Source organism: Coloeus monedula (genome assembly GCF_965178545.1).
Source record: "Coloeus monedula genome assembly, chromosome: 1".
NCBI lineage: Eukaryota > Metazoa > Chordata > Aves > Passeriformes > Corvidae > Coloeus > Coloeus monedula.
The window spans coordinates 5,008,092-5,070,233 of record NC_138781.1 but is presented as its reverse complement, the minus strand read 5'-3'; the positions used below and the strand labels follow the sequence as shown (position 1 = coordinate 5,070,233).

General features: G+C 39.2%; 1 protein-coding gene across 1 annotated transcript; it reads right to left on the bottom strand.

Annotated features, from left to right (window-relative positions):
- Window positions 1-9,871: 9,871 nt before the first annotated feature.
- Window positions 9,872-43,283, bottom strand: LOC309579793 (sodium channel protein type 5 subunit alpha-like; the record flags this gene model as incomplete). The annotated part of the gene is made up of 26 exons (XM_082293281.1): window positions 9,872-11,070; window positions 12,450-12,720; window positions 13,109-13,209; window positions 13,749-13,890; window positions 14,852-14,905; window positions 15,499-15,777; window positions 17,689-17,796; window positions 18,042-18,215; window positions 18,873-19,027; window positions 21,668-21,788; window positions 23,907-24,338; window positions 25,986-26,339; window positions 27,104-27,304; window positions 27,647-27,885; window positions 29,698-29,824; window positions 30,570-30,971; window positions 31,516-31,698; window positions 32,749-32,946; window positions 33,411-33,552; window positions 34,203-34,260; window positions 36,219-36,422; window positions 37,143-37,234; window positions 38,008-38,136; window positions 39,701-39,796; window positions 41,832-41,950; window positions 43,029-43,283. The coding sequence occupies 26 exons, from the start codon at window positions 43,281-43,283 to the stop codon at window positions 9,872-9,874; spliced, it is 5,835 nt and encodes a 1,944-aa protein (XP_082149407.1).
- Between the last annotated feature and the right edge of the window lie 18,859 nt (window positions 43,284-62,142).

The following is a 62,142-nucleotide window of genomic DNA, read 5'->3' as shown; positions in this document are numbered from 1 at the left end:
TCCATGGCTGCAGGGAACTGCTCCTCACCATCAAGTTCACCACAGGTTTCAGGGGCATCTCTGCTTTCCCTGCTCCAGTGGGGTGTTCCACCCATAGGAAACCATTCTCCCCAAACTTCTCTGACACAAGCTCTTCCAACAGGCTGCAGTCTTCACAGGCTCACAGCCTCCTTCAGGCATTAACCTGCTCCAGCATGAGGTCCTCTGTAGAGGGATTCCTTGTGGAACAGGGGCATATGATATCCCAGGACAGTCTGAGCAACCCGGGGCTGCTAGGGAAGAACCCCTGAAGGGGCCTCAGGCTGCAGACAGGCTTGAAAGACACCTGGCAGCAGGCAGCCTTGAAAATCCTTGGCAAAGTTACACACTGGTCGGCTCCTCCGCTGCTTAGAGGCTGTCCCGTGGGAATAGGGTGTGAATCTTTGTAAAGCAGATATAAGTGAGTGTAAGTGAACAATAAAGGGGAGCACGATGCTCAAATCGTATCGGTGTTCGTAACATGACTCTGGCCGGCTCCCCTGCACTCAGAACCACCCCCCCCCCCGCAAAAGTCCTCCAGGGAATGTCTGCTCCACCATGGACTCATCCACAGTTCACAGTCCCTCTGACTGGAGTTCACACTGGAGTCAGTTTAGCAGCACAGACACACCAGTGATGCCCTGGTCATCTGCCAGCCCAGGCACATCACCAGGGCTGTTATCAATATGTGCCCAGGCACAGCAGAGTACCGTGATCAGCACTACAGAGAGCAGCAATTGCAAAAAGGAGCCTCTAATGAGGCTCTAAAACACAGCCAGGCAAGTGAGCCCCACGGCAAGCACAGGAGCCTGTCAATTAATAGCTAAATGGCAGTAACAGCTATCAAATCGATCTAGCACATTTCAGTCAAGTCTCTCATTGTCTCTAACCCTTCAAGTTGCACATTGAGCATGAAAAAAGTCTGTTGTGGTTTGACACCGAACCGTGCCATAAATCAAATCCCTCCTGATGGGAGGGAATTTTCTAAAAGTCCTTGCAAGGAGTTTCAAAGATAAACTGAGACTTTTCCTGGAGTTTCACTGCTGCCAGATAGTTGTTTATTAAGTCTTATCAGAGGAACAGAGCCACTAGTGTGACCCAGGTACAGCATAGAGCACAGAAAGCAGGAGAGAAGTCTAATTATCAAGATTTACATGGCCTTTTAAAGATATTTTAACCAATAGTTACTAAAAACATATATTATTTTCACTTTCCTACCAATTATTCAGTAACACGACCAGGAACTGTGGAATTCTCTATCCAATCATTCCAAACTACTTTTACTGCAGAACATGGAGTAGTAGAGGAAGGAGGAGAAGATTTAGAGAACAACAACAGTCCTCCATTTTGATATTTTTTACTCTTATCTATTTACTACAAAGAGAAGCCCAAAACCTCAAAATTTTTCACCCTGTGACAATCTTACATCGTAGTCTATCCCCTAATTCACACCACTGTATTTTCTAGTTCTTGTCTAATCGTAGGCAGTTTTTTCCAAGATTGGAGGTTAAAACAGTGTTGTCCAGGGAGGTAAAAACCCTTAAAAACAGGCAGAGAAATATTCTTGGCACTCTGGGTTCCTACAGTGGTTTAATCCCAGGCAGCCACTCAGTCACTCCCCCACCAGCAGCATCAGGGAGAGAATCAGAAGAGAAAAAATGAGAAAACTCATGGGTAGAGATAAAGACAGTTTAAAAGGTAAAGCAAAAGCCACACATAAGCAAAGCAAAATGATTAATTCATTCAGCACTTTCCACAGGCAGGCAAGCGTTCAGCCATTTTCAGGTGAGCAGGGGCCCATCACACATAGTGCTGACTTGAGAAGACAGATGCCATCACTCCAAACGTCCCCCCTTTTTATTTACTGAGCATATGCCCTTGACTGGAAATGTCCCATTAAAGCACATCAATGCACACATTGAACCACCACATTGTGCTTTTCCAAGCTGACCCCTCTGAGTGCAGGGTCAGACCCTGAATGGATATTGAATATTCTGCTCAGCATCAAGCAAAGTCCAATTTTTTTTTTCTCCCCTGCAATATTTGAGTGCTCTCTCAGAGTTTATTTTATTTACTATTTCATCTATTTTCAAACATTAATTTGGGAGTGACTGTAAATGGGGTAGGACTTGGGCTACTCTCAGATTTTTGGAGGGAATTGCTCTAAACACAAACACAGCCATCCACAGAAAATAACACAAAATCCTAACACTCGAGTCTGGTCTCCAAAAGTTTGAGGACTGCAACAGCCCCCTCTTTTGAGGGCATTGTAGAGTGCAACAGCAAGAATGGAAGCTGGAAAAGCACTTCCCACCACCTGTTGCTTCTCATATATTGCTTTTTCTAACTGATTTTCACTCCTTAGCCCTTTCTGCACTCATGTTCATATAGAAAAAAAAGGGACAAACCAAAAGCCTGTTTCCACAGATTGTTTAAAAGTAAAAGAAAAGTTGAAGAGCAAACAGGTGAGACACAGGCAGGAACTTCAGAATGCAGTGACAATAAGTCCCATTTTCTTTTCCACATAGGGTAACTATTTAACTACTTTTCTAGTAAAAATGGAAACAGATAAATCACTCCTGTCACTCCCATCCCAAAAACATACCACAACTCCAGATGTAGTCTCCTTTCACACCTCAAACAGAATACTAAACACGAAGAAAAGTACAGCAACAAAACACAGACCTTACAACAGACAGGCAAACAAATGCAGTCATTCCTTCAGAAAAAAATAACCAAAAAGGATAAACTCCCCAAGTCCACATACATAGAAAGCCCATCTAGAACACCAATCACAGCAAAAACTTCTCTAAAAAATAAAGCAAATATACCTACAGCTGTACTACTACTTTGTTAGATATGGATGCCACTACTGGTTTAGAGCGCAGGTACCAACAAACCCTAGTCCTTACTCCAACAACAACACCACCACACCCACCCCCCCCCCACTAAAAAAAAAAAACAACAAAAAACCCCCAAGAACAAACCAACCCAACAAAAAAACAACCCCCAAAAAATCTCACCAAACCCCCCAAAACAAAACCCAACACACCACCCCCCAAAAAAACCCCCAAACACCCAAACTAACTCCCCCCCCAAAAAAAAGACGACAACAACAACACAAAAAAAAAAAAAACCAAAAAAAAAAAAAACAAAAAAAAAAAACAAAAAAAAAAAACCCAAAAAAAACCACCACCAAACACCACCCAAACACTCCCAACCTCCCCACCCATCTCCTGCCTTATAAATAGTTTGTTTCCTGATTGTTTATCCCTTTCAGCTGTCTCCTGATGGGTGAATGCATTAACGCTGCTCTTGCCACATCCAATTAAGCTCCTGGCTGTTGGTTCCTGCTCTTCAGCTCCATCCAAGAAGGTGAATATTGGCTGCATACCATGCTGGCTATAATGATCGTGACAAATTCAGCTGTGTCACTGGTTTGTCAGATATAGGAAGGTGTTGACAAGAGCCAAAAGGTTGCCTGATTGTTGAGAAAATGCATGTGTGAGAGGCTTTAAGAGCTCCTTCCACTCACATTACAATAATAAATACAGAAGTGATAGTGAATAATATTTTCATTGAAGGTGCTAAATAAAATTTTAATGTAGCATTAAAGGTGTATCAAAAACCAGTGACTTGGCACTGAAGTCAAGCTAATTTAAATGAAGAGGTAAGCTTGTGATTCTCAGTGTGAGGCTGATGAACTGGGAAACAAATTACCAGGTGGCAAATATTCTCCTTGATGTCCTTAGGTCAAGAGCTGTAACCCTGGCAGAACAAACTGGTTTAGTCAAATAAAGCCAAACCCACCTTTAAGATATTTGTCAGCACTGACCTGCCTTTCCAGTTCCTTTCAGTGAAAACATGGAAAATACATTTCCATTTTCTGGTATTACTTTCCCAAAACATATAAAGTCTCAGGGACCATCTCAATCAACTTGATTAGATAAGCAAACACATATTGGAGTATTGGATCTTGCTGTTATGGGGCAACTTTTGCTTTAAGACCAATAGGGTACAAATGACAAATTTTCTACATGCATCTTCCAGCTTTTCTCTGTGCAAGAAGCCTGGTCCACAGCTATGGGATCATGGCAAGCTTCCACAGGGAAAACTCACCACAGGAAAACTGCAAACTGCACCGTCCTATAGACTTTGGAGGGCGGGTGGTTGATGCAGACTGTTCAAATAAACCTTGCTCAATACTCTGGTTTAACCCTCGCCGACATTTATTCCCTTCTCAAGTACCTCAGCTTTCATTTTGCAGGATTGAGCAAGCCAGGATTCCAGATTTCTTTCTAAAGACTTTCTAATTTCATGTCCATTGTAGAAACCCTTGAAATCTTGTTTGCTTCATATGAATCTTCCTTGGGTGTCTCGCACCGGTGCCTCCCCTCTACCTCAGCACTGCCTGCCCCCCACGGGCTGTGTCTCAGCTGACAGATCTTCACTTCCATTTCTCTGTTTCAGGGTTGCACCACGTTACACATCCCAACCCTTCTGTTTCAGTAATTGATCCAGGTCTCCACAGGGATCTGCTCTTTCCACCCCCTGGAAGTAAATATCCCCATTTGGTCCCCAGTAGAGGATTTCATGCTCTGCCCTATTACATTCTCTCAGGATACCGGGGGATAAGATTTGCCACGTTTTTCTTTCTTAGTAAATAGATTTCAAACATTTTTAATTCAGTTTTCACTGTCCTTCAAATCTTTGATTATTTCCCTCCAAAATGTGTCCCACAGCCCTGCAATATACTTAGTTCAGATCAGCAAGTCTCTGCTTGAGCTGCTTGTTACCTCTTTTTCTAATACAACTATTGCCTTTAGATTGGATTTTGTGGATTTTTTTTCACTCCTGATACCTTTCCTGATTTGACAGGTTCTCACAAAATGCTTAGAGAGAAAGCTTCATGTTCATGTGCCAGTTCTCAACAGAATTTTTGCCAAGGGGTTATTCTGAACCCCAGCATTGTTTTAATTGCCTTCTGTGTCCATCCGTGGATTTACTCACATTTCCATTCAAACACTTCTTCTTTGCCAAGAAAAACAGGAGCCCATATTGACAGTAGTCTTCACTGAAAATTAAGGAGATTATTTACCTGATTCTTATATATAGCTAGATCAACTTTAAGCTATCCAAAACCTCATCCTGCCTGGTTTTAAACCAAACTCACATCTTCTTTACTTTTTCTTCTCATTTCTTTTATAGCCTATGATTTATTTATTACTGTTTCAGCTTCCTATTAATGGTTTAATTCTCTTTTACACTGGAAATTCTCACTGATTTTGTTTTCTGAACTTTAAACTGCAGCTTTCTTTTAGCACAGCCCTTCTCCCTCTAAGATCTCTGCTTGCTGCTAATACTTTTTCAGGTAGTTATTTATCTGTTCAGGTGTCACTCTCTATGCTTGAGACAGAGGCCCCACTTTTTTTTTTTTTTTTTTTTTTTCACATTGAAAATGTCATTTTGATCGAAAACCACTAGGAGGAAGCATTCAACAAGTTTCCCTGTCCAGATGTAGATCCCAGTTTTAACTTTATTAAATTCAAATAGTTTTGAGAGGAAATAAGGAGCCTGTAGAGTCACAGTTGCCCTTGAAAGTGCTGTGGCACAAAACCCCTTGAAAACACGTGTAACTATTTACCTTCCAAACTGGCTTCTCTGCTCCTGCTAAAAACAGTTTGGTGACTCCATCCTCTGAAGAACAGAAGCCACCTCTAATTTACAACTTAATTTTTCCCTGACTATTGTATTTGTCCTTTAAACATCTTCCTCCCTCGCTTTTATTTTCCCACCTGCTTTGTTTACTGAGAGTTACAGTGCATCCTCTCAGCTGTTATTTCTAGGCTGAACGAACTAAACTTGAATCTCTCTTCATATCACAGGTTATTATTCATCCTAGCATTGTTTCCCAGCACATGATCCAGTTTTAATTCACAACTGTTGAATTACAAATGTGTCTGGTGAATGGGAGGAAAAAATGTCACCTTTCTTTCAAGCACAATTGGAGTTTCATGCCGGGCAGCTCCATCAATTTGCCCAAGAGCTGAGAAACACTGAACTAAATTATTCACATGGTTCAATTAATGATAGTCTCAATGGTAAAGTCAGTTTAGCTTGTGCTACAGGTCCTGAAGAAAATATTGCTGAAGAAAACAGCTTTTTATTCATTCTTTTCTTTTTTATTTTTTTTCCCTGCCCCCTTTAACTCTTTTGACTGATTTGCAAATATTCAAGGATTTTCCATTACTTTGATTTCCTATGAAAAATGTGTGTTCTTTAGGTGCTGAAATAAAGCCCAGTACAGAGAGGTACAAATGTTCAGGAATTCTCATGTAATTTCTCCTTATATTTATTGTTCCACATCACTATCAAAGGAACAAACTGATACATCATGTTGTTGAACTTGTGTTTCTCATGGGCTGTCAAAGGGAAAAGCTCTCAGGCCTCAATTTTTTGTTGTCTCTATTAATAATCCCCTTTAAAAATGCAATAATTTGGGGTAAAATTTTAAGTGATACAGAGTTTGAAAGAGGTAAGTGTTGAAGAGACCAGACTGATAGTGCAGCCTGGCTGAAATAATGACTAAAATCACATGAAATATTGCTCTGAATGACCAAAAAGGACAACAATCCATCTGGAAACAAGGCTGTATGTCCCACAGCCACCACAGGAAAGCATGATGTTTGTAAGGGCATCGGTAGGATCCAAAATTAAGAGGCTCAGAGGAGAACCAGAAGGATTTGGAAGATTATTTATTTCTAAGGGCGTATTTTCTAACTGCTGTGCTTATATCCCGAATTTCATCTCCCAAATGTTTGGGACCTTCTTGTGGCTTCGAAGATTTTCTTGTGGTCTTCCATTACATAAAGAGGCTTTGTAAGAAAGGTGGAGCAAGACTTTATTAGGGTTTTAGACTGAAAAAGGATAGGTTGAACTTGAATATAAGGAAGACATTTTTTTGCTATAAGTTGAGGTCCTGGCACAGGTTGCACTGAGAAGCTGTGGCTGCCCCATCCCTGGAAGTGGTCAAGACCAGATTGGACAGGGCTTGGAGCAACCTGGGATAGGGGAAGGTGTCCTTGCCCATGGCAGGGGGTAGAACAAGATGATCTTTTAGGTCCCTCCCAACCCAACCCATCCTATGATTCTGTGGTTAAAGAACAGGGCAAGGGAACTGTCTTCCCTAAGACAATATCACTTTTACTCAGAGTTTCTGCAGAAGGTAAAGTTCACCCTAGAGGGTACTTGTCATTTCTTGCACCAACAAAGGATTCACTTAGGGTACCAAATGAACTTTGGCATCTGATCTCCTCCGGCTCAGTTTCAGGGTGGCCTTTCCAGAGAGGACATCAGTGAGACTTGCATGTATCTGACCAACAGTTAATTGTTCTTACAATGAAAATTAATTCTTCCTGGCACACAACTGGCAAAGATGAGTCACACCACATTGAGTTACAGATATGTTTAATACAATTTCCTGAGAGAATGTGATGTCAGGACTGTTCAGTGCACCCCCAAATCCAGGAGAATGATGCATGTGGCTCATTACTGCTCCTCAATAGATCCTGCACATCTTGGGAAGCTGACATTGAACAGGGTGGAGCTGGGAAACACCATCCCACCAGTGCCATGTAGTCAGCTCCTCAGCTGTGGTTGTTCACATGCTGTGAAAGCAGTTAAAAATAATTCTAGCCATATAAACCCATTTAATTTCATGAATTCTTTTATGGTTTTTAGATTTGTTTTTTATTTGAAGGAATAGAGCCCCTGAGTTCCAAAGGCACAGAGCTGTTGACTTTTCTGGTAAAACACAGATTCACTGTGCACCTACCTTAAAATCTCAGGAAGTATTAGTCAAAAGTAATTAAAGGTACTACAATTTCAGGAATGGCTTGGGAGAAGCTAAGGGAATATCACAGATGAAACTAAAAGGTACTATAAATATTATTTATTTGCATCAGTCATCAGACAATATTAACTGAAAACAGAGTTTCATTATTAGGTGTAATTTACCATTCATAGTAAAAGAGAATTTCTGTCCAAAAAGCTCACAATCTGAAGAGGTGGAAAAGACAGGAGAAGAAAGCAACACAAGACATAAGAATGTAACTGCTACCAGAGAGAAGGGGCATTCAGGAGGGAATAAAACTTGCTGCAGGTTGCAAACGAGTGCACATGAGGTCCCATTCAATCACAGAACTGGGGTTCTTTCCTGGCTGAAATAATTGCGGAGGGAAAAGTTCACCTGAGCATTGCCAGAACCTGCCAAACCCAACACTGATCACATAGCTGCAACCTTGCAACTAAGAAAAATAAAAAGCATCTTAAACTTTAAAGACGTTAGTGTATGTAAGAAATTAAAATGTCAGGGGTAATTTGTGACTACATCTAGTAGGTGATAAAGGAAAACACAACAGTCCTCAGACAGCAAAGTGCATCAGCTGGATGTATCTCCAAAGTACATGTATGAAGGACAAAAGATGAAGAAGTGTTTGGGCATGTGTTTTTCTGAGAAGCCTGAGATGTAAGGGCATGAAGATAAAGGACTTCATAAGGAAAATGTGGCGAGATGAGAAACCATCATAGACCGTCTGCACATGTAGTTCCATGAGAAATGGAATTTATGATTAATCCTTGGTCTTACGTTAACCCCAGACCCAAATACATCAGCCCAGATTTCCTAATTGACAACATTACTGATAATTTGGTTTCTTCTAATTTTCGCAGGAGAGAGAAGGCTGGTTCTCCCATCAGAGAAGCACAGGCAGGAGGGAGAAAGGTTTCTACCTCCACTGGGACACATCTGCTGTAAGCCCAGGCCTCTTTCCATGGCCATGGGTGATGTTCATCACCACGACCAACCAAGCTCTGGTGGGTCCCATGTGGATTTCCCCAGCCTGGGTTTCTGGTGTCTAAGGGAGTGCCTGAAGTGATATTACCAATTTCCAGCCAGTGGAAATGTTGATTTGTGTTTCTCTTCTCTACCACATTGTCAAGAATGAACTTGAACACGAAACTTAACCATTAGGTGAAGTCTGAGGAAAGTATGCAATAAACACAATTTTTTGTGGGATGACTGATGGCACAACTGCCTTCACCTCATTGTCAGAGGAAACCAGGTTAAAAATAAAAATCCTCACAGGCAAAACATAAAGCAAGGTTTTGCTCTGCTCAGTATGACTTCTGTAATACTAAGACTTGTATTTATTATTTCATTAAACTTCAGTAACACAACTATGATAACATACATGCCTTGGTTTATCCTATAAATCGATCATATGGGAAGAAATCCACTACACTGTGGAATATCTGTGGATCATGCAGGGTCTATGTGGGACATCTGTCCCTAAACATAAAAAAAAAAAAAAAAAAAGATTTAAAAAATCAGCAGCCATTTGCTAAACAGGTTTATAATTATAGCATCAATTAGGAATGGAATAAATTTTAGCTCCTTTCTATTCTTCAATTTATGCTCATATTGACATTCATTTTCTGTTCTCCAATAGATCCAATGGTGCTTGGACTTTCCTCTGCTTCCTTTACAGGGGAAATATCGGCTGAGGTTGCCTATCACTGCTATGAACATGTCACAGCACTCAGGTACTGTGGGACCTGCTGTGCAGTGGGATGCCCTTGATCAAACAGATCCAAAACCTTTCTCTGAACTTGTAAATATTGAAGAAAACTGAACACAGCAGAGCCAAAGGCCATGATTCTCCAGTTGCCGTAATTAACTGATCACCATCAACAGCCCTGGTTTCACAGGGAGGCTGCCTCAGCTGACATGTATTTACTATATCATATTCTGTGAAAATTTAAAAATATTCTTAACAACTTTGTCACCGATTAACTACTTAACACCTGGAGATTGTTGATTGCCTGTTATTTCTCCATTCTCAACCATGAGATTGCCACTACTCTCCCTTGTGACGCTGTCATACGACGGAGGAATGGACACTGAGGACGAAGTTTCAGACTTGTTAGCACTCCTACCGTAATTTGCACGCAGCATAGATGCAATAAGTCCTTCGTTTTCTGGAGCAGCATCCCCCAGAGTGTCAGTGCTGCAAGTTCTGTGCTGGTACAGGTAGGAAGCCTGTTTGAGGGAGCGCAGGAGCAGGTGACACCTGTAGGCACGCTGGATCACCGTGGCTGATGCTTCCTCTTGCCTGTGTCTGAGTGTAGTTGATATTGGCTCGTAGGATCGTTTTGATGGGTTGGCAGCCATGAATTTCTCCTCCATTTGTACTTTCAGAGAATCCAGCTCCCCAGAATCTCCCAACACCCTCTTGGTGAAAGCAAACAAGATATCCAAGCAGTGTATCTTGTCCCCACTGACCACAGGCAGGTCCATTGCTGTGAGTTCAACTTTGTTTGGTTTTGGTACACGCAAAGGCTTAGACAGAGCATCTGCAAAGTCTGAAAGTACAGAGACGGTTATAAACTGGGTTGCCTCAGGATCAAACTTCTCCCAGATTTCATAAAAGATGTCAAAGTCATCTTCCCCTAAAGGCTCTGTACTTTCCTCAGTGGCAACATTGAAGTTCTCTAGAATAACAGCTATATACATGTTTACAACAATGAGAAATGATATAATGATGTAACTTACAAAATAAATAATACCTATGGCAGGTTTACCACATTCACCTATGGTACTTTTTACGTTTGGATCACAGTAGGGTGGCCCAGTGTTTAAAATAGGACTGAGAAGACCATCCCAGCCAGCTGATGTGGTGATTTGGAAGAGACAGAGCATGCTGTTAGCAAAGGTTTGGAAGTTGAACATATCGTCAATGCCACCTTCCATCTTCACATAGGCAAAGTTAGCCATGCCAAAAATGGCATAAATGAACATGACCAGAAACAGCAAGAGGCCAATGTTGAACAGAGCAGGCAGGGACATCATTAAGGCAAAAAGCAGAGTTCTAATTCCTTTGGCTCCCCGGATGAGTCTCAGGATTCGCCCAATCCGGACCAAGCGAATGACCCTGAAGAGTGTGGGTGGTAAGAGATGTTCGAAGGCTTTGCCAATGCTGGAAAGCAGTAAGGCTGAAAAGGAAAGGATAACAACTCATTAGAATATCACAATTTTCCTTAACTAGTAAGGAGGCTGGAATGATAATATCTTCACAGCTCAAAAATATCTGATGTGTGCTTGCTAAGCTCTACCAGAATTACTTTCAGGAGAAGCTGACTGAAAAAAATAGTTGTAGAAATCAGCAATTATGAACTATATTCTTCAGCCATCAGAGGACAGTCCCTGTTGCACTAAAGATGACAAGGAACTTTCTGTGCACAACTTCAAATATCTGTATCAGTTGACACTTGGTGACTGATGGTTTTCTTTGGCTCTGGTTGCATGAGTATTTCAGCAGGTTCAGGTTACCTTCTACATTTGTCTTCAAATACTGACACTACAAAGGTAAACTAAGAAAGCAAGATAAAATGCAGTGTCATGGTTACCATTGAGATAATATAGGCAAGATATGTAGAAGCAAACACAGTAATGGATGTAGAGTGGCATGCACAACTTCTGTAATGGCTCTTGGTTCATTTAGGGACATAGCTACACACGAATGCTACTTTTTCTTTGTTTGAATGAAAAAAGTGACATCTAGTAGCACTAGAAGAGGCTTGTCTTTTCTAAATGTAGCTGTTTTGGGTACATTTTTCTGTATTTACAATCCAGAAACTTAATTTTCTCAAGAAAGGGCCATAGTCTTACTGGAATCTTACTTACCCAAGACATGAGTCATACTAAAGAAATGAAGTATCCTTCTTCCCCTAAATGCCTGTTGCTTGTTGGCAGTACTAGCCCTAGGAATAGTTAAATGGGCAGAAAGCTCAAATTTGCAACTGAGCTCTTTACCTCATTCTTCCATTGCAATCCCTTCAAATTAAAACTAATACATTTTTTGTGATCTTTTCTATCCTGGTACACAATGTGTATTTTCAGTCAGCAATGCCCGAGTTTAGAGAAACTGAATTCCATTGTCTATAATCTAATTCCAGTCTTCCTATTCTCCATATATTTCAGTCATCTATCAAAAACACAGATGACAAAACCTAACAATTTGATCTGATTGAAGATTTCTTAGTTGGCACTAAATCTGTGATAATGGAAATTATCATGTAATGTGATAATGCTATGATGGGATATTCATTCTGTATTTCAGATGAGGAAAAAAAAAAACCCCTAAAGAACCATTATGAATATATACACACTTTTACTAAAACAATTGTTTTAAATCTCATTTAATATTATTTAATATCATCATAGGGGGGTACTTATTTTTTCCTTAAGACTTTACAGTATTACGACTTACATTTCAATGCCTATTTGCAGTTAATAAATTTTAACTACCTCTTTTTTCCTAAAAAGAATAATAATTGATATAGTAAAGAATTTTCCAGACAATTTTACTTACCAACAAGTGATATAATAACAACAACTAAATCAAATATGTTCCAGGCATTTGAGAAATAGTACTGCCTCAGAGCCAGCAATTTCAGCACACATTCTGCAGTAAAGATGGTAACAAAGAGTATATTGATTTTGCTGAGCACGTTTGTCTTCGTTTCACTTTGCTCATAGGTTTCCACCATCATCGTGATCATGTTGAGGCAGATGAGACCCATGATGACAACATCAAAGATTTGGGATGTTGCAATGTCGAAAAGGAAGCCTTGATATCTGTTCTAGAGGGGGGGAAAAATACGTCTGACATCAGTTATGAAAATAAGGAGTACTCATCCATACATGTTTCCAACATTTTCAATTTTTATGTTGCAAAGTCACTCAGCTACAGTGAAGTTGGTGAAATTGGAGAGGGGCAGAGTATAAAAATGACACTGAAATCCCTTCCCATCCTGAAGTTTCATCACTTTCAAGGTGAATATAAAACCCAGTAATATTTATGCAGAGAACTTAATGAATATTTAACCCATAAAATAATTCAGTCAATGTGTGAGTATCAATGTAAAGACAGTATGAATCATTTATATGCAATATATAAATATATGCACTTTTCAGTGAATTAAATTGTACTTTTGCAATGCTTTTTCCCTTTGAAGAATTCAGTCTTACCAGTGGTCTTGGAATAGGTTTTTGAGGTTTCTTGGATCCCAACTTTTTCATTGCATTGTAGTATTTTTTCTGTTCTTCTGTCATAAAGATATCTTCCCCACCTAAGTATACAAGGAAATGTCACTGTTATTTGGTGAGAAGAAAACTATTGTACTTAAAATGTCTAAAATTCTCGAAACTGGCATTCCTTCCATTTTTACACCTTGCTGGTACTGGCCCTTTTCATATCATCTAACTGTGTCCGAAAAATCAGTGGCACAAACCAGACATTCACAGAGTAGAAGTCTTGGTGTGAAACTAGGCTCACTCAAAAAGCATGAAAACAAAAAACATGGACAGGAACAAATCTATCCCTGACTTCCCACATGCTGGGCTTGCTGAATATCCAAGATACTCTTCAGAGCACCTGTAGCAGACCACTTACTAAATAACAAGTCTCCTGTCACGCTCAGCTCCCAAAAAGGAGTGAAATTTTAAGAGGCTTTGAAATGTTTCAGGAAGAGCTAGGTGTTCAGGTTACAGGGGAAAAGAAAGGAGAAAGTTATTTCTTGTAACTTAATCATTAATGCTCTGGTAAATGCCGATAGAAATTTTAGATTCCAGGTATAGGACCTTGTTCTCAAAAGCACAGCCAAGGCACTTATCTTTTTCTTTTGTTGGTTGAAGTTGTCAATGATTACACCGACAAAGAGGTTCAGGGTGAAAAAAGATCCAAAGATGATGAAGTTCACAAAGTAGAGATACATATACAGACTGTTCTCCATCTTTGGCTGATCATCTTTCTGCAAGAATGAGAAGCAACTTGAGAAATAACCAACAACAACATGGGCCCAGTTCAGAACAATCTTCATGTTGAAGCTCCTCTCAAAAATTGATTCCAGGAGTAATTATGATTTACAGCCTTACTGCTAATTGTGACAGAAGTGGTATAGTTTAAAACTACCAATAGTGCATAACTCAAAATTTTGTTTGAATATTCTTGACATGATTTTCACAGGCATTGCAGAAGTTCAGTTCCTTCCAATAAGAACAAGAGCTGTAAATTTCTCAGTACATGAAAAATCAAGCAAACTATGTAGAAGTCAAACTCCAAGCTCTTGCCATTAAAAATCTTGGCCTAGATATGTTGTTATTCTTTTTTCTCTTCTTAGCAAAAAACTTCTGTGATGGTTGTTATTAATAAAAACAAAATCAGAAGAAGAAAAATAACTTTTCACATTGAAGAACAAAGAAGAAATACATTGAAACACACACAAAACCATATCAGTATATGAAAATACTATCATTATTTTAATATTTATATTATTATAATATAAATATTATAATTATTATTAGAATATGAATAACATTGTATAATATATATTATTTATATTTATCTGTATTTTCATATATAATATTAGCAGTATTAAAATATTAAAATAATGTAAAAATTCTTTTATTCCTTTGAACTCATAATAAAATTAAGACATCCTCTATATTTCAAATTCTTTCCCTCCAAAGTCATTCCACTTTGTTCTGTTTAAGTGGGTGGATCTAGGGCTGAAACCCTCTCCCCATTGCAACAGAGGAGCTTTAGGATACTATGAATCATTTGCAGATTAAATGTTTACATCATCTGATAAAAAATAATTACTGGAAGTATTTAGCACAGACAAACAGCAGATGTAGAAGTGCAAAACTAATAATGCATTAGGAGAAAGCAGTAGCATTCACCAGAAATGTGGTTTGAATACAATGACTGACCTCTCGTGAATCTACTGCTGCATACATGATGTCCGTCCAACCCTTAAATGTTGCCTGGAATGAAAGATGATGGAAAATGTGTTGAACTTTGACCTTAAAAGTCTTCACATTATTCACAATATCCAAATGACCCTGACTGGAGCAAGAGCCTTTGCTGAGTTCCCAAGCACAAAGCACCGAGCTCTGGCTGCTGCTGTGTGTGAGACATTCTCAGCCTCGTTAGGATATGAAAGCTCTCAAGGGTGGGACAGAACACTTTATCCTAGGATTCTGACAGAGCAAACCTTCATCAGCGTGGTACTTAAGGCCATGCAACCCTCACGGCTGAGCAAATCCATATTTTGACAGAAATGTCACTATTTGCCCCAGATTTCCATCTGAGATTGACTCCAGCTCTCAGGATCACAAAACTGCTAGAGGCTGCAACAGCACCTGCTCACCAAATGTTACTTTATCACCTGGAAAATCACAGCAGGGTCTCATCTGTCCCCCTTTTGCCATTTGTGTGCATGAACAGCCAGCTACAAGGGGAGAGCAAGTTGTAGGATATTTCACTGCTTGCATCACCCTCAGAGACGAGTTAGGAATTGACAAAAGGTCAAGCCCATCTGACAAGGTGCTGACTACTGAGGGTAAGCAGCACTTACCACCTGAAGAAGAGCCAGGTAGCCAGAGCCAACATTATCAAAATTGACTTTAACATTGACCCAGAATATTTTTCCAGTGTTGTTATACATCCCACAGTCTGTTTTGTTGTCGATCGAGCTATTTAATTCAGAATTTTCATCTGTCATATTGACACATTTCCCAAACTTCCCAGCAAAGAGGTTCACTCCCATGATGCTGAAGATGAGCCAGAAGATGAGGCAGACAAGCAGAACATTCATGATGGAAGGGATGGCTCCCAGGAGGGCATTGACCACAACCTTGGGTGAAAAGGGAGAGGAAAAATACACTTCAAAAAAAAGGATGGGCCCGGGTATCTGTAAGCAGTCACTTAGTTGTCTCTGCAAGAAAAAATCTGATGTTTTCCATGTAAGTACTAGAGCTGGCAGGGGGACCTTGAACAATGTCTATTAGGCTTCCAAAGCAAGAGCTGATGCTTCTTGGTCTGCTGTGAGACCCTACTACTACTAAAATGCACTTCCACCCTCTTTTTTTGACTTTCCCTTGGTTCTGGAATAGGAGAGAGTCCATTTGCTTCTTTGTTTTAAACTGTATTAACATAAAATTTCTGAAGTATTCATCCACAAGCACTAGTGCAGAGGACTATTTCTGAGATTGTCAAAAGTAGTTTTTAAAAGGATCAGTAATAATTCTCCACTAGTAATTTGCTTCATTTGCTTTTAGCAGATTATGATTGTGTTTGGGGTCTATAACCATGAGCCAGGTACATTTTCTGTGCTAAGTGCTGTACAGGCACAGAAAAGTGCCTGTAAATGTAGATTTTAACATATGCTAAGACATAACAGATGGCTTCATAAAATGGGGTAAGGGAATGGTGGGAACATTTCTTTGAGTTTCACAGTGAAGGCAGCGAATTCATCTGTGAGGTAGCAAAGAAAAACTTGATGGACCAGCAGAAAAACTCAAAGGCCCTGTGAAGGTTTTTTGGAGACCCTGTCACATACACACTTCATGGCAAGACAGAAAGTATGACATCACCTGTTTCAATTTCAAAAGGGACTCCAGCCATGGAAATTTTGATAAATTCTGATAATTAATTTAATGCCATTTCTGTCTCTCTTCATAGTGTCAAGATTGCAATCAGAGAATTTTCAGTCTCACTTCCAGAATGTATCCAAAAGCAATTCATGTCCCAGCTGCATCGAGTCTGCTTTTTTAGAAGCACAGAATGGTTTTGGCTGGGAGGGACCTTAAAGATCACCCAGTTCCAACCCTCTGTCACAGTCAGGGACACCTTCCTCTATCCCAGGTTTCTCCAAGCCCTGTCCAAAATGTCCTTGAACACTTCAAGGGATGGGGCACCCACAGTTTCTCTGGGCAATCTGAGGAAACAATTTCTTCCTAACATCTAATTTACATCTCTCCTCTATTAGTTTAAAGCCATTGCTCAGGTAAGTGTGTGACAGTGATATTGTTTGCATTTCTATCACCTGTTTCCACATGCCAGAGCACGTCCCACAGACCTGACTTTTGCCTAAATACCACTGTGGTTATCCTACTGTTTCACATTGCAGTGTACAGATACATTTTACCAGATGGATAAGGGAATCCCTCTCTGCATTTGTCCAATGGTAAATTTGTAAATAAATGTAATTCATGTCCAGCAGCACCTCTTTGTTCCAGGTGCTTTTTTGATGGAAAAAAAAAAGCATCAAATATTCTTAAGACAAACACTTTTGCTTTCTGAAAGAACACTATTTGCAACAATAATTTGAGTAAAGTACCTTTTAATAGGCTACAGGTTTTGTAAATCAATCCAGTAAAATCTTTCAGAATTGAAATGACTCCTCTGAGTTGGCTTGCCACCAGACTTCAAAAATTGTAATTGTGCTCACAGTTCTTATTCTCTACTTTATTTTTGTCTACCTCAGTAAGACAGGAACACAAGAATGATTGAGCAGCAATGGAACAAGGTTCCACCTAGGCCAGTTTTAGTTTCAACAGCATTTGGATCAATCACTCCAGGAAAGTCTCTAAGGAACATCCAAGTACAGAAAAACGCAACTAAGGGGGCTCTTTAAAAGTTTATTTTATAGCTCCTAAACTGAACTCAGGGTAAACATGTGAACTTCATAAAGACACAGCGATGAGTTATAAACCTGTTAGGTGCTCATCAGTTCTGACAAGCTCTAATTTGCAATCAGCCTTACCCTCATTCCCTCAAACCGTGACAATGCTCTCAAGGGTCTCAGAGCTCGCAGAGTCCTAAGAGATTTCATGGGGCCAAAGGTACTGCCAAAGAGGTTTACCAACGAGACCTTAGTGGGAAGACAAAAGAGAAGTATGAGCAATGTCCTGTCACCTTTATTTCTGTTAAAAAAAAAAAAACAACCAAAAAAAAAAACAACAAACCAACAAGCAAAACCATACTTTTGGTGCCTGGAATACAATATCCCGACACCATTGCTACAGGAGTTGAGGGCACTGTCTGAAATCTGCATCCAGCAAATAATCAGGGATTCTGCTACTATTCCTGTGTAGAAACAGCAAAGGCAGAACTCACATCTACAATAAGGAAGTCCAGCCAGCACCAGGCATTGGTAAAATACTTCTTGAAGCCATAAGCCACCCACTTCAGGAGCATTTCCAGAACAAAGATGAAAGTGAACATTTTGTCAAGAAATCCCAATATCGCTTGAATTCTTTCTCTCTTATGAATATGGATGTCTTCAAATGCCTGAAATCATAATTGATATAGATAAATGGCAAAAGTCAGAAATGAACCTTACACTGTTAAAGTCACGCAACACTGAGATCTCTTTGTCCCTCAGTTTGTTTTAATACAGATCTGAACATCATCTGTTACTAAAATCTGTGCCAGCTGATAAAAGTATAATTCTCCCTGTGCCTTCTCTTTCTTTTTCTCTATGTAGTACAGCCCTGTAGATGCATCCTTCCTGCACAATGAAATTGTAAGAGGACAGTATATATTTTTAGAAATTTATATCATAAAGCTTGTATATTGAAAAAAACTAAGTATTTTTTTTCCAAGTATTAAGAAACACTTGTTTGTTTTAATGGTATAAAATTTCCTTAATATTTCACAATTGTGACATAACTTCCTGAGAAAAATCCAGTACACAGCCAGAACAGAAACAGCTTCTGAGATTTATATATTCTTAGCTTTGCTCATGCTCTCTTATAATTTTTAAAAATATCAATAATAGATTTGCAATAATTAAAATGGTGAATAAATGACTGCTATTTGAAGACTCTTCCCTCGTTATGAGTTCAAAGATATTCACTGTGTTTGCTGCTAAAAACAACTTATCTGGGTGTAAATTAAAGCCAAAAAATCCTTCTGAGTAGATACATGAAACTGTGCTACACAAACCAGGGCTCCACTGCTCAGAAGAATCATGAATACGATAAAGGATTCAAACCAAGAATGTTCAACAATCTGGTAGCAGGTTTTTCTCAGATTCCACCAGGTTTCTCCTCCAAACTTTACAGCACTACCCAGGCAACAATGAAAGTACCGAACACAACCTGAAAGTGAGAGACAGCAATGAGTGCATGGAAGGAATGTACATGAATGTGAAGGCATGGCCAGGAAACTTCTGGGGATAGGAAAAAGTCAATGGTCACAGTTACTGCATCGTTGTTGTTGGTTTTCCCTGTTTTATCAAGAGAAAAAAAATTGGAATACATCTAGTTTGTCTGGTAGTTCCTATTTATATACTCAGTAGGGAGAGCCCCTTTGGACAACTTTCCATTATTTCAAGAGCTTTCTGGGACACTGGACAGGCTCTCACTGACCTGAGGTTGGGACACACAAAACGTCAAGGCCATGGGAAGAGTCTTGATACTACTAAAGCCCTTCTCAGTTTCTGCACACTCTTTGGAAAGCAGAGGTGAGATGCCCCTGAACAAAAAGGCTCGGGAACAGAGGAGGCAAACAGTTGTCTTCAATATTACAGCATTACACTGTGCCTTGTGAGGTCTATTCATTTATTTATTTGCTTCTGAATTTTATTTATTTGCTGATTTTATACCATAGAACCCAAAAAAACCATGTCATGTTCTAGCTGATACATAGACCCCATAAAATGAGACGTCTCCTTTCCAGCTCACCAGATTCCTTCTCACAGCAGACGATGCCAGGGCCACCTAATATTTCCTGATCACCCATTTACAACATCCTGGGTTTGCTTGCTTATTAATTTTTTCACTAATTAATTCTCTTTGGCTAACTTTTTCCTTTCTGTATTCTCTGCATTAATTCATTTTCTCACTATGGCAAACAATGTCAGTCAGAAGGCTTCTGTCATTTCCAGGCATGGAAAAAATAATGTGTATGTATGCAAAATCTTATACATCAATTATATAGCAACCTATACATAACTTGCATCTATGATAGGCTATAATACATGTAAAAAAATATTCATATTCTTTTTATTGCAATATTCTCCAGTAATGTGGATCTGGAATTTGAGGCAAGGAATGGCACTTGCACAAGATAAGGACTTTGGGAGGGGTGGAGGGTGAAATCTGTGTTAGGTAAAGGCTTGCTGATTGATTTCTCTCATGGTTTTGCCACAACAGGCACATTCCAGCCAGGGACTACAGAGAACAAAACAAGACATTTCACTTTTCTTCTCTGCAGCAGGAAAAAAAACAAAAAAAACCCTTTATTTATTTTGTTCTAACATCTGAACTGGCACAAAAATGCCATTGATGAAGTAGTTAAAAAAAAAAGAACAAAACAGAAATCAACTGTTGCTCAGAAATCTGACTTGTGTGTTATTAATGTAATATTTGTGGGTTTCCTCTTCTGAAGAAATCAAACTGCAATGTAGATATAGTGGATCTCCCTCAGGATTTATGATGTAAAATGTAACTGTAAAAGTATTTGTATTATTACTACTCAGAGAATACTTTGCATTCTGGAATAACATCTCTATAGCTTCAACTAGTCTCTACATGCTTAACTGTTATTGATTAAATCCTAAAACTGTGGATTACAAGTTTCATTGACCCAAAATAGGCACAACACCACCAAAAAAAAAACCAAACCAGCTTTGCAGAACATGGCAATAGTGTCAGCCAGATTTGATTTATCTGAGTTCTCCTCACATAAAAATATCCAGGATGTGGTGGTTGAATGGGAAGGCAGTGAGGGGGGAAAGGGTTTGCCTTTGGGAGCCCAGGGCACTGTGGGACTGGGAGCTGCTGGGCTCTGCAAGGCTGGAGGAGTTCCTCCTGCTCATTTTGTGGTGCAGCACAGCCTGGGTAAGTGGAAAAGAATGGAATTGAAGAAAATGGATCGGAGATGGGGAAAACGGGGGATGAAATGTGTGTGGAAATGGTGATGGCCAGCCAGGCTGACTGGGTGAGCAAAGATGAAGCTGGAGCAGCAGGAAGAATTTCCAGTTTTAATTTGTTTAATATAACACACTTGTCCACCACTGCTGGAACCCCAGCATAGAAAGCCACCAAATATGTCAGGATTGATATCATGAAAGTCACCATTATTACATACTAGGGTAGGAAGAAATCATAAAAATACTGACCACATCCTAGAACAACTTGCAAAGCTAGATGATGTTGTGTGAAGAGTTGAAAAGAAATTATCTGATTTTTGGAAGATATTTAAGGTCCCTTCCAACCCAAGTAATTCTAAGATTCTCTGATCATCACCCTATAGAAATTCAATTAATCCTAGGACCTCTGTTGCTTATTTCTCTCCTTTCTTTGAGATTGTCCATGAAATGTTATTCAAGGAATACTGCTGCCAAATATTAATAAAACTGATGTTCCAAGTGACCATTGTCAGGTGAGACCTGATCACATACACTTCTCTCATGTTAAACCTCCAGAGTGACTTGGTTGCTCTGCAACTGAGTGAAATTCACTTCACTTCACAATCCTATTTTTTGGAATGCGGTCTATGCCATTGCCCATGTCCCAGATGGAAGCAACTGGCTTTTAGGGGAAGAGCTTTTATTTTTCAGGTGTCTCAGTCTCTATGTTGACTAGAAAGGGACAATGATTTGGACTATTTAGCTTATTTTCAGATAACTAAAATTAACTGAAAATAATCTGATCCTATTGGCTCAGTATCACTAGAGAAACAAGGTGAGATTTCATTCTTCTCACTTCCCAGTAGTGAAACCGTGAGTGCCTTACCTTCTGGAAAACATTGTTCTGGAGTCTTGAAGTCTTCAGAAAATTCTGGAATCTGCTTTAAAACATCTTCAGGATTTGTAAGATCCACTGTGCTGACTTCAGAAGAGCTGACACTGTCCAACTACCGAGCACAGTAATATCAGTTACTGATTCTTTCTAATTCCGGTCCATGAATTAATCCATGAACAAATAAAACTCAAAATTAAAGCTTGGTTGTGTACTAATATTACAAGTAGTATTGATAATGGAATAAACTTTGTGACTTTAAAAGGTACAAGCTTAGAAGTACCAATGGATGCATTCAAACAGAGGCCAAAGCTCTATAATTACAATATCTATCTACATGAACCAGATGTAACTGCCTAATCAGCTGGGAAATTGAAGGACTTTTAAATTGCATATTAGTGTATGTAGTTCTCAAAACGGGATAAATTACTTGGGTTAAACCCATGAAATCATGGAAATTGAATGAATCACATGCATTCACACAGGAGATCCAGATAAATATATCTGTTGTCATGCCAGGAACTGAGCACCCATGAGAGTATTCCTGAAGTAGAAATTGGAATTATACACTGCATTCTTCAGTTACAAAGCTTTTTGCCATCCCATTAAACCAAAGACAACGTGTTATGAGTCAGCAATTACATACTCTCTGCTTTTGTTCCTTCATGTTTCCATAATGCTGTTTTTTATTTCTTTGAATGTATTCTATATTCAAAATTATTTTTAAAATACTGTAAATTACTAACTATCATCTTTAATGACATAGAGAGAAACTCATTTCAAGCATTATGTTTCTTGAACCCAAGATACTTAGGATACAGGCAGACTTGATGGAATTTCCCACATGGAAGCTTATCTTTCTTTGAATATATTTTCAATCCTCCTCCCCTTTTTTGGTGGACTCAGATTTAATAAATAGAAGGTATCAGAGAGTATTTTATAAATTATTCATAACCATTACAAAAATTACATGTAGTTTTCCCATTTCTACATACTCTCTTTCCTACACTTCTATTTTTCTTTAAAATAAATACCTAAAAATCCTTTGATTTTGCTCACAGAATTCCAGCTCCAGTATTGGCTTTGGTCCAGACAGACCAGCTACTGCAAGTTCAGAGCTGCTTCTGGCACTAAACTCCACTCTGGCAAATCCCTGAACAGGAATATGCCTGTATTTGACCAGTTTTGGAAAGACAACATCACTGAAAAAAAAGATTGTTACCTCTTTTTCTTCTGGTGATGACAGTTCACCCTTCCCATCCTTTCCTAGATAAAGCACACTGAATTCTTCAGAGGAAAATCCCGATCCTTTACTCCAGCTGCCGGAATTTTTTATTCTGTCTCCTCTTTGCCTCAGGTGATTTTCATCCTGAAATTAATCTGTGGATTAGAGGGGCTTTCTTTTGCCTTTTATGGAGTGTACAATAAGCTATAAATTTCATTTAAAGTGGGAATCTCCAGACAAGAGCCATAAGGAAGGATCATACTGAGTCTCTGATTTTACCTAAGGATAGAACTTTTTCCCAAAACAGATGCAGAAATTAAAGGATTTTGGTGATCTATCCAAAAGTTAAGTGAGAAGTTTTACATAGGAATTAAGAGGGAAACTTAAGGTGGGAAATTGTGATACCAGAATGACAATTGTGATTAAAACAGAACTGAAAAATTCACAGAGCACAAAGAAATAGGGTAAATATATGATGTCATATCAAAAATATGTCCTTAGTAGAGCCACTCCACACTTAATCCTATCCACTTCTAGTAATTACTACATTCTACACACAGCAAGGACAAAGTAAGAAGCAGAGCTATAAATTCATATTCTGAATCCATGATAATGTTCTGTATGCAGAACATGTATTTTTACTCTTTTGTGCAAATAATCCCAAACCAGTTGACATTAGTCACATAGATTTTTACAAAAAACATCCAGGTTCACCAAGGACTATCACAATTACCTGTGTGCACCACAGCATGTCAGCTAGGAATTCCTGCAACAATTTTCTTTTAAAATCATGAAAGAATCTTGGTTTTAAAAGGCTCCAAGTGACGATTTACCCTTGCTCTAAATATTTTCACTTTTGGTTCTAGTTCAGAACTTTGTAACTCTCTGGAAATGGATCAACATATCCCACCCTGTTCTGCTAGAGACCATCTTCTCCCACGCATCCCTCCCTCCCTTCATCTCTCTCCATGATTCTAGTGTTCCAACACAAATAAAGGAATCCATTACCTGTTTGCTGTGTTCTGTGTCTGTAAATGAGCTCAGTTTATCGTCATCTTCAAAACCCTCACTTGTATTCTCTGCCTCAGCAATAGGGACACAAACAAATATATTGGGGTTGCTAACAAAGTCTTCAAGACCTGGGCATTTGTCCCTGTTTTTCTCAATCCATTCATTATTGTAATTCTCTTTACAACTCTTTGTTTCTGTGCAAGGAAGTGAGTTCTGTGCAGTCAATCTGATTTTCTTCCTGTGTATTTTCTTTATCTGCCTGAGCTTCCTACAACAGGCATCCCATGTCACGCTCTTGACAAAGTGGAATCCCTTGCGGATCCGAGCGAAGGCAATCCGAAGATTGTTCATTTCTCCATCATCCTCTGTTGTCTGGAGACTGTCAGTACTAAAAGAACTCAGCAGCAATGCAATGAAAAGGTTGAGAACCTGAAAGAAGTTGAAATAAAAAAAAAGTTAAAAGTCCGGAGAGTAGCATTCAAAAATCTGAATTCTAACTTTGAAGAACACAGATGCTACCAAAGTTCAGTCTCTACTGAGCAAACCAAGAAAACCAAGGTGATAAGGAAATGACAGCGACTGATCACATTTTGGTTGATAAAATCAACTTCTCTGTCAGAAACGTCAATGTTCCCATTGCCCTCCTCCCAAAAAAAGTAATTTAAAATATCAGAGAAAACAGACCTGTGTGTGACAAATGCATTACTTGGCCAAAGCAACTTTTCAAAGGTTAAAGTAGTAACATAGATTCACATCTTGTCAGTTTAATAATTGTCTCTTCATTCTTCAAATTAGAATTAAATCAGGCCTTTGTAGAGTTACTTCCAGAATTCTGTGAGATCAGATTCAGGCCCAGAAATTTCCTCAAATCTGCCACATTATCACAAAAATCAAAACCAAGAGAAGCTTGAATTTCCCATTTTTTAAGTACCTTCAAATAAGGGGATTTTAAAACCTCTGTTTGTTTCTTGTTTGTTGGCTTTTAAGGGAATGTGAGAATTTAATTTTTTCACTAGTGTTTTTGTTTTGAAGGGGATCCGTGTATCTTAACTTTTATCATGGCAGAACTGGGTAGATAACACCCATGAGCCATCCAAGGACCACAGGCAGTGGAGAGTATCAGCCTTCCAGAGATCAATTCATCCCATCTGTCTTAGTTATTGACTTTAGACTGGAATAAATCTGTCCCAGATACCTCTCTCGGCTTCCTTGGACCATAAGAAAGCCTGGACAAAAAGTGCAGGCTAAACACTTCATTGCTTGACTGTTAACGTTATGTGATAGAAATATCACTCACAGCATTTCATCACTGACATCAATCCTGGCGGTGTGGAACAGGCAGGACATTAAATACATATTTGGTACTCAGCCACAGAACAGATATTTCCCATAAAGGTCTGCCTAGAGTTAATTATGTTCAGACTATTTTTTACAATTAAGAGAAATTTGTATATGAACGAAGGATGCGAGGAACAAAGTTACTAAAAGAAGATATTTATGACTTGGGCATTAAGAAAGGAGAGCACAGGTCAGGAAGGCAGGCTTGTTTCAGCACAGAGTGTGAGGCTGTGTAGGTTATGCCATTACAGGATCTAGCTCTTGGATGTAAATGTACTTAGAGATTCCCAGAGAAAATCCTGATTTCAGTGGTAGCACTGTAGATTCTGCCATTTGCTGATAAAGAACTCAGTACTTGCGTGAGATCTTAAAAATAATTAAATAAAATTGATTTAGAGAAGGAATTAAGCACTTGGCCTAATTAATTCAAGCAGGTAAGCCATAAGCCTCACTGATTATTTACATCCAAATCCCAAGATGTGAAGAAACAAAGCTGCCTGTATTGTATTTACCATGAAGATATTCCTCGTCACATTGCCACATGAAAAGGTCAAGTGATGCTGTGTGCAAAGCACACAAAATGGGAAAATACAGGCAATGGCTCAAAGGTGAAAGGAAAAAGAAACTAAAACATAGATAGGTAACTTTTCCACCTGTTTTTAGGCAAGCTACCTTTTGTTGACAGAACAGCCATTAAGTGGAGTCCACCATAGACAGGATGATGAGAAGGAAACTTACCACTAAATTTCCTATCACCATGACCAGCAGAAAGACAACAAGACACAGTGATGGTTCAGCAACCACCATGCAGTCCCACATGGTCTCAATCCATTCTCCACACAGAATTCGGAAAATGACGAGGAATGAATGGAAAAAGTCCTTCATGTGCCAGCGTGGCTTGCAGTCTTTGTTTATTTTAGAGCAGTTGAGCACATAATTTTTCCCAAAAAGTTGCATCCCTACTATAGCAAAAATGAAAATGATGATTGCCAGGACGAGGGTCAGATTACTCAGTGCTCCCAGGGAGTTACAAATTATTTTAATTAGAGTGTTTAAAGTTGGCCAGGACTTTGCCAGTTTGAAGACCCTCAGCTGTGTAGCAACATAAAACATAGTGTTAGACATCGGTAGAGATAACTCATCTTTGCACCATGCAAATCCTACAATAGCCAAATTACTGATATTCGGAATTATTCCAGCCATGCAACATTTGTGGCACATTAATACTTTTTAAAAGTATTTATAGATGTTTTTTCTTTTGACTGGGCAACATTGCAGACATAAATTAGTCACCTCATAAAGGACCAGACTAAATTGAGACCCTGATAAATGCTTGGCTCACACAGGGAAATGTCCATGCAATGCTCTTGATGTAGATTATGGTGTTTAATTTACATGTAACACAAAGGACCAAAAGTTCAGGGACTGCTGCTGTAGCACTATGAAAAGAGTCTATCTTTTGATAAACCAATTTAAATCCATCCCTGCTATATGAAAAAGATACCTTAACATCATTTCCACATCTCTTTAAATACTGTTTGTTTCTGTTTGACACTTTTTTTCTTAATTTCCTGTGCTAGTTTTTAATTATTTGCTTCAGTTTTATAACATGTCCATTCTGGAATACTTTTTCCTTTGAATATTTCTCAGTGTATTCAAAAGAAATATACTTATTAAACTCTCACTCTAACATCACAAGGAGTTTGAGTGTGTTTTTTATTCTTAAAGCCAAGATGAGGAAATAAAAATAATTTGGGTAAAAAAAAAAATCATTTCTTTCCTCCTAACTACAGAAGTATTCTCTATTAAATTCAGAAGATAAAGTTTCATACAACTGAGCATGCATGAAGCATTACCAGTCTGAAGGATCGTAAAACTGACAGGGTTCCTCCTTTTCGCCTTTCTTTCTTGCTTTTGTGTTTGGGGAAACTCAGTTCAATTAAACTCAGTGTCACAATGACACTGTCAAAAATATTCCAGGGCTGCTGAAAATAATAATAGGGATCTAGAGCGATGATTTTTAAGATCATTTCTGCAGTGAAGATTCCTGTGAAAACCTGTGACAAAGAAACAGTAGCATCAGCCTGAAAGTAGCCATGAATTTATCTTATCTTTAGGTCATGTTCCCTCAAATAACATTCATGGACAAGTTAATAAAACCCGTGTTTATGAAGTCCTAATGAACTTTTAATTAAAAGGAGAGGATTGTTTTCTGCCTTCTCAGGAGCATGCCAAAGTGTGTAAAAAATCCAAGAGTCGTCTATATTAGAAACAAAGTTTATAAATGCAGAGTTTGCTAATTTTTAATTTTTACTGTTACTCTTTATGTTTCAAGTAAAAAGACACATCAACCAATTAATTAATCCTATAAAAAGCCACGTAGCTGAGAATTTGCTTACCAAGTTGCCTATTTTAAGCATGAATTTAAAAGTGGGTGACATGTTATTGTGCTCCAGTGCCATGAACAAAGTGTTCATCACAATGCAAAGGGTGATGGTGAGATCAAAAAAAGGATCCTTTATGAAAGCAGCCACTTTTTCCTTGATTCTCAACCAAAGTGGACAACAGTCCCAAATTAGATACTTTAAAGCAAAGTTCTTCAGGCGTGGTGGGCATTTCCTCTGAGCTTCTTCGTGTTCTAAATGCAAAAAAAAAATCCTTCTATCATTAGTTATCACTGAGCAAGATGGTGAAATGACAACTTCAAGCATTCAAAAGACCAGAGAAGAAAAAGGAAACCTCTCATCTCTCATAGAGCATGAAGCTTCCCTGCACTTTTTACCATTCATGTGGTTCTTACATCAGCTGATAAACACGAAAATAAAAATTCAGAGAAAATTGGATTCCAAATTCTTTCATGAGCACTTCCTTCAAAAGCCGTTGGAAGGAGTTGTATTTGTCTCAGACTGGTGCTACAATAATCTGACAATGAAGATATTTGTGATGCAGAGGCCTCACCACAGCCTCTCATGTTCTCACAGGACAATAGAGCAGCTATGGCACTTCCCACCTTGTCCTCATGTGAGTGTCTGGGACAACATCTGTGTCACACCCACCAACTTTATGTCTCCCTTGACTCTCAAGGCAATTTAAAGAATCAGTGGCAGACACAGGAGCTCTGACTCTGGCAAATCCAAACTGTCTGAAATTTGGCCTTTGGCCATTTCTACGGGAAAAGTCACAACTACCATTTCCCAGCTGATGCAAGTTCCAGACATCTCCATTTTCCATAAGTAAAACTTGGGACAGAAGCTGTTTTGTCTTTGTCATTTGCGTCTTTTTAATCAAATCTAAATCTCATAACTTTTCTTTCTTCACCATCAATATTAACAAGTCCTTCAAAATGCTTTCGACCCAGCTTAAGTCCTGTGCAAATTCATTGACCAACGGGAGCTAGCTTTAAATACAAGCACAGTAGGAATTACTCATCTGGTTTTCAAGGACCTGGAAGCTTTTCATAGATGATCTGGATCTGACTCATTTCCTTTTCTTAATTGGACTTGTCCTTATTTCTGTCCTCTGTTTAATTTTCATTTCTTCTCCCCCAGGCTCAAGTACCAGATTGCACCCTACACCACTTATTCCAGAGTGATCACGTTGACTCAATCCTCACTTCAGGTTTGGCTCTTGTCTTCCTCTAGAGCTACAAGTCCTGTTCCACTCCACTTCGCAGCTCAAACTGTGCAACAAAACCCAGATCTTTGATAAATTACACTGCAAAGCAAAGCTCAACTGGATTTGTTGCAACTGTGACTCTCCCAAGAAAAAAAATCTCCTAAAAAATTAAGGAAAGGGACCTCCCTGCCACAATGGTACCCCCCTGTTAAGTCCCATACTTGTGATCCAAGAACTGGTGGTAGAGCCCCTCAAAAGAGCCAAAAGAAAACAAAAGTTCATAATCCTGAATAACTTGGACTGAAAATTTTCAGCAAGATCTGCAACAAAAGTATCAGTCATCAAAATATCTATCACTGATTAATTCCCACCAAAAATTCACACGGGAAGGTAAGTTAAAGGAATAAAATTGTGAGGTTAAGTATTCAGTATCCAAGAATAGCCACAACTAATTTTACTTGCATAATCTTATTAACTGTTGAATTCTGCATACCTGTGTGTCTGCCACTGACCCAACAGAAATCACAGGATCAGGAGGAGAAAACCGTGTCCCAGTCCTGCAGGTCAGATGATCAGAAACACCTTCCACCCACTCTTCCAACCCCCTTCACTGTCTGTCCTACAAAATGAGCCTTTACAATAGGCAAAGAATGTGTTCCAGTACATAAAGACATATGTATAAGACCTTTTTTTTTTTCCTAAAAAAAGTCCAAATTAACAATGAAATTCCTAACTACACACCTACAAATCACTGCTAACCTTTAAGAAGTATATTTTGTTATTTCATGGTAGTGTTACCTTAAGGTTGAAATAAACTTAATGAGGAACCACTTACCCTCCAAGACACTGGTAATTATGCTGACGACACTTGCTGCCCTTTGTCTCTGAAGAGCCTCATTAAAGTACTCCGCTGACAGATGAGGAGGTAAATGCATCATGCTGCTCTCATTATGCACAGCTGGCTGCTCAGAGAAGTAAACACGATTAGGGAGATACCACAGGAATGAAATGAGCCAGGATGTGATGATGGGTAACTGTGAGAGTTAATAGGAAAAATGACACGCAGCCAAATAAATATACCTTCTTACAAGATGTAATAGATGGTGAGATTGAAGGTCCTGCTCTGTAATGGGGCTGCAGTGAATGGATCTTGCAAGCCCATAATACGGGGCAAGCACAGCCTTGTAAATGAGTGCATGAGGGGAAATAGGCCTAGGAATTATTCAAGAGACTAATGGAATAGGAGAGAGGTGATGGATAAATGGGGGAAATTGGGAAACTTACAGGCAAAAGCTGCTGCATGATGCTAAAGGGGTTATGAACAAAAAAAAAAAAAAAAAAAAAAAAAAAAAAAAATCACAGGTATTATTCAAAATTACACCCCTGGGCAGCATTCAGGATGAAAAGACTCTTTGGTGACTTGTAATTTCAGCACTAGGAACCTTTAAAACTATGTTAATACAATTAATGAATGGCAGAAACATAACGTTTATAACAGGAAGGCAAAAATCTAGTTTTCAGGAAGTATCAGACTATTAAAAACCAGTTTCTACAGACAACTTAAAAATTCCCCACATCACTATGCTTGAGTTCACATCACTGTTTACCATTAAGCTGAAACCCTTAAAACAACCAAAAACCTCCCCTGCCACTGATCGATAAGCCACAATACGAAGCATATATTTAAAATAACAGATTTTTCCTTACCAGATCCCTCTTTCCCGAGTCTTCCATGACTGGTGGAAGCATGACTCCTTCAGAGGACACTGGATCTTGGCTGTGCACCCTGCTGCTCCCTCCTCCCACCCCCAAACCCACCCCAAGGTGGTCATCCACGTTGGTGCCCTTGCCGCTCCGCGCGCAGTTCGGGGTCGCGGGGTGGGAGCTGTGGCCCCTTTGGCTTTGCAGGCTGGAGCGTCTTCCCATCTGCGTTCCCGACAGGGACTGGCACCGGGTTTTGTGTCCCCCAGCGCCGTGGGTCTCCTCATCACTGAAATCTGCCCTGGAACCCACCTCCACGGTGGGCATTTGGAAGTTGAACACGCTACCGTGGCTCAGCCTGCGCTTCGCCTGGGCGGCGTTGGGGCCGTACACCAGGCCGAGGAGAGACTGCAAGCCCAGGAAAAGCAAAACAGAGAGAACAGCATAACATCACAGAGAAAATCTGGGGAAGCAGTAAATGATTAGAGCTTCGTAACATTTACCGTCAACCATTGCAAGTCCAAAACTCTTATTTGACTTCAATTTTTCAGGAAGGATTATGTTTAGATTTTAAAGGGTAGGTAATAAAATTTTATGAGCTGTACCAGCCATTTTTGAGAGAAGCTTTATACTTAACATTTTAAGTATGAAATTTTTAACAGAGAATGATGGTATAAAAGCCAGGTTCTGATAGTCATTCACTTCTTTTTATTTCTCAATGTTATAGAAAATTTATTTAAGTATTTTAACTTTCCTTTCATCCTTCAGTTATAATACTTACTTTTCAAATTAATTTTTACTTCTAATTCTTCCTTATCCCAAAAAGTTGTTTATTTTAAAGACTTAAGAGTGATCTGTGTTTGCAATGGGATTTGGTTTATGTTTTCAAGCACTTAATTTTAAATTAAAATTAGAAAAGCTGTAAGGATCTCAGATTCAGATAATAGATTACCAACTTTCGTTGACTGTCTGGGAGCTGTGACTTGGGGAATACTTCTTCTTCTTCATTATCTTCTATCCCCAATGACTTATTTCTCTTTTTCCTATTGTTCCTTTCTTTGACTTCTTTGGTAGACAGAGAAGAGGCTTCAAAGGAGCTAAGTGACAGGATATCAATCCCTTTAATGCCCAATGACTGAAATTAAAAGAGAAACATGGATGATATTTTTGCTGGGTGCTTTGAATAAAAGCAGAAAGAAAACACTCCTGTGCTCTATACTATTATTTCCTGTAAACAACTTGTGTTTCACAAAGCTCGTTAAAAATCTTCAAATATGTGATAATGCTACAAGAAAGAGTTTCCCCAACATATGGAGCACTGAACAATTTGCTATTTGCAGTGTGTTATATGATCACATGTACTGGGCCTGCCAGAGGCAAAATAATCACATTATAGCTCCTACTCCTCCATATGGCAAATTTGCTTACAATAAAAATGCTCAGTTTGAAAATAATGCAGTGGAATATATCCTTTCCCCAAAATAAATGCTCAAACAGTAATAAAATTCTCTCTTTTCATTTAGGATCCTTGGGACTGTATTCACAGTGTAGATGATTTTCCTTCCCATGATGAATTTAGGATGATATTTTAAAAACACAGGAGTATCTTGTTCCAGAAGCTTCTAAGCCATTTAAGTTATCAAGAGACTTTTCATTCAACTACAATAGGTTTTGGCTCAGATGTTAATGCAGCAGAATTACTGTATGTTTCTTTGCTCAGCAGCCCAAATGACGAAATAGAATAAAAAGCATTAAGAAACAACTACATTTTCTTTTGGAAGCTGCTGGTTGATGGAATTTTATGTTTTCCAGATTTTAAAATTCCGCTTTTCTTAAAGTAACATCAACCATTAATGCTTTTTATCCAGAATAAAAATAATTGTTTCACAGGAAACATACACCACTGAACAAGGAATTGTTCTGCAGCTCCTGGAATCACTAATTTCAGTAAGTTGTCACTTGCTCCTGTTTCCATGAGTGGCTTTTATACACAGCACTACACAGGGAGTGATGCTTTTTCTTATGGATGGGGCTCTGAGCAACCTGGTCTAGTGGAAGGTGTCCCTGGCCATGGTAGGGGCTTAGAATGAGGTGATCTTCAAAGCCCCTTCCGACCCAAACCATTCTATGTGATCAACAATAGAACTCTGAGACAAACACTTAATAAAGCAAATAATTTACGTACCTCTTGCCCCTTCTGCAATAATTCCATGGCTTCCCGAAATTTCCTTTCCTTTGCCTCAGTTTCAGCAATGGTGGCCTTGTTCTGGTCCTCATATGCCATTGTTACTACAGCCAGAATCAAGTTGACTAGATAAAATGAGCCCAGAAAGATGACCATCATGAAGAAGACTATATACACCTTCCCAGAAGCTCTGAGGGTCTGCAAGCAACACACCCCAGAGATAAACATTACCACAAAAAATACCAAGTAGCCTTTCAATGTGTCTCTGAAATTCTTTAGAAGCACTGAGCTTCCTAGACACAACCCTTTAGGAAGCTTAAATGGAATTAGATCTTCCTTAGCCCTTCCTCCCCGTCTTTCTCCCTCCTCCTATCCCCTCACATGTGAATCACTGATTGTACACCCCATGATGACAACCAAGGAGGCATTTTTATATTTTTGAAGGGCAGTACAGAACCCTTTTCGTACTTTTTTCCAAGAGCAGGGTGAAAGGGCTGGGTGGCACTTCAGCATCCCTTTTCTGGGAGTCACAGGGAGAAGGGAAGACATGGGCTTGATGGCTTGCAGCTATTGCTTTTATTTGAGGTTTCTTGTCCTCTCTACACATTTTCTACTTCAACTAATGACAATCAGTTCTTCTGAACCATGCACAAAGCTGGTACCTGTTGGTACAGACGCTCCCAGTAGTCCTGGGTCATCAGGCGGAATAAGGAAAGAAAAGCCCAGCCAAATGTATCAAAACTGGTGAAACCATAATCAGGATTTGGCCCAATTTTACAGCATTTATAGCCAGGAGGACAGACCCTAGAATTAATAACAAAAAGTGGAGCTCTCATAACAACGCAGATTTCAAGGAAAACGTCAGCTTATACAAGAGTTCTGATTATGTTTCATCTCTGCAGTTTATTACAAAACAATTTTCTACTCCAGGTAGTATTGGCTGAAAGGAAGGACTCCCAATCCAGCAGCAAAAGAAGATAGGCTGGAGTAGACCACCATCCCAGGACAGCTCCCTCATCTCCAATCCTCATCTCCTGCTCCTCACTGCAAAGCAGCCACATCTCTCTTCTTGCCCAAACCTGCCCTCCAAAATTCGTGTTTTGTTTTTCCAGTTTAACACTCATGAGCCTTCACAGAGACGAAACTGTCTGTCCTGTGCTACTCCCCAGACCTTTCACCTTTTCAGTTGTCTTGTACATCCATGGAGAAGAGGAAGAGCACTTCTGGAAAGTCTAAAAGACTAATTAGACCTGAATAATAGACTGCAGGTTCATACTTCATTCCCTACAAGAATTAAACTATATGACTTTTTGCTATACTTTGTTTTCTGCATTCTTGTTTCTGCATTCAAGGAAACCTTGGAATTTCTGCTTTTGTCTCACATGACTGAGCAAATATAGGGGCACTGAGGCAGAGAAAACTTCCAAGAAAGAAATAATCTTAAGTGCACTTACCCAGCACCATGACCACACAGCAAAATATCCACAGTACCATTTTTCCTAGCAAAATAATCTATTAAAAAAAAAAAGGGGGGGGGGGGGGGAATTAAAAATTAAACCCAGAGCACTTTTGAGCCTGAATACTCTATCATTTAATATGAGTAGTGATGAGTAACCAGTGACCAGTAAGAGAGAGTGCACAGGTTTCCCATGCTCACATTAACTGCACTGGATTGCAGGATGTCCTGGCCTCATTTATAAGCATGCATCTGTGTATGCACAAATTTCAGACTGAAGGCAATCCTTAATGCAGAATTTTTAAAGATATTGTCACTTTGGCTATGTCTGTATAAAGGAAATGAGGAATTGGAAGGCATAGGCTCAAATACAGACACGGAATCCCAGAGTCATTTGGGTTGGAAGGGACTGTAAAACTCAGCTCATTCCCACCCCCTGCCATGGGCAGGGACACCTTCCACTATCCCAGGTTGCTCCAAGCCCTGTCCAGCCTGGCCTTGGACACTTCCAGGGATCCAGGGGCAGCTACAGCTTCTCTGGGCACCCTGTGCCAGGGCCCCACCACTCTCTGAATAAAGAATTTCTCCCTGAAATCTAATCAAAATGTTAAACCAATTCAATATTTGGTAAATGTTGGCACAAACTCTGGCACAGTTCTGGCCTGTAACAATCACTCCTCTCCAAGACAGTGTGTGAACATCACAAGGAATAGAATAGACCAGTTCTGTTTCCAATGAGCAATAAAAACCAAAGTCCTGTTCTGAGGAGGAAGAAAGAGTATTTGGCTGTGTGAATCTCCACCACTGCTGAGCCAAACAGCAGCTCCTAACCCTGCTCAGCTTGTGAAACAACACAGATTTTTAATTTCTTGAGCTCTACTTTCTCCAGGCCATTGCCTTTATACAGCTTCAATGTTCTGCATATACCAAAATATAGATCCTTTTGCTTCCTGTTCTTCAGCACAGAAAATCAGCATTTTTAGCCCAACTTTGTCACATCCATTGTTTCTGTTATGTTCTAGTGTTCTAGTCACTGGTTCCTTTTCAAGTTTACTTTCAATTGTGATTTTTACAGCATTCTGTACATGTAAATTACTTGCTTCTTATGTGTAGACTTTTGGTAGGAACAAGTGAAAAAAGGTTTTCCTCAAAACCTTTTTTACACTTTGTTCCCCTGGACTATGAAGTTATTGAAGAAATTCTGTCTGAAAAAATCTCCCACACAGAGTGTGGACAAACAGCAGTTCTGGGTGGCTTTTCCTGTATTTCAGTGGTTTTCCTGGGACAATTCTTCTCTCCCTCTGCAGCTGCTGCTGTGTCTGAACTGGGGGAGATTTTCTTCAGTGATGAAGCCTTCTTCATATTTCTGGCACAGACATTGATTATTTTGAGCCTGTTTTTTTCACATAAATTGAGGCTTCTCCTTTAGCACAAGGCTTTGCTATTCTGAATTGCATCTTACAGTTGTTCCTCTGAGAGTGCTTTGATGCATTTTCAGATCTCTGCTCCATGGTTCCATCACCATCCTCAGACAAGGTGTAAATATGAAAGATGTATATTGTATATATCTTATATAAGACATAAAATAAGATATATTTGATGTCAAGTAGTAAGTAATTTGACTTTTCAACAAATTCCTCTGTTTCAAGCTGAAGAACAGTTCTCCCTGGGCAGGAAAATGAAGAAGTATGGACTCTTCAGGCTGTAGTAAAAGGTGAACTTTGGGGAATTGCAACAGAGAATGAGCTAATGTGTGTTTCAGTTATTGTCATATCATTCAGGGAAACAGAACTGGATGTTACTGGAAAATTTGGGAGTGCTTTTTTGCTATAATGAAGGGAAGGAGTGCATTCCTGGATGCCTGTGAGCTGCTCTGGCAATCGGAAGGCCATTATCAGGTAGTTACTCATCAAAATATCAATCAAGACATCAACATACTTCACAGCTGTGGTTATACATGTGTGCATAGGTGTCTATATCATTATCTGAAGAAGAATTAAGGAGAAAAAATTACCTGAATCATTAGCAAACTCTTCATAACTTTCCCATGTTTTATTACAAAACTCTGTAGTGTTCCTGATGCACTTTTGTCTGAGATTGCCCTTAAAAAGCTGGAGGCCTATGAGGGCAAAGACACTCAAGCAGAAAACGGTCAGGATCATCACATCAGCGAGTTTCTTAACAGACTGGATAAGTGCCCCTACAATGATCTTGAGTCCTAAAAAGACAATGTAAAAAGGAAAAACAGGATGAAAAACTGAGATTCAGATATCATACTTGATTAGAGTTAATGTATAAAAGCCAAAGTACAAGAATTACAGGATAACATGTGGCACATATATTTGCAATATAAGTATATTTGGGATGAGAGTGACTAATATGAGAAAAATACTTTTTTCCTCCTTTTGTTGTCCCTACAATTTTTAGATTTTTTGTTTAATCCCTGAAAAATACTCATGCAAAGGTGACAAACTAGAGATAGTCTGGTTTTCTTTATCCATAAAAAGTAATACTCATGATGCAAATGATACTTCCAACACTGGTAATTTGTGAAGGTAATATCCAACCTAAGCCTCCCCTGGAAGGGATAGATGATGTAAGATCATTAGTAGTAAAGCCCCCTGAACATTCAGAGTTATTTCTGCGGAACCATAACACACAGACCAGCTAAAGAATATTATGTTAAATTGACGTTATAAAGTGCTAACAGTATCTTTAAAAGCATAATGAAAAGAAACTATATTCAATATTCTTTCTAACACTTGACTCATTCTGACGGGGACAGATGAACGGAGACACTTTTTGTGTTCACAAATTCAGTTGTGTCTACAACTTGTGAAAGATACAGGGGGGAAAAAAAGGCAAAAGCCAATGGTTTGAATGAAGCAAAGAATGAGTTGTAAGGAGGAGAAAATACTCAGCAAATAAGATTTCTTACCTGGGACTACTGAAATGGTTTTCAAAGCTCTCAGAACCCTGAAAGTCCGAAGGACTGACACACTCCCCAAGCGGCTAAATGCTCCCACATACCTGAGAAGTCCAGATGTGAAATGTCAAGTGGTTGGACAGAGTTGACAGCACAATTATTTTACAGTGGTCATTCTTGGATGTCAATCTTTCCAAGAGTATTTTAAGTAGTAAAAAAACTACACATCAAGGATTTGTCTGAAGACTTATAAAATAGAAATGTATTTCTTGATTTTTAGAGTTTTCCTCTAAGGTGGCTCCTGGCTTGTGCACAGCTGCTTTTGTATAAGCATTTTCAAACATTATTCATTTAAAATACAAAGGTAACCCTCCAAATTATGAATTTCTAAATGCTGGCTGAACTGTTTTGATCTCCCTTCTGTAGCTGCATTTAACCACTATATAGAAGCTTGATAATTACCAGAAAATTAAGCTTAAACTATGATTTTTGGAGATGGAGCCCTAATTTAATCCACTGTCCTGGTGTCTATACCCATCACCCTAATTGGAAAATTATACTTTCATTCATGGGATCAGTAAGTCTGCATTTATGCCCAGCTCTCACATTTCATCAGTCTAAACACATCCATTCACATATACCCACCACTGGGAATATCTTTCTCTGCACAGCCCTATTCCCTTCTTGAAAGACTAAAATGTTGTAATACAACGAGTGCTAAACAAGGAGAAAAGTCAATGTTCTAGACAGTTTCAGGCGCAATTAGGAGCCATGGGTTGGTTTTTAAACCACAGACAGCCTTCTGCACCACAGCAATGAGAACCTCCAGCACAGAGAGCCAAGGCAGGTAATCCATATTTTATGCACTCCCACTTACGCCATGACGATAACGGTGAAATCCAACCAGTTCCAGGGATCCCGAAGGAAAGTGAATTCATTTAGACAGAATCCTCTTGCCAATATTTTTATCAATGATTCAAAAGTGTAAATGCCAGTGAAAGTAAATCTAAGGAGGGGAGAAAAGTGCCAAAGGGAAAGAGCAGTATTAGCACTCAATGGAAGAGGCATGGTCAGACTATTTAATGTCTGGGCCAGCAAACTGAGACAATGGTGGAAAGAGTAAGCTCCTGCTGGATTTCAGTGTATTCCATCAGGATCTGGTTCCCATGGAGCTGGAGGCAGTGGGTGACTGCAACCTGAACATGCCTGTTAATGTGCAACCCATGACATACTTTTTGGCGTTCAACAATTTTCTCCAAACTCTTTCATAGAAGTTTTCACAATTGCAGAAACACCAAACTCCCAGTTATTAGCTAAAATAAAGATCAAAATTTGTATCTTCCTCCAGTTTCAAGTGGCCAAGTGAACATGTGATGTGCTGTGTTATTTACTTCGGGCACACGGCAATCATTTCTGTGCAGAATATTTAAAACACTTAGAGGAATACAAGAGTAGAGGGTTTTCAATTTAAGATGGCAATTATTCTTATTAATGGAAAATTAGCAGTAAAAGCTCTTCTGGACTTAGCTGAGTGCACTTATAGTTTCAAGAAGGCAGCAATATCCCTACAGAATTCAAAAGGCTTTCATCTGGTAGTCAGCAAATGCACTAAGAAATTATATGGATGTAATGCTTCCCTTTTCATTTGGAAAGAATTATTCTGAAATTATTCTTGGAATGCATTTGAATGCTAGTTGATACCAACAGCAGATACAACTCTGATGCAACCTTTAATTTTCTCATAGGTAGAGAAGCACTTCAGCATCTTCTGGAGAGGTGTATTTTAATACCATGCAGAGTCTTGTTCCTGCTTGCATGAGGATTTGCCATTCCAAGCTGTTTCAATGTCATTTAACATGAGATAGTAAAAAAGTAATTTTAAAACTGTTTTTAATACTAAGTATTTGGGAATCTTGTCCCTTGTGTTAGGTATTCAGTATTCATATTCTAGCATATTTTGCCAAAGTGAAAAAGTGAGAGCTGAAATAGTCTCTTAAAAAAACCCCAAAAACCAACAAACCCATGGCATTATACGTTTCAAGGCTGACTACAAAGACATGGATTTATTGTGATTTAACATTACAGGTGTTGGCACGCTGAAGAGAAAAGCTTTACATTGTAACAGCACCCTGCAGACCAAGAGCTTCTGACAGAACATTTTATTAGAGCAAAACTCAGCATTTCAATATAATTAGCCAGAATTTCAAAAGACAGCAGCTCCCTTATGCTCAATCAACATCAGTAACAATGGGAAATGCATTTTGATAGAGAGCAAATAATTACTGAGTAACTCCAGAAAATGGGAAAATTGGAGCAGCGGAACAGACATGAAGCCAGTTCAAGAGTGAAACTTCATCTTCACTCACTCTCTCCTATAACACCAAAATTATTGTAGATATTGGGTTTAAGGACAAAACTACTTCCTCCAATAAAAAATAAATTTAAAACCACCCTTAAACAAGCAACTTTCCTTTTAAATCTCCCACAAACTATCTCGAGTGAAAGTGGCAAGTCTCAATAACTCAATACAACTACATAATTAAAAAATATACATACCCCCAGATACTTACTCAACATATGTGTTCCATGAAGATGACGACGACTCAGTCAGAGCCATGAATACACAATTAGTTAATATGGTGCACATGATAAACCAGGTGAATAATGTAAGTCATGGGAGTGAAGGCAAAGAATACGACATGGATTCAGAAATGTAATTAAATATTCCATCAGTCACTGACATAATATCTGGCTTTTTGTTTAAAGCACATATAACAGCAAGCACAGGTATTCACTGATTTTGAGCCATGTTAGATGACAACACACTACTGTTGTTATTCATGACTTCTGCACTGACTACAGATCTGCTGCTCTAAGCATTTCCAGCCTGGAAAAAGGACCCTCAACCACTCTAGGATTGGGAGGAAGGACACAATTTTAGTTTCATTTTATAGCATAAACACTTGCCCAAATCACACAGGTGGAGCCCAAACCTGCCTCTGACGTGGCACACCTGTTCTCTTCCAAAGGACAGCATGAAGTCTGACAGGATGGTTGCAGGGGTCTCAAACAACTCTAGATCATAGAATCATAGGATATGCTGAGCTGGAAGGAACCCATCAGAATCACCAAGGCCAACTCCTGGCCCTTTTCAGGACATCTGAAGAGTCACACCATGTGCCTGAGAGCACTGTCCAAATGCTTCTTGAACTCTGTCAGGCTGGTGTTGTGCCCACTGTCCTGGGGAGCCTGTTCAGTGCCCAGCCATCCCCTGGGTGAAAAACCTTTTCCTGATATCCAACCTCAACTTCCCCTGGCTCAGCTCCAGCTGTTTCCTCAACTGGTCACTGGTCACCAGAGCGAAGAGATCAGGGTCTGCCCCTCCACTGCTCCTCACAAGGAAGTTGAAGACCACGAGTCTCCTCTCAGTCTCCTCCAGGCTGACAGACCAAGTGACCTCAGCCACTCACACACAGCTTCCCCTCCAGATCATTCACCATCTTCATAGCCCTCCTTTGGATGCTCTCTAATCGATTAATGGGGTTTTTATAATGGGATGCCCATGTTTAGCCAACTCTTGGGGCTTCCCAGCTGCTGTCTGGGACCTGCTGGCCCAGAGACAGGAGCTTGGGCAGCTACCTCATGTGCAGACACCTAAGCTCAAACACATGACTCTGGAGTTGGATCTCACGCCGTGTCCTACCACACTTTGGCAATCTATAAGGTAGAAGAAGATGGGAAAGCTATCTAGCTTTGCCATTAGCCATCCTCTCCATCCCCACAAAAAAAAAAATCCTGGCTTTAGCTCTAGGCAAGGAGCTGGGCCACTCATGTTGAAATGCCAGCGTCAGCCAACTTCTGTGCAGAGAAAACCTCAGATGAGAGGACATCACTCTTCCAGGGATGTCTGCACACTGCTACGATGACAACCCTGGAGCTCTTGGAGCTACCTCACACCACAGAGCCAGGAGGTGGCTGGAAATCTGAAACCCACACAGGGACACCACAGACTCTGCTCTGAGTTTGATTCAGTCCCAAGAAACAGCTCAGGTGTCCTTCCCCAGTGCCAAACTGGAGTAATACACTTGTGATTCCGATCCCCTAAATTTGATATATAAGGTGGGATCTATATTACCTTCATATTCCCAAGGCATTCCCTGCAATAGCATTCCTGGAAATATTTATTTTCATAAACCATATGTATGCTTTTTGAGTCTTATTTCCCAAAGAAACTAAGTTTACATGGGGTTTTTTTCTGTGTGTTTTCCTGTGTGTACTTGCCTAACTCAACCTGTTCTCTCAAAACTGGCCAATGGTTCATCAGCTCTATGGGTGAGTTGAATTTAATTCCCACATTTGGGTAAACAAGATGAGAAAGAGGATAGAAATCATATCAATCTTCTCACTGGGAAAGGCTTCAGAATGAGATACTTGTCTATGAGACATCAGGAAATCAATATCAGAGCTCAAAACACAAATTTGTAGAAAATCAGGCTAAATAAGCCCAATACTCACAAAACACTTTCTTTTTAACTATCACAAGAGCACCAAAACACTAGTAATATCTAAGGTGATTCATAATTAGAAATCTATCTATAGTGAGGAAAAGACCAGATTAATTCAATGCTCTAAAATACGAAAGCATAGGATTATGTAGGGTTTTATAGTCCAAAAAAGTGAATAAAGCCAACAAAAGGATATGAATGTACTAAAATTTTAATTGCTCTTCTTCGTATTGGATGAAAGGGACTGAAGATCCACAGGGCACGTGTAGCAGTAAATCTGTAGATTGTTTTCTGCTTGTTTAGCACTATGAAAACCTTTTAAAAATAAGCAAAGAATTTTTCAGGAAGTTTATATATATATATATATATATATATATACGGAATATATATTTTGTGCTGTATCCTGTTATATCAGTCATGAACAAGAGCTTGAATTTCAATTTACCCTGGTTAACTGGAAAGATTCTGTATTACTTTGCGGTCCTTTCGTCAGAAACTGATGAAAGAGTTAATACCCTTTAACATTCAGGCCACAAAATATTCCTGAGCACAAACTTCTTTTCTCAATGTTGTGATTTGTGAAGAGGCGTGCACAGAACTAATCTTGCTTATGATTATTCTCTTAAAATAGAATGAACCCCTCTTTGAGTCAAGATATACAGAGGTGCAAGGAAGAACTGCAGCCTTTATCATTATTTGGTATTGTTTACAGTGATCCTCAAGCTCTTATATTGTGGAAATTAGTTCAATGCTTAACCTCCTCTCAAGCAAAAAACATAATTCCCAATGGATTAGTTCCCATTTCTCTATGTGTTATTGAAAATAATATTCTTCAATATGTCACAGCTAGAACATAGTATTCTTCAATATGTCACAGCTGGAATATAGAGCCTGAGTCAGGAGGTTTTAAGGATTCATCAGCAATTGTTTTAAAATAATTTTTATGTTTTATCATTTATTGAATGGGTAAGTGGAACACTAAGATGGAGTGAAACACATTGTTCGAAACGATGGAATTTAAGAACATTTACAAAATTACGTACAAAATTAACAAAATTATTATTACTCCTAATTATTATAATTTCTTTCTCAACCCTCCCTTTTCTTCCTTTATCCAGTTTATTTTTTCTGCTTCTATTCTGATTCAAATGTCAATCAATTCCATATTATTTCATTCCTAAAATTCAAAGTTAAGCTTTTTTTTTAAAGATAACAGCACACCACTCAGCTGTGCCAACTGCATCCATTGTTTAACCTAGAAAAGGATGAGAGTTTGTATAAAGGGATGTAAGCAAAACTCTTTGATAGATTGCCCACAGAAACTTTTGGCAATACAATAAATTAAATTAAATTAAATTAAATATAAAATTGAAGTATCTTGGTTGGCTCTAACCTTATGATCTTTGTAGTAGGGGTCGAGATCCTCCAGTGGTTCCCCAATGAGCTCTGAAGGAAGGTTTCCATAGAGAGCTGGCAACTTCTGGAAAGCTTTTAGATCAAGCTGAGGACGTGCTTTCTCCTCAGTTTTCTGCTCTATGGTATTTCTTCGACAATTCTTTTTGGTGGCAATTCTCTTTTTGATCTCTGCCAAGGATTCCTGAGTGAACCTACGGAAGTTGTTGGTACCAGGTAGCAAGAATTCAGCCATTTTTCATGCTTCTCTTCCTGTCACTAATTCTGTCCAAACGAAAGAAACAAGTTGAAAGGAAGTCAAGTAACTCTGAAATAGGTAAGTTATGGAAATGAAACAACTGTTTGCCCACACATGGCTAAGAACATCAACTTTCTGAGCCATCAGTTTTTAAAAAGAAAAAGAAGATACGATGAGTACCTTTTTCACTGAGAAATCTGCTCAGTATTTTTTTATTATTACTGATAGGATGTGAGCAAACCTCTATAAACTTAAGAGTGTATTTGGAGTGCCTCATTTAAGATACACATTATCCTAAATGCTCTTGAGCTGCTCAGAAAAAACCCTACTCTTCTGGTTCAGCCCGATATTTGGAAATGGGACAGTATCAAACTGCAACATCAAATGTGTGGAAGCTGTCAGCAACAGGAGGATCAAGTATTAAATTAAGTAATGCAGATGGAAATACTGAGATGGAAAGTCCACCCTGGTGGAGCCAGCACAGGAATGAGCAGTGTCCTAGAGGGTTTAATTTGTGACCCACAGAGTCAGTACTGACTGACATGGAGGACAAAAATGCTTGATCTGACAAAGTTTATATTTTATGCCTTCTTGCCAGAACAAAAGTGAGAATAGACTGGAAAAACATTTTGCATTTTTGATGAAGAAATCCAGTCAGGTTTTGGATAGAATCCATCCGCTGAATGCTTCCTGAGTCCAGGCTTTGCAAGGAGCTATCTCTAAAATATTTCCTTTGATTAGGACCTTTGGGAAGACATTCAGTAAAGGGTCAGGGAACTCCTGATTTAGTGCAGCCCCACCTGCACACTGCAATGATCACACCTGGTCAAGGGGTCTTGCTGGGGTGGATCACTGCTGAGCAGACACAGAAGAAGATCACATCAGAGGCACACAGTCAGGTTTTTTCCATTCAGAAGCCACCATTACCACTTCAAGTGTTCTTCAAAGTTGACTCCATAACAGCAGTGAGAGCTTAATCTTGAAGTTTAAGTCCCCCTGCCTGACAACATGTTCTACCACCTTTCCTTTCCAGACACTACATGGAACACCCCAGGAAAACACAACCCAAATCAAAAGGCTTTCTTTTATTTTGTAAACAATTTTTTTTGTGTGCTGACTGCCTGTATCTTCCCCTGCCATGCAATGCCTTTTCATTTCTCCCCAGATACAACATGATTTCAGTTGACCTCACATTGCTGAGCTGTAGGAAACCATTGCTGTGAGAACAACAGCTGGAGGCCAGTGACAAACTAACTGCAGTGAAATTGCTCCATTTTTGCCGCCTGCCTGCCTCTCCCATTAAAGTAGCACATGAAATTATGAATATGAGAAGTAACCCTAGCTCCCAGCACAAATTAACATCATTTCTGGAAGAGAAATAGGACATTCGGGCAAGAATACTCATTATTCTATACTTTTCAAGATAAGGTTAACAGTCTGGAAGCTGTGTGTAATATTACATCAAAAACAAAAACTACATCCGCTCGCAAGATTTCAAGTCTTCATTTGGACAAAGTGGTGTTTGTTTTGTTGATGTTCAGAGTAATTTAGATGTTGTGGTATCAGTAATGGGAGCTGTGAATGATGCATGAAAATATGCAATTTCTGTGCAATGCACAGAGGGAATACGATAATTACTTTATTCGCCTTTGTGCCAGATCATCCAAACATACCCATCCCTCTACTTCCATAAAAGTTTACCTGATCTCAAAAGTTCACCATTAAAATTCTGTGTTTGTTGCAGATTTCATTGTGGTTTTATCTCTTCCCTTCCATGAAACCATCTTGTAACCTTCCAGAAAAGAAACATTGCTTCTCACACCATTTTCCCTCAAGACTATTAGAGGGCATAGGAGATTCTAGGAAAACAAGAGGTTGCTGGCTAAAGCCAAGGATGGGGAATTAGAAGGAAGCATGAGGGCACATAGAGCCTGGAGTCCTTTGCCAGAGCTGGACAGCAGGCAGGGATATCTTTCCTGGTGGTTTTATAAATTGCTTCAAACAATTATGGAAAAATCAAATTTTCAAACATTAGGGGAAGGAAATCAAGGCTTGAGCTTGCTGTCTCACATGTCAGCAGCAAAATTTCCATGAGAACAGCTGCAAGCCATGGAGCAAAAGGCTAACCTACACTTTTCATCCATGGGCCATTCTGGGCCACTCTACCTAATGCTGAAATAAATTATTAGAAGTCGAGTAATCCAGGAAAAAATATTCTTAATTCATTCAAGCATCTTTAAAAATATCCCCAAAATAATTTCTGTTACTCAGAGTCCTAGGGAGGATAGCACACAAAAGACAGTTGAGATGTATTTAGCTTTTATGTGACCAGGTATTGATGAAGCAACTGGACCTAAAGAAGAAAAAAATGTTAATGCAAAACCATTTTTCCCCTTTATGAAGAAACAAAGTACCATTTTGGCCTTTTCTTGAGACTTCAAATACCTACAAAACAGTGTGATATTTAATATCTCTTGAAAATTAAGATTTTTCTTTTCCTTGGAATTCCTGAAGATCAGACACTGATAATGAAATCACCATGATCAGAGAATAATGATTTAAATTAAAAACCACAAATAAACAAACAAAAAAGCATTGATGATTTGTTCTATCAGTTCAAACATATTTTCTATGAATTTTTTCTCAGATACCAAAATGTGTAGCTGGATAGATATCCAAAGTAAGCCTTCTTCCCAATGTGTTTGACTCTTCAGGAATACTCATTGTGAACAGAGCAGGAAACAAGGTTATTGTCAAAGATATTTTCACTCCTTTTATTGCTATAACAATCACCCCAATTCAATCCCAGTTAATGAATAAAATTGTTCTCAATTATTTGCTTTTACGGCTTTGTCATCTGTTGTAAAAAGAGGTGAAAAATGTTGACTATTACTGTGTTCAGCATGACCAAAGTAATTAGTATGATCAGAGTGGCCAGGATTACCTTATTTATTTTTGTTTGTTTGTTTCTTTAGCTCGGGAGGTTGTTACTATGCTACACTTGGGCTGCGTTGCATCTTTCTACACCTGAATTTCCAGAGGAGAAGTCAAATTTTTCTAGAACGAAATAAAAACAGATGTAAGTAATAGCAGATCAAAGTTTCTGTAGAACTGTTCTACTCTTTCCCCAAAAATGTTTCTGTTTTGAGACAGATGATTTAATCAAACCAAACTGACATTTTCTTAATGGCTCTTAAGATACATATTAAAATAGCACTTGTATATTAACATGTGCAACTTTTTAATCAGAGACTAAATTGAGTTGAAAGGGAACTTAGGAAGTTCCTCAAAACGGGTCAGTCATGAAGTCAGGGTTTTATCCAGACAAATCTCCAAGGACAGAGTCAGCACAACCTCTCTGAGCAACCTGTTCCAGTACTTGACTCTCTCAACCCATTTGGCTCCCCCTTGTTTTAATTTATGCCCCTTGCCTCTTGTCTTCCCACTACACAAAACTGTAACAATAAAAAAGAAAGAAAATATTGCATTCATAGAATAATTTAATGGTTTGGGTTGGAAGGGATCCTCAGGATCATCCAGTTCCAATCTCCCTGCCGTGGAGTAGGCCGGGACACCTTCCGCTATCCTGGGTTGCTCCAAGCTCCATCCAGCTAGGCCTTGAACATTCCCAGGCATGGGGCAGCCACAACTTCTCTGTGCATCCTGTGCCAGGGCCTCCCCACCCTCACAGGGAAGGATTTTTTTCCTAATATTCAGTTTAAATCTCCCCTCTCTCAGTATAAAGCCATTGTCCAGTCACTCCATGCTCTTGTCCAAAGTCCCTCTCCAGCTGTCCTGGAGCCCCTTTAGGCACTGGAAGGGGCTGTAATGTCTCCCTGAAGCCTTTACTTCTCCAGGCTGAACAACTCCAGCTCTCAGCCTGTTATTAATAGAAAGGTAAAAGGGAACTCCCCAAAACGCCTCTATGTAAGGAGAGCCCTTACTACACCTTCCACAGCCCATTTAGTTACTCCTCTATAGCAGCCTACAAGGAACCTCTCCCAGGTCTGATTAACACCACCCTGTGCAGCTCCACTGAGGTTGCCAAGAGAGGCAGACCCTAGACCCTCCTGGCAATCAACAAAAGCGTGAATGCAGAGCAGATAATGAGGAGTAAACACAGAGATAACATAGACACATGAAGAGTACCAAAAAAAAAAGCAACAGATTTTTCTCATTAGTGTGAGATAAATCCTCTCTTCAAACTGGGGTTTACAGTTTACAGTTCTCAGTGCTGGGGAGTTAAGGTAGCAAAAAGCGTGGAGATTCACAAAATAATTCACAAAGACCTGACAAAGCCGGTTAGCATTCATCCAGAAAGCCCCTCTGGGTGGGATTCATCTCACCTCAGTTCAGACATCTTGGAGTTATTCAACTACATCTTCATGAGCTCCCAAGCTGCCTGCTGAGACCCCTTTTCACATTTATTTCAGGATGAAATGCCAGTTGACTACAATTTATGACCTGAGATTTGTCAAGTGAGACCAGATAAATTCAACTCTTTGCATCCATTACTACTACTCTACTTGCTGCCCCTACTAATGGACAACTGCTAAACTTCCAAAAATTGGTGACTCTACAGTCAGTGGCAGGACTGGGCAAACATCATTAGTCACCAGCAGACTGTGAACACATCAAAATTCTGTGATTGCCTAATATTGAATAGTCTCATTAATGACTGCTTCCAGCACAAGCCTTCTTAGCAATTAGTGAAGCGTTAAGTCACATTTTCTTTTGCCTGGTAAGGGGGCACTAATTTTCAGCTACTTTGCCATCATAAATAATTTAAATCTGTGCAGAGATCACTTTCTGTAAGTGCTTGAGCAGTCAATTGACAAGTTGTCAAATGGCCAGTTGCAAGCACTGAGGAAGCACAGAAACTCTGTGGCAGCAAAGGAATGGACCTGAGAGGAAACAGTCGAAAAGCTTTTAATGACCATGGATGAGTCCATTGCTGCTGGAGTTAGGATGAGTTAGATGTAATCACCTGGTTATTAATATCAGCCCACGAACTTTAACTGGTAACTTTGGTGTCCCCAAGGAAACAGCTAAAGCATGGGAACAAACTTTTGGTGATCAAGAAGCCCAAAAGCTTTCAAAAGTGACCAGAACAAGATTGTAAAAGCCAACAGCAAATGTGACAATGTGGTTTGAGCTGAGTAAACATCATCCAAGCATTCCCTGCCCATCCCTGTCCCTAAGGACAGCAGGTGTAGCCCAAAGACAAGGAAAGACTGGTTGGAAACTCCTTGAGCCAACAGCAGGATGCAGAATCATCTCTCCAAACTCTGAGGAGCCCAGGGAGTGGAGAAGACCCCAAGGAATCCCCACAGCTCAGGACTAGGCATGGCATGGCTGGAGCTGTCTTACAGGAAAGTCATGTGACTTTAAAAATTGCATGTATTTGTGATTAAAGTGTGATGATACCATTGATCCTCCACACTGTGGTCTTATATGGTGGCAGCTGCACAGAGACCTGAGGTAACAATCTCTTTCCTCTGCTGTTACCAAAAAGATGGATCAGATGCTGGTCAGATGACAGGGCAATAAACCTCGGGTGTGGGGTTTTACAAAAAAAAGAGAAGACAGGTCAGAACACAGCCCTCTCCTAACTTGAATGAGAAATGTAATATATCTCAATTTAGAAGTGCCATACCGAGAGATATCAGTTGGTCTGGGGGCAGCTTTAAGAAGCATGGCCAGACAGTGTGAATTGCTCATTTTTCATCACTCTGAATTTGGGAAGAGGAGAAGGAAATGGAGTAGAAAGGGAAATTCATTTGTTTCACCAGCTTGGCAGGCAGGCCAAAGGGACAACAGTGGAAGGAAGCAGCACTGGATGCAGGTTACACTTGGCTGCCAGGAGAGGGACAAGTTGTGATTTTTAACCCTGTATTTTCTATAATTCTGTACTGAACCCTCTGCAGATTCAAGCTCTTGAAGCAAACAGGGGGAATCTGAATTGTCTTCACCACTAAGGAATAAGAGCTATGCTCTCACTGCCTCTAATATCCAAGAGCTTAAGGACATCCATGTAGGAATTGCTGTAGTTGTTAACTTGTGGGTTTTTGCATTTGAGATTTAGGGTTTTAAAGGTCAGGCTGACAATACATCAGATTTTTTGTCTTTCCAGATGTAAGCAGTGTTTCAAAAGTGGTTAATGTGATTAATGGCTCTATAAAATTTTAACTCATTAACATGACTTGATTACAACAAACAAAAGCTTTAGAAACTCATGGTTTGGATTTTGGACTGTTACCATTAACAGAAAATACTAAATGTACCAAAAGTATCACAGACTTGCCATTTTGTCATTCTGAAGATTCCTTTCATTGTGTACATTTTGAGACAGAAAGGTCTCTCAGCAGCTAAATATATGGAGGACAAAACTTAGGATGAAATGCAAGAGAAATATTTCTCCCAAGACCATAACAAAGTTCAGCTGGTCCATTAAATAAAACCTGAAAGAAAACCCCTCACCCGTCAATACAACACAGTGAAAACAACTTCTAACTATAAGTTTTGGAAAAACTTAACTTGAATGCACAGTCTAAATTTTAACTTGGATTGCCAAAGGTTTATTAGTTCCATAATTTAATGAAATTTTCAAATTACGTGGCCTTTTGTCTGACACAGTGTTCGAAACAAATAAAAATATATCTAACTGGAAGTTAGTTCTGAACAAACCTTTTGCATTAGGTATGTCATTTAATAGTGCCATTTAATAGTGTCACTCAATAAGGACATACATAATGTCATTAGGTTCCTCACTTTTCTTTATTAAACTCACTGTTTGCCCTTTTCAAATTTTGAAAATTGAAATTTCAAGAAACTTTTCTTCATGGATATGGAAAATAATCTCCAATCAAGTCAAATAATTACAAAGAAAACCAAAATGTCGTACAACAAAAAATTAAACCTCTGAGACATGGAAAAGGAGCAGCACCTGTACCATGTGAGGAACCTCCAGAGCATCCGGTTCTCTTAGGTCTCTGTACTGGTTTTCTCCACAGTTTATCACCCTAATAAAACAGCTTTGTGTTGCATTTTCACCAGCTTAAACACCAGCCCAATTCCAGTTAAAACCATTTCTTTAGAGTTTATCTGCTGTCTCTGTGGTGAGCTGAACACACCTAAGCTGCTCCCAGCCCACAAAAACTATTGCAGCTGCAAGAGCAAACCTGAAATGTTTAATCTCTTCTGCTTCATCAAAGCAAACCCACCTGTTTCTGTGAGTTTCAAAAAGTCTGTCATCCTTTCTATTGCCAATTCACCACCCAAGAGTAAAATTTATATTCTCTTCATTTGTTAGTTTACCTCCCTGTCTTTGCCCACAGTATATCATGATGAAAGCATTCACCAAGCACAGTACAGCATATTCCACAAATAAAACAGATTTAATTATGCCTTATTCACAAAAAAAAATCTTTTTAAGATCCATTCTTAAATCTCAAAAACAAAATGTTAGTCTGTATCAAAACAATATTACTAAGCATAAACCAATGTAAGAGAGAGTAATCTTATAAAACTTATGGCTATTTAATCTTTTCTGTCTTTGCTTTGAATTAAACATTATAACTAAAAAAGATGAACTTTGTATATAAATTATATATATCTGCAATTTTCATGCACAGAAAAAAAACTTCCTTATATGCCTATTCACTCCTCTAAGATTCCATTTTTGACCACAGCTAATTTATTTCAGCAAAATAACAAGTCAAAAACACTGGGGAAGCTCCTGTGTAAAGGAATAAATAAATACTCACTCCTCCCCGCTTCCATTTTTTTTCATGCCACTCAGGAAAAAAAAATTTCTGCTCAGGTTTTTTAATGATTTTTAGGCAAATAAAAGGTCACTGAATCCTATAGAAGAATCTACCACAAACCACCTTTCTTTCTAAGAAGAGAAAGTGCAGTAAACCACAGGACTTACATTATTTTCCATCCCTCTAAGTGAAGGTTCAAGGAGTCACTTCTTTCTGTGCAAGAGAAGCATTATCTCAATCCAGTTGTCTCCCAAGAAAGAGATGGAAAAACGTCCTCACTGCCTTGATCATCTCTGTGTCCCCTTCCAGCAATCCCTCACCACTCTGGAGATGCTGTTCCTCCAGGAACTGTGCTATTTGTACATGGGGGTGTTGAGGGAGGTGTCTGTGTGAGCCATGGAAGGAGCTGATGTGATTACACAGGGTCTCCTGGGAAAGGCAGAAACCTCAGCTGGGGAGGCTCCAAGATGAGCATTTCTCCATGAGCTTGTTTCATCCCTGGATTTCTGAGCGTCTTTCGCAGAAAATCAGGAGTGAAGCTGAACAAAGTGGATGGGAAATACAGAGGAAAATGTGTCAACCTCACAGTGTGAGATTTCTGCACTATAACAGATTGTTTATAAAAGGTGTTGGCCTTTATATTTTCTTTGATTATCTCAGTTTCAATTATCTGCTTTAATACAGTCCAAAAACACAAGGGTGAATGTATAAAGTGAACTAGAGAACTACAACTGAAGCTGAGTGGAAGACTGGAAAACTGGTGGCTGTTACCTCTCTCTATGTGTGTGTGTGTGTAAATGTATGTGTCTGTGTGCAGGTATACACACATATATACAAATAAAATATCGGTGTATGTGTAGGATTTATATGTATGCGTTGTTCAGGGTATGTAAGGGGTTGTTCCAGGGTTGCTCATCTGGAGAAAACTCCAGGGAGATTTAGAGCCTCTCTAAAGGGGCTCCAAGAGAGCTGGAGAGGGACGTGGGACAAGGGCCTGGAGTGGTGGGACAAGGGCCTGGAGTGATGGGACAAGGGGAAATGGCTTCAAACTGAAAGGGGGAAGGTTTAGGTGAGATACTAGGATGAAATTCTTTACTGTGAGGATGATAAAGAACTGGAACAGATTATCCAGAGAAGCTGTGGCTCCACCATGCCTGGAAGTGTTCAAGGCAAGGCTAGATGGGGCTCTGAGGAACCTGGTCTAGTGGGAGGTGTCCCTGCCCATGGCAGGGGGTTGGAACTGGGTGATCTCTAAGGTCCCTTCCAAACCAAACCATTCTATGATTCTGAGATTCATATTAATTTTATACAGATGATGATATAGGCAAGAAGTAGATCAGAAGCCTGGGAGAATTCACTCACTCCTGAGACCCTCAATTCCTCCCTGGCTGAAGCCACTGTGGGTGGGATGGGAGAGATCTTTGTCTTTGCAGCTCTGTCTGTACTCCTAGAAAAATAGGACCAGGCTCATTCCCTGGCCCTGAAGCTAAATAGCATAGTAAACTTCTGCCCATAAAAATAAGTTTTCTTACCCTTCAAAAACAGGGAGGGAAAGCCCACCTCCCTAAGGAGGAACTCCTGCAATTTTAGAGGATCCTTCCTCTCCTACAGGGAAACCAGGGTTTCTCTTCTCATTTCTCCATGTGGTTTGCTTAGGGACAGAGAGTGTAATCTTATTATTAGTCTGGTCCAAAGGAGCAGTATTCCTAAATTACCTTGGCTGATAAACTTTGTAAGACAGAAGGAAGATGTCGTCTCTACATTAAGCATTGGCTGCACAGGAAAAGGATTAATTATCAGACACAAAAGAGAGAAGTTAAGAATGATACAATCATTACAGATAATACTTCACTTTCAGGAGGTCTAATACTGCACTAGTTAAAATGAGATAAATCAAAGGAAGAAAAGCCAACTGACCCCTGGGTTGAATATGAGATGGTGCCTCTCCAGCAAGAGAACACATTAAAAATGGGGGCACTGTTTTGACAGAAAAGATCTGGGTGCTGGATCTTTATAGGGACTAAATATTGTCAGGATTGATAAAATAATTTGTTACCCCATCTGCATTTAGCCCTTGGCAGCTTTGAGGTACACGCTGAGGTAGAAGAGAAGCTTTTAAGGGAAGTAGCCCTGCAATATTCTGAGAAAAAATCTGTTTTATTTTCTGTTGCATTAGTGTTTGTTGCCAACCTCCTTCTATTTTTAAAGCATGCTTCTTTCAGAGCATGCAGGGCTGTGAGGAACGAGGGAGAGAAGTCATGGTGGAACACCAGATCTCTTCCTTTGATGTGTTGCTGAAAAATTGCTGTCTTTTGTCCAGAGCTTTGCTTCATTAGGCTCTAAATGTCATGAGTGTTGCTGTAAAAAGTTAAACTCTGTCTTGGATGCTTTGGACAGGGCACTGCACAGAAAGTTTGATTTCACTGGAAGATGCATGTGTGTGATGGTGAGGAAGACTATCCACAAATGAAATTAGGAAATTTCATGGCAGGTTAAAGAGATAAAAGGTTTATTAATCCATCTGACTTCAGAATTGTCACCACTCTCCCACTTCAACGTAATATCAGGTACAGAACAAATTCAATTCATGTTATCTCTTGTTTCCTCCAAGCTATCTGTCTGTCATAGATCCAATATTGCTTTTAAACCATCTGACATTAATGTTATGAAGCTTGACCTGTTTGAAGCTTAGGTATCAATGAAGGTGGGTAAAATTCACCTCCTTTGTACAAATATCTGCACCTTCCATTCATAAGAAAAGAACAGACAAATAATAAGGGCAGATTTTAAAATATGTTTATGCCCCCCAAAGAAATATATAGATGTCAAACTGGATTTTCAGTGAGAATGGCATTGCAATCAATGTGACTTAAGCTCCTAAACACTCTTAAGAATGCCACTATAAAGGGTCTGTAGCAGCAGTTACATAGACAGCTTTCCTATCCATCTCCAGTGCTAATTTCAAATTACATTTAACCCAGAGTTAGAGGTTTTACCCAAAGTTACTCACATATCATCCAAAGTTAGAGATGAAAAGCAGACTTGAAGCAGCAGCTGGTGTTGGCCTCCTCCCTATTAGTTATTCTCCTCTACTTAAGGGGGAAATATAACCTGCAGTTTCTAGAGGCAAGAAGGAATTGTTGTCATCTATGTGTGAAGAAAGCAGGAAGGCATCTCCTGTTTATCTCTGGCTTCCCCAGGTCCTTGTGCTAACCTTGAGATGGCCCAGACTGAATGAGAGATAAGGTTAGCTCTCAATAATTACAAACATCCCAGGGTGTTTTCAAGGGGAACTTTCTTTTACAGGTTCCTTTCCAGGTATATCCCTGTGTGCACTGGGGCATCCAAGGCTGCTGACTGCTCATGGTGAAGAGGTCACTGAATCCTTTCTGGCGGTCAGCCTGGTTTATCCCAGGAACTGCTTCAAAAAGCAGGTGTTTCGTGTTCTCTGCAGGGTTAAGTAGCTTTGGGTCACAGCTCCCTGCAAAAGCCAGCAAATGCATGAAAAACGTGGAATTGTTGAATTGCAGTAGCTGAAAAAATGCATATTTAGGTGCAGGTGAGAGAAGCAGCTCTCTGGGCTCCCCTGGCTGTGCTGATGAAATCTCCTCTGGATATATAGACAGGAATTTAGATGTGTCCCACCTCCTTTAAATGTGTGGGGAGAAAATAGACAATCCCTGCTGGACAGGGAAGGATGAGGAACCTTTGGCATTGACTTTTCCTTCCCTGTCAAAAATTAAATCCTCATTTTTTCCCACTGGACTCAGAGCAAAGCTGTCTGAGTCCCTTCTACCCCATCAGGAGGAAAGCAAAGAACCTCCACCCTCAGCAAATTCAAGTCAATGAGAGCAGCTGGAGGGAGATAAACCTCACGTTCAAAGAAACTTTAAAAAGTAGAAGAGTAAATGCTGCCATCACAAAATCTAAACCTTGCTAAATGAAGAAGAAAATCCAAAAAGCATTCTCCCTTTGTAAAGAATAAATATGGAAATAGTCTATAAAAAAATTAAGGTGTTTAGAGGGAAAATGTGGAGAGGTATTTAAAGAGCTCAGCGATATCTGCATTCAAAAATGATACAGAAATGGCTTAATGGAAGAAGGCAAATATTTGATATTAATGGATATTTGAACTTAAGAAAAATTAATACTTAAAGACAAATGAAACTATCATGTGATGTATGTTTGCTATTAGAAAAGAATATTCATTAAATATAAAGCAGTTTAATCTAAAATAAAGCTGGTCAGCTTTAAGTGAGAGTCAAATTGCCCTTCAGTTTTACCCTCCACAGCTTAGAAATGACTTTGAGGTAGGAAATGGTTACTCAAAACCAGTACAAAATTATTTCATTTCTTGGTTCTTTTAAAATATCTACTACTGGCTTATTTCTCTCTGATTCCTGACGATGCTGTAATTGATATGTGTGTACACACCTATCTGTCATGATAAATGGTGCTGTTTTATGGCCATTTAGGAAGTCAGGAATGGAAGGCAGATTGTGAAAAATTATATGTGATATGCAGCACTCCAGGTTTCTACATAGATTTCATCAGTATAGTAACAGAAATACAATGGTGAATACAATGGCAGCTTTAATTGGGAGAAGGAGGATGAGTTTCATGAGTGCAATCCCTTTCTAATATATTTCCAGGCTCTCACGACATCACCAGATTTGGTAAAGAATTATATCTGGCTTTTCCTAAGAAGTTAGATATGATTTGGAAATCTCTGCTGTAAATTCCTTTTGCATTTCACTATCACCTTCTTTTAAGGATACAGTGTGGGGTTTTGTTTGGTGACTGATCCTCATTTTTCATGTCATAAGTGTTCACCAATCAGAACCATTTCAACTGCATGATGTGGGAGAAAGGAGATGAAGACCAAATAGGAAGTGTTAATGTCTAATTTGTAAAAATAGATCTGAATTTGCCATCTGGAAAAGGAAAAATATCAGCACTGTGATGTCTTTCCTTCACTGTTGACTATTTCATGTTATAATTCTGTGACAGATTTGGGATATGCAATGCAGAATTATGCAGTCATTAACCAAAAGGAACCTGACACATTCTGAACAGCACACCTCTAACTAAAGAAAGTAAACTACAGCTTTTCAATTGAAACCACTGTAATTTCTAATGCCAACCAGCACAGACTGGAACAAATTATTTTGCAACTTTGGTGCAATTAATATTTCAGTACAAAAATTAAAATAAATTTAGAATTGCTCAACTGACACAGTTTTACACAGATAAGATAAAGAGCATAACACCCATCCTATAATTCTTTTTCCCTCTCTAGGTTGAGGTTTATATAATAAATTTCCCATTTTTTGGAGATGTATTGTTGATTTTATTTGGTTAACGAAATTATGGTATGAAAACTCACCTCCCAAATGCTGCCTGTCAGCTCAGGAATTATGTTCACCTATTCATGTTGAAGCTTTTCAGTGTTTTGAGATTTTTTATAACACAAGCGAAATTGAGACCTTCTGGCCATGAGGGGAAATCCTCATAAATTGCTGTTTATGGGATGAGCATTAACATATGTGGGATCTGTGGCCCAGTGTGAAACTGAGGGAATGATGCTGCAGAGAGCTTCCAGTGATTTATGAAGGCTGTTTACTGCACAGAGATTAGAATAGCTTTCACCATATATTATATTGCTGCTTTGCTTTAAAAGAATAGCTGAAGCCATTTTCTGATCCACATAATAGTGAAGTCTTAAATGGTATAAAGCAGCTAATTGACATTTTTGTCAAAATTAAGACCTAGAATAAAGGAATCTCATCTCCTTTTATCAGAGAATGAAATTATATTTTAAAAAAATGATGATGTAAAATTCAGACTCTTTTGAATGCATAATTGTTATTACACAGTAACAGGAAATTGCTTTCTCTGTAAGTGTGTATTAAAATCATTCTCTTACATACAGTAATCTCCAGCTCGCTAAATGGTCCAATGCACATTTCCATCAGGAAAATTTGCTTATCATCTACTCAAATGGAAAAATATGGATTGCTCTTCTGCCTCTCCTCAGTAGCCTATCAGAATAAGACTAAGGGAATTAGAGTAGTGAATGAAATAAAGTTGTAGTATTAAAATTCCTAATATCCCTTCACCAAGGAGCATTAGGTGTATCTAGAAATTTCCCTCATTGTTCCAGACACTGGATATTTACATGTTGTGAGACCTTCTTTTTTTTTTTTATCCATTGTATCTTTACTTTTATGAAGAAGCAATACACAAAAATTTTCTTGTCTGAGGTGAACCAGAGGCAGCTTTAGGTAGCTGAAGATATCACGCCCTGGAATTAAGGTCCAGATGGGTCAGAATAAACCACAGCCTTCAGGAGAGGCACATTTTAAGGCCTAAACACAGAGCAGAGTGGATGTGCTATTTAATACATAATAAGATGATTGACTAAAGCATCTGTTTGGCAGAGTGTGGTTATTTAGAGAGTGTATTATTTATCAGATGGGAATAGCTGAAAAAAAAAACGAGTGTCAGGCACTGTCTAGAAAAGGAGGCCCTCTTTTACAACACAAAATAATTGCAAAGGCAGATCTAAACTGCACAATCCCCAACAGATCAGTGTGCCAGGTGATGCACTGGGAACTGCACCCTTTATTCTTTCCACCTTACCTGAAACAGAGGAGTTTCTCCCTGCCTGCTCTCTTCAACAGTTTTCTGCAGGAATTTTCACTTTTTCCTTGGAAATCTTGATATCGTAATTCTGCACTTATGACATGCTTCTGTGAGGGTTTCTGTCAGCATCTCCACCTCTGTTTTTGTGGTTTCCTGTCTGATGATGACCTTGCTGCCTCTTGTAGTCTGTGGTACAACAGAAGTGAGTATATATATTTTTAATAGTATTTTTTCCCCAATTTTTGTACATTTTCAGTCGGTCTTTAAACTTCTTGTGTAAGAGGAGTGTGAAAAAAGGCCAAATTCACAGCCAAGGCATCAGTTCATTACCACAAGGCTTTATAATCCAGTGTCTCAAAAGAGCTCAAGAGCCCCAGTTTGAATTCAGCAGGCTCATTCCAGGTGGGATGCATAAATCCTCTAAACGAGGGCCCAGATTCTGGGAAGAGCAGCATAAGTGGTTTGGGAAAGGATCAGAAGTTTTGTGTACGAGAAGCCACCTTAATCATAGGATAACTCTGTGGGTATTTGCAAAACAAGAAACTGTTTTGTCCTTTGAGCCAAGAAGAAATTTAATTTATGATATTTAAAAATAATTAATTACCTTTTTAAATAGATGATAATGTTTATGTTTTCTTTCTTCTTCTTCTTTTTTTTTTTTTTTTAAGTTCTGCTTATGTGGAAATTAAGGCCTTTTAGACATCGGTGATCAAGAACTTTCTTTAAAGAACAGCAGGAAATGACTAATACAAATATACAGAGAAACCATCCAGTCATTTACACAAAGGAATCTTCCTCCAGCTCTTTAATGGACTAATGCATGCTGGATTGTAATGGGGCTAATTTGCTCAACACCTACTTAAGGAGAAGATGCTGGGGTGCCTGATTTTTCCCCTCTCTTGGGTCTGAAAAAGCAATATATTGCCTACATGAAAGCACCCGTGACACTTTGATAGATGCAGTGAGCTGCAGCCAATGCATAATTGGATGATGCTAAGAGAAGTGTCTGAAATTGCCTCTCAGAAGCCAGGCTTTAAAAGTCTATCAAATTCAGCAAAGAGAATGGGAAAAAATGTCTAGGATTTGTTTTATCACTCATCTCACCCTCATCTTTTCAAGCCAAAACTTGGGCTTTGAATCTGTGGCAACAGGAACATGTGACTGGAAGGTCAAAGGGATTTTCTCCTGCTGTGAAATGTGTAATGTTCAAAGCACCTGCCACAAGTGGTTTTGGGTCAAAATAATATAAAAGCCAGAGGAAGTAATAATCTGAAATGACATCAGTGTCTCATCTATGTAAGTCATCCTAATATTTCTTGCAGTGTGTGAGCTTCACTGTCCTACAAAAGAGGAAGTTCATGCAATCTGCCTCTCGTTGTTGGCACCTGGTGTAATATACCATGAACACATGAGCATATTTACACCTATAAATGCCAAAATTGGGAGTTTCCTTCCCAAGTAAATCAAAGGTTGTGTAGCTGGGGCCACACTTTTATGTTATAAACATTTTCATTCTTCTATACTTACGAGAATACAAGCATTTGCTGGGTGCCAGACATGAAACACATTCAACAAAAGATTTGTAGGGGTTGGTTTAATTCTCGTATCTCATCATGTTTCCATCATGCAATTTTTTGCAACACATAAAATATAAAGAAATTGAAGTTAAAAAGGGGAAAAGATGGAAAAAGGTGAGAGGGAAAGGGAAGGAAATTCTTGTATTTAACCACAAGCTTCACACAACATCCTGCTCAGTTACTGAGCCTACTCAGTTCTGCTGAAACTGGATTCAGTTTCTTTTTCCTCTGGGTGGGAGGTTGGGTTTTGACATAAAGAATCCTTTCTTTTGCTTAAAAAAAAAAAAAAAAAAAAAAAAAAAAAAAAAAATCATCAGTTCACAATACCAGAGCTGGTGCACTGGGTAGGAATTACTTTTAAGGTAGCAAAATCTGGCGTTTTCCACACAGACACACAAAAAAGTGTCTATAGGAATCTTTACAGCCATGTTGGTACATTAAAATCATTTGTTTGTGAGGTGTTTGGTCCATCAACAGTCTTTGGTTTAAAATTCAAGCAGAAGCTAAAGGAACAGTGTTAATAGTTGGGTTTGATTACATCCAAAAATCTCACAACTTTGGGGATTTATGGGAACATGCTCCCACTTTTCACTTACAGCACTGGACAACCTTAGGACTCTCTTTATTCATTTTTTGGGGGACATATACATGGGGTACATGATATATAATCAAGTGATTCCTGAGTGTTTGGGAAGGGCAGACTTTACACGGTTCCTGGGGATTTACTTTGCTGCCTGGAACCTGAGGCCAGTGAAAGCCTTTCCTCTCTACTGAGGTAAAGGACTTGAAAATTCAGCATTGAATTTAGCAGAGTTGGCACCAGGTAAAGGGAACCAGCCTTATAAACCCAGTAAATACCTCTATGCTCTTCCACACCATAGAAAGATGGAACTAGACAAAAGCCTTGCAAGAAGGGTGGAATGAAATTTGGTTATGCAGAGAAGCAGGTTTACCAAGTCACCTTCAGAGAGCCAGGAAGTGTTTTGTGAGAAAATGGCTTTTTACTCCCCAGACATTTACAGTGATCCCCTCTTTAACCCATGAGTGATGGGCACTGTGGCCACAAATCCAGGTTTGAAAATGTGGATTTTCCAGTGAGGAATGGCCCTCTGAGCACTGGCATGAGATGAGTGGGGCACTGAGGTAGCACCTGGAAATGAAAGCCTTTGCCACCCCAGCCCATTCTTTCCCCCTTACTACAGCTGAGTGTAGCATTCGAATCCATTAATTCACATCACCAAACCTGGAAATATGGAGACAGATTTCAATTTACTTCTTATATATTATTCATGTCATGCTATGAAACATTATGGAGTTAATTTAATTGCACTGCAATTAAAATACCTGTTTCTGTGTACATAGGGAAACATGCAAAATTTAAAACGTAAAATGAAGATGATTGTTGTCACAGTTTCTGCATCATTGATATGAGCAAATAGGCTCTAAAATAATAATTTTTGCTTTTACCATTGACCCATCTTTAACAAATAGAAAAGCTTTCCTCTAAATGTTTGCTCATTTGTATTCTTGACCCTGGATAATTTCAGAAAGAGGAACAGCCATGCCTGGTTCTCAGAGTCCAATAATCCAAGCAGATTCTTTTAGCAGTTCCAAGCATGGAGCACGAGATGTTTAATGTCAAATTTATTTATTTCAATATATTTGATTTTACATGGGATTTTGATTCAGCAGAATGCTACATAATATGCTGAAATCCGTGGTGGTACAATTGTTCCCCTCCCACTCCCTCAGGCTGCACTGACATCTCAGAAATGCTCGTTAGGCCTCAGCCTTGATGAACAGCTCCTGGGCCGAGCTTATCAGGAATGCTGTTGGGCTCCCAGGAACTTGGGCTGTCTAATGAGCTCCTGGTTTTTAACCAACAGCCTTGGAAACTTCTTTTTCTTACCTAAAAAACAGCCCAAGTGGAACAACATTTTTGTTATTGAACTTTCGATGGAAGTTACCAACCCAAATTGAATCCAGGATGGAAAATTATTATGACTAAAGCCAACTCTCTTGCGACCCTATAAGCAGCGGTCCAAAGTGAGACCCTTTGAGCTCTCCTGGAATGCAGAGGGCTGTGACCAGAATCTCCCTCTGAGTGGGGCCTCTGGAGCTCGTGAACTCTCAAGGTTGCTGTGCTCAAAGGGTGGCTGCCAAAAGCTGATGATGGGGCCTGGGCTGACACTCCCACTCCTCAGGGCTCAACGTCTCACGTGCTGAGAAGATGCAAACACATCTGCCCTGAGCACTGCACTGAACCAGAGTGGAAATTTTCACCTTGTACAGACTCCTTTAGGTCCTTTAGGTGTGTGAGTGTGAATATTCTATAGCAAATGTACCAGGAATGTTGTTCTCTTGGATTCACTAGAGTCCTGAGTAGGGGTTTTAGTGAGTTACTGTTGTGGTTAGAGTAAATTCCATAGAAACTTTTGTTAAAGTGTTTAAATTTGGCTATCAGTTAAATGCTGTTAAGTTCAAATGTTGTTAAAACCTTTAGGCCTAAATGGCTGGTCAAGTCCAGGGCTAAGTTTGGCAGGATGATCCACTGTGAACCTTGTGACCCAGTGGGAGGATCTCCCTTACTCCTTTTCATCCTTATGCTTTCCCAACCTTACTCTTTTCCATCCCCAGCCTCCAAATAGGTAATTTTATCTTGATTTTAGTTTTAGACTGATTGATTTTAGATTTTAGCCTGATTTTTCTCTGTGTGCTTTAACCATCTAGTAAGTAGCAGAGTGAACCTCATCACACTTTCATATTAAGCCTGCTTTTGCCAGTGATTCTTTGAGCAACCTAAAACACTCATTTGTGACAAAATCACAGCACAAACATAAGGTTACACTTAGCAAAATACAGGGACAT